At 40.7% G+C, this 72,089-nt stretch overlaps 2 protein-coding genes across 6 annotated transcripts in view; both read right to left on the bottom strand.

The window, feature by feature from the left end:
• The window catches only part of LOC112967903, a 10,635-nt gene extending 4,411 nt beyond the window's left edge, over window positions 1–6,224 (bottom strand). The window contains exons 1-2 of one of the 4 annotated variants that reach the window (XM_026069561.1): window positions 6,125–6,224; window positions 1–429 (exon numbers count right to left, since the gene is read on the bottom strand). The exon at window positions 1–429 is cut by the window's left edge and continues 4,411 nt beyond it. In XM_026069561.1, coding sequence (XP_025925346.1) covers window positions 1–362 — 362 coding nt within the window. In that variant the 5' untranslated portion in view covers window positions 363–429; window positions 6,125–6,224. Of the gene's footprint in view, window positions 430–1,965; window positions 2,037–2,715; window positions 2,784–5,941; window positions 6,024–6,124 lie in introns of those variants that run through there. The other 3 variants (XM_026069560.1, XM_026069563.1, XM_026069562.1) reach the window with 3 other exon arrangements.
• A 10,152-nt stretch (window positions 6,225–16,376) lies between these two features.
• Window positions 16,377–62,757, bottom strand: LCOR (ligand dependent nuclear receptor corepressor). Of its 2 annotated transcripts, XM_026069565.1 has the most exons (7): window positions 62,737–62,757; window positions 46,799–46,864; window positions 46,307–46,386; window positions 36,625–36,757; window positions 31,792–32,079; window positions 28,791–28,884; window positions 16,377–25,936 (listed from the first exon to the last, which is right to left on the bottom strand). In XM_026069565.1, the coding sequence occupies exons 5-7, from the start codon at window positions 32,027–32,029 to the stop codon at window positions 24,967–24,969; spliced, it is 1,302 nt and encodes a 433-aa protein (XP_025925350.1). In that variant the 5' UTR covers window positions 32,030–32,079; window positions 36,625–36,757; window positions 46,307–46,386; window positions 46,799–46,864; window positions 62,737–62,757; the 3' UTR covers window positions 16,377–24,966. The 2 variants fall into 2 exon arrangements, with proteins under 2 accessions (XP_025925350.1, XP_025925349.1); XM_026069564.1 differs by lacking the exons at window positions 36,625–36,757; window positions 46,307–46,386; window positions 46,799–46,864; window positions 62,737–62,757 and having other exon boundaries at window positions 31,792–32,089.
• Between the last annotated feature and the right edge of the window lie 9,332 nt (window positions 62,758–72,089).

The raw sequence follows: 72,089 nt of genomic DNA, 5'->3' as shown, positions 1-72,089 counted from the left end.
GAACTAAGTCTAGTAACAGGGATTTCAGAGAAGTCTCTTTTCAAAGCAGGACTGGAGCTCTCTGCTCTGTCCATAGACTTCAGCTCTGTAGGCTGCTTCAGGGTTTGTCCTGTAACATGCAGGATGCCATCAGACCCCGCCTGTCCTGGGTCTGAGGAAGAAGGGGGCTTTGATTCAGTACAAGTAGCACCCTTATCCTGATTTTCAGTGCTTTGCTGGCTGCAACCAGAGCCACAAGTAGAGGCCTCCATGCTTTCAGATTCAGGTAACTGCTGGCCTTCAGAGTCTGGTTGTACTTCAGTGTATATGTCGTTTAGCACACGAATGAATTGCTTCTGGTGATGTGTACACAGTCTGACCATAAACTTTTCCAGTGGAGACTTCGGCTGATTGTTAGAGTCTATTGCTATTGTCTCTGCTGCATCCTCACTAGAGAGACAAAGAGAGAAGCAATCAGTACATGTCCCAGGGAACAAAAGTTCATGCTGCAAAACTGAAATAACCCTTCTCCTCCCACTTAGACATATCACTTGCCTGATCTCCAGGTGAGATCAAGTGTCCTGTTGTCATGAGGTTGGCAGGTGTCCCTTCAGTCCCTAGTGTGCATGCTTATGTAGGCATATTGCAGGCAGGATATGAACTGCACTTTTGTTTGCCTCCCAGTGCTAGAGCACCCATAATTACATTTCTACCTAGGATTTCCTAGACAGAATTAGGTGAGCAGGCACCATGTGACAACTGCAAGGCAAACCTACGTTTCCTAGAGAAAATAAGATCTACTGTATGCACAGTGCCCGCTGTAGAAGGCCCAGCACTTCTGGGATGCACCAGAATGACTGCACACATCTGCAAACTTCATCTGCACATCCAGGATCTCTGGGAGCAGAGATCCCAGCTAGGCTGCCAGACATCAGAAATCTTAAACTACTGTAAGTCTTCAAATTCTGCTTATTCTAGGTAACAAAAGAGAATTGGTCAAAGGCAAATGAGCAGATTGTAGCTTGGGGAGCCTTCACTGTAATCAGTGGAGAAATTTTGGAGGGTTCCCAGTCTGCAGGACATGCACACACCAATGCACCCTTCCCTGGTGCAGTGCCTTGCCATCTGCACTGACCTTTGATTTACTGCCATTTAGTAAGTTTGCTGTGAGACAGACCGACTGTCAACTTGCAGCGGTCGCCCAGAAAAGCAGGCTTCTACAGCACCACTGTCTACTGCATCACTGTCACCAGCTGTCACCTCTTAAGCAGAGACAACTATCATTTACCTGCTCAGCAGAGGCAATTAATTATGACTTCCTGGTGGAGAMGTTAAGGACTGGCTTAAACCCAGTGTTTGCATGAAGCCGTTATTAGTGCAATGCCAAGTACTGTTATAAAAACTGTATCTGTTACCAACAACAGAGACCAGTTCTCCTCCTGGGCTGCATGTGTTTAGCACCCAGGCTGCCTGACCTGGGACCTCTATCAGCAACTTTGTGTTGCTTTGGAATAAATGTTGCACTTTGAGCCTCCCCCTCGCCTTTGACATTACCCGAGAAGTGAAAGTTATTCCCTCCTGCTCTTCCCCCCCCTTCCCGGCATGACTCACAGCTCAGGCTCACAAGGAAGAGCAGAGCTCAGGAAGCTGATGAGGCTTATTGACCCCTGCCAGTGAATCACTGCTGCTGGCTACCGTACRGCATTTTACGGAAACTTTCGGTGAGTCCATGTTGCTCCCGCAGCAGGCCAGCAGATGACTGGCAGGCTGCATGTCTTGCCCTGCTCAGGGGGCCAAAAAAACCAGCAGGAGGTTGGCAATGGTCTCAGCTGCCCTGAGCTGCTGCTGTCCCTGCTGCTGAACTGCCTCCCCTGGGCTCCCCAGCGGGGCTCCAGCACTGTGCCATAGAAATTGGGGTGAGACCCTCTGCGGGAGAGGGATCGACTTTCTCGGATACATGAACCATTGCTAGCGTCAGATGCTGACCTCACTTGATCGGCTGGGTTGAGGGGAGCAACGCTAATCGCAGCATTCAAGGCAAGGCTGGAGAAAAGCAGCTTTATCTATAATGGCTTCACTGGATTTTCCCTTAATATGCTGCCAACGCTTGCTTTCAGTGCCCCCACAACGCACGAAGGGCTGGCCGGGCAGGCGGGGAGGAAGCACCCCCGAGTCAGGCGATTCGCAAGCCGAGACTGACTGACAGAGAGGGAGGAGGAGAAAAAGTCAGTGAACGGAGACAGTCAGGCTAGGTGGCATCCCATGCGCCAGAGCAGGTCTCTGGGAAGTCCTCACCTACTCTTCCTTACTGCTTATTTGCTTCGGTTTTGGCAACTGATAGACACTGGGGAGGCACTGCCAGCAACCTGCACCCCCCAGGACCCTCGGGGTCTGATCCAAAACTTGGCAAAGGGCAAGAAAAGATTCCCACAGGCCGGTTCGGGCTCTGGGCCTGGCCACTTGGCCTTTGCACCCACTCTCCTCTTCGCCCAGAAATGTTAGGCTGCAGCCAACAACCTGCCCTAAGCATCTGCCAGGCAGCCCTTTGCTTTCTAGTTTGCCCAAATTTTAAGTATAACAAGGCTTCACGTCTCAATCACGGTCGCGCAGTTTCTTTAAAAGCCTCTCAGGCAGGGTTTTACCGAAACCGCCTGGAAGGGCTGGGCGAGCTACACTCGCTGAACGGACTTTAACACCTCCAGAACATACTCCCCGGGTTAGCAATAAACAACGTACCTCCAAAACTGCTTTACTTCAACCAGGCGAGAACGCCCTTCAGCAACCGTCTTAACTGGTTCTACCTGGTGCCGCTAGGACTTTCAATTTGCAATGCCTGGGATTAATTTAAATAAAAATGCTCAGGTACGAGGAGCTGGCCCCCCTCCAGAGCTCTGCATAGGAAGGGTTATGTCAGAGAGGATCTTTCACACAGCCCAGCTCCTCCCCTTGCCCTGCTGAATAACAATGGAGATAGAAAAAAACTTTCATCCCCCTCCAAGAGGAAGGAGCGGGAGCTGGGAGCAGGGCACTTTGCAAAGAGGCAGAGCTCGGCACAACTTCTCCTCCGCTGCCACTTTTGCAAAGAAGGCGGGTGGTTTCCTCTTACCTGGTGGGAAGCCCAGCTCCTAAGAGTGGCAGCCATTTTCCCCGAGCGAGCCTGAATTTATAACAGCGGCGGCAGAGGTGTGGCCCTGCCCCGGCCCACCCCGCCGCCACGCTCCCCCGCTTCCCCAGCCGCCTCGCAGGGATCCTGAATGGCGGAGGACGGGGAAGTGGTTACGGTGGCAGAGCAGCAACCTTCTTCCTTGTCAGGGTTGCTTTCGGTGTTAAATGCAAATGCCTGTGGAGGAAGAGCCCAAGGTGCAGGCAAAGCGGTTGTCTGGGTCTGCAGGGAGGAGGAAGAAAAGGCATGCTACGGTCGGAGCGATGCCTTGCTAGGGAGGGGACTGCGGATTTCTAAGGTCTGTATATCGAGTCCCTAATTCGGGAGAAGGGAGCCAGGCGACTGGGCATGATTCTTCCTTGCCTTGCAGTAATTCACAGCGATGTAAAATGCAGCCGGTCACCTGCCACACCTGCTTTGTACAGGTGAGGACACATCGGTGGGTGCAGGGTTGGGAAAGGCCCACGTCCTGCTCGTAGCGCAGAGGGGACACGGGCTCTCCTGCTCCTGAACGCTTCAGCGGGCACCTCGTTTCTGGCTTTCACCTCGTTTCTTTCCTTTGAACTGAGACCATGGTTCTAATTTTCATCTATCTGCCCCACCACACTCCAAGGAGGTAATCTGAGATACACACAGCTTGTTAAACTGTAAAGTTAAAAACCAGAGAGAAAAATATTTTTCCTCCTTGATAAAGGAAATAAATCCACTAAGATTCAAACCCCTGTGTCCTCAGGAGACCCATCTCCTGCTCAACAACACAATTCAGCTGCTTCTGCAGTCACATTATGTACAGGGTTCTCCACTTGCAGATCATTTAGTCCCAAAGACTGAAAGCAATTTCCCATCTTGAGCTCCTCTACTCCTTTCTCAGGCTACCACGGTTCGGGTGCCTCCGGCCGCTTCTCGTTTCTCTGGGCCTCAGATAAAGCTCTCCCAGTCATCCATGGCCAAGCTCCCACCCCAGCTCGATGGCACCGCGGCCTCTCCTTTCCCCCTGTCCTTCTGCGGAGCTGCCTGCCTCCTACGCAGCACAGCTGAGATGCAGCCTGTTCCTTGCAGCTCGCGGCTCTCTCTGGGATGCAGCTTTGTGCTCCCTACGACCCACTAATCTGTGCATCTTGGCATTTCCCTAGCATTTCCTGCCATTTGTTTCTGTTCTGTTATTACTAAATAAAATATACTCATGACCATCCCCTGGCCCTGAGGCTAATGGACACAGGATTGCCCACTTCCTTACTATTTAATGCTGCAAGCCTCCAAGACAGGATAGCCAAATGCAAATAGCGTATGCAGACTGGCACTGTTTAATAGTCCAGAATAGAGAAGTCCAGTATGGGCCTCAGCTAAGAGGGTCACAACTAGAGAAAGGGCTTTGGAGCAGAGCTTGATGTGTGCTCAGTGTAACTAGAGAGCTTATTTCAAGTGCCCCATGGCTCTTTAGGCTGGGCTGCCTACAGACTGTGCAATCTGTTGCAGAGAAATCATTTATTTATGTAGCTTATCAGAGAGGCAACAAAGAGGTGAGCTGATTACAGAACTTAAGTGCCGGCACAGGAGGAACAAACACACCAGGCACTAACAGGTTCTTCAGTCTGGCTGACAGAGACACAATGAGCACTGGAGACTGATGGCAAACTCAGAGAAACAGAAATTAGGAACATGGTTTTAACAGGAAGAAAAACTGCTCTTGGGAACCAACCACCCCTGTCTCTTTAGAGCTTGCCTTTCTGGAGGCACAGGGTGGCCAAGCAGAAGTTGCTGGGCTCAGCGGACAAGCCAAGAGGCCCAGGACATCAGTCCTCTTCAGTCCATAGAGTCTACACCCTTTTCTTCCAGTGTCCATGCTCACCCCTTCCCACAGTTTTGGGAAGTCTTAGTTTTTGGATGTGTATGAGGAATGCATCGTCTCGTGGGCTGGAGAAGCCGCAAGCCTGGGTGGGCTGGGAGAAGCGCAGCGCTAGGGCCAGGGAGCAAGGGGAGGCCGCTTGCCGGGGACTCCATGCTTACGAGCAAGCTGCAGCAGCAGGCACAAGCTTGGATGGGGCACAGAGGGATTTACTCTGACGGGAGAGACATCCCACCTGTCAGCGTGCTTTTCCGCCACGCCTGGGAGATGGCAGGTCTGCCCTTTCGGGCTGTCTACACAAGGCTGCCTATACACAGCTATACCTTCCTGGGCTGCAACACCCCGACTGCAGCTCCGTCGCATGTATCTCCTACTGCCATCAGAAGACACCCTGGTGTCCCAAGTCAATCTTGTCACCTGATCCCCTCGCTGCCTCCTGGCCCTTCTAGCTTTCCCAGGCCAACCCCCTTCTCTCCTCCTTTCCTGTTTGTCACAGAAGGTGTCAGAGGAATCAAGGGGCAGTAGCTGTCAGAGACACAAACGTAGCTGTTGCTACGCAACCGTCCCGGTGTAGCAATTAACGCTCAGGAAAACGTGCTGTGCTCTAAAGCTATTTGCATAGCTGCGTGCTGCAATACATTTGTTTGCATTGTGCCTCTACTGTTTAGCGGAGTTGGAAGTCAACCCTCCCCCCAGCAAAAGCTGGGGGGAAACCCAGGGCTTCCAGCAAAGGCCGGGCAGTTGTCGGTGATGAGGCTCAGGGAAGGCACTGATTTGCCCCAGTAACACCTAGAGACTGCTCAGGTACGGGATTTGCAATGCTGGGGGGCCGGGGCGGGGGGAAGGCCAAGTTTTCCGAATTTTGTGCTGTGCAGCCCACGGAGCTTTGCTCGCCCTGCAGAGCCGCTCCTGAAGCGGCCTCGACCCGCCGAGACCACCCTTTGCGGGGTTACCTCGCCTCTCCTCCTCCAGGTGCGGCACGCGCGCATCAAACGTGACGCTGCGGTGGGTCTGTGAATGACACGTGTATCCTTATGGGCCGCCCAGGCACCTTGTGGGATTCAGTATATTTTGGGGGGAGCAAGGGGGAGAAAAGGAAGAAAGAGAGAGGGAGAAAGAAATCAACTCTTTCATACCTGGAACGCTGGTCTCCGAAAACCTGCCAATTGCCAACTGCAATCTTCTGGTTTGCCCACCCCAAGAGTCTCACTATTGAACATGAAGCCTGTGCCCTTTTGGGTTTCTTTTTTTAGCCCTTGAACATCAGTTTGATTGATTATAAGTTTACAGGTATGTTTTGTACCTCAGAGGCACAAGAAGCAGCAGCAGAACAAAAGTTCAAGGCTAAGTGTTTCTGTTCCTTTCAGACCACTCTAAGCACCAGGATTATAGTTCTGTAAAAGAAACAAAACATAGCTATAAACTTATAAAATCCAATTTACTATTTTTACTGGGATGACCTCTCCCCTCCCTCTCCTGCTGTTACGCAGCTGACTCAGTGCTGGCGCGCACTGCTCACACCGCACAAACCCAGAGCAGATGGGAGGACCCCACCAACCAGCCAAAGGGAGCCTCCAAAACCTGGCTAAAACTGGAGACCTAAGAAAAAAGCCTAACTTGGGAGGGATGCTTTTCATCAGCTGAACTCAAAGAACTGAAAATGCCCGCTCTTACGAGCCATATGTCTGAGGTGGCATCTTGCTGCCCTCATCTGGGAGCGCCATCCCTTCTGGTTTCAGACCCTTGGTTTATTTTGCAGGGCAAATGGAAATTTCATTTTGGGGGACGGCTGAAGAGGAGCGGTCTTTTGAAGGCAGCCCCCTCACCTGCTTGCAATGGGGTGAGCAGACCCCAGGGGCTTTGCGAGTCTCGCACGTACAGCTCCGCGCGCGCTTGGAAGCGATGCAACTGCAGGCTGCCAGCGAAGGCGGACTCGCCTCCCCCAGTGCCCGCGGGGCCGCTGCACGCGGAGCCCCACCAGCGTCTTGCCCAACCACAGGGGAAAAGCGAGAGCTCAGCTGGCTCCGGTTCAGCTTGCTGAAGCGGCTGTGCAAACACTGAAGCCAACGGGGGAAGGAACGAGGATAAGGCAGTGGGAGGTGGCACTGTCCACACCAACATTACTGTCATGYGCCTGCCAAAAATTAGTGTCCCAAAGCAAGGGCAGCAAAAGGCAGTGCACTTTGCACCTTCCCTGCTCCAGTTCGCAACCAGTATCTTGTTCAAACCCGCCTTTGCCGATAGCTGAATCTAAGACCTCCGGCTCGGAAAGGTGGAGGCGAGGGGATACGGTGCCTTCTGCTGGCACCGCTCTGACCAGCGAGCCCTGGCAGAAGGTGGGCAAAACAGCCACAGGCAGCAATATYCTAAGCCACTGCAGCATGATCTTCTGGATGTACCAGTTTAAATGACTGTATTTCAATCCTCAGAAATATGCCTGAAACCTAACACTCCCCACACAGATGAATGAGTCCCTTCACACCTCTGTGGGTGCTACAGTAATTCTCTCTTGCTGCACTGAAAAAATAGAAGAGCAGTACAGAAAGAGCTGAGGCTCAACACAACGGCTAGCGAGGAGCAAGCGTTTTTCTTCTTTAAATTAAAAGCTTAATTTGGGCAAAGCACAGCCAAAATAAATATGGAAATATTGCTACTGRGTTTTCAAAGCCCCTGAATTTACGCTGCCCTTGGTGATGTGCTTGGGGATTTATAAAGCTTGCATTTCAGCTGAAAAGCAGGAAGAAGTTAGAGATGCTTTTGTTTGGTTGGGTTTTCGTCAGCTACCTTTTTTTTATTCATCAGTGTATCCAGGTTGTACAATAAAGCAGCTGTCCAGATAAACAACAAACATCCATTACTGATTCAGACTTTTAACCCTTCAGAGTAGTGTCTTTTTTTTTTTTTTTTAGTATTTAAACATTTAAAATAACCTTCTCCCCACCTGTATCCAAATAAAAATCAAGCAAACCAAAGTAGGTTTTACAGCAAAAAACAACCTCAAACACATTTATCTTTTCTGTATTCCTGTCACTGCCTCCTCTGCTCCCAACTTCCCCAAGTAACTAATCCAACCATATTGTATAGTGGTTTATCACCAGTTGTGATACTTCTAATGCAATATTTAATGACTAATTAAAAACCTTACCATTGAGCTATTTCTTTAAAACCAAGGGAAATTTATCTTGTTGGAAACATTATTCCACATACTATCTTTCAAAGGCTTTCTAGAAATGTCCTTGCTAATTTTTCTAATTATCAAGGACATTTGGGATCATCCCTTTAAGGAAAAAAATTACCATGAGWGTTTCTCTCTGAGCCAGGACTCACAGCATCTTCCCTGAGCTAGGCACTCCAAAGGACGATAGCACCAGAAGACAGATTAAAGAAAGAAAAAAATGCAGAGTGAAAAAGTTCTTGAAAGGCTTTTCCACAGCTTTGTATATGTTTTTAAAAAAATTAAAAGTACCCAGTTAAGGCAAGGAAGAATGCACCATAGGAAMCAGCCCTACAGAGCAGGAAGGGAAGCCCTGAATATCTTAATGTGTCACAAGCACAACTTATGAATACGTACTAGCTCTCAGTCTGTTGTTGGACAGGTACGTGGCCTCTTCCCTGCTTCCAGCCCCGTTGCTGCCGGCTACCTGCCACCCTGCAGTAATTCAGGCCCCAGGACGTGGAAGCTCCGAGCTTGTCGGCCAGGCCCTTGCGCGTGCACACGCAAGGCAGCTGCGCTCACCGCAACTGCAGAGGTCCAACAACAGGAGAAACCCTCACGGAAGACACACTGATCGGAAGTAAATCAAGGCTTGCAAGCAGGATATGTTGCACACATCCCACCTTACCCTTCTACGCTGCATCTATACTGGAGGGCTGCACCTACGGAGTGGAAGAAAGCAAACGRAAAACCCAAATGCAGCTGATCCCCTTCCCACAGTCACTCCTGAACCCGCCTCCAGCAGGCACAGCCCCATGCGCAGCCACTGCCGACAGCTAGGAGGGTCTTTGAAGATTTTAAAGTCTACAAATATCCAGGATAATTTTGCTCCCCCCCCCAATATGGATATGAAAGCGCCAATGCAGCAACTAGGTAGAGCACTTGCTATAGCTAAAAACACTGAGCACAACCACAGTCAGCCGAATCTCCGAGGGGCCGGTGGAATACGTTCAGAGAACAGAGGGTACCTGGGGTGTAATTAACAGACGTTGGGGGATATGACCCCATTTCAGATAACCTGGAGATTCAGATAATTGGGACTCGGATAATCAAGGCTGTACTGTTAATAGAAAAATAGAAACAGTTTTGCAACTCGAATGGCAGCGTTCCCCACATGCAAATGCTATATACTTCATGCCATGAGAATATCCAAGTGAAAAAATGAATTAGCAGTTTGATACATGTCTGTATTATCTGTCAGCCGCTGTCCTGAGCGGCAAACTACGTTTCTGCTCGCTCACTATGGACGGCTGCTCGGGAAATAGGTTAAGACAAAGAAAGTGGATTTCACCCCCAGGATGCCTGGGGGACGCGGCTGCCGCAGAGCTGATGGCTTAGGTAAGTTCTATTTTGAAAGTGGGTTAATTTAACTGCCATTCAACCACCATTAAATGATGTAGGTTAATTTTATAGTCAGATTACTATTAAGAACCCAAAACATAAGGCAGGAAATATCTTTCAGCATGCCAGCGGGGAGAGGTTTCTTCTGTGCTAAAGTACAGCCCCCCTCCCTTCAACTCCAGCCTTTCATCCTTCCCTTCAAATTCTGCACATCCCTCATTACCTCTTTCTTTTAACCTTTGTTATTATTTACTATTGTCCTTATTCCCCCTCCTTCCCTTCTGAAGGAATTCTGTTCTCCTCTCAGAAATTCTCCTCCRTATCCTGGCCCACAATTATTTTTCTCCTTCATTTCTGTCTTCACACAAGCCTTGATGCTGAAGAAAGTCCAACAAATCCAAACCACATCCAGCCACGGCTACTGTCCACTAAAAAAAGGCCCCATCTCCACCAAGGATCCAATATTTGTCCAGCTGCACGATGAAGCGAGGCAGGGAACTACGCCTTGTTTAGCATGTAGCATGCTATCACCACTAAAACAACTAGCTTTCTTTAGGGCTATTTATTACGTTTAAAGCATCCTTGATTTTGGCAGTTTACCCTTTACACTTGGATGCTGCAGTTAAAGTGTATTTTATCACTGCAATTCTCCTTCYGCCGCATAATGACAAGTATTGTTTGTTTCTTTATACTGGGGATAAAACCTCATCAATTACTGGTTTGCCATAAAGAGAAAAATAACGAGAGGAATTTATCAACAACAACTTATGCATGCAAAGCAACAGATCCTCTGGAAAAAGCACCTAAGTGACTGATCTCTTGCCACACGCAGCAATGCGGAGGAAGGAGCTGGAAGCACAGACAGGCGGATTCCCCCCCAGGCGCCTGCCCACATCGTCTCCCCGGGATTTTTGCACCGCGCTGGTCCCACCGACGGGGAAATGATTCCCTAACCTCCTCGCTGCAAACTGAAGCGACGATGACCCCCATTAGCACGTGCTGCCCATCAAGTACTCCTAGATGTCTTCTCTCGCAGACATTTTTAACCCATTAGCAGTAAGTGCACTACACAGACCCTGAAAGCTTGCAGAAATGAACTCGCACTTAACCACATGTTGGTAATGATGAGTGAGACCACGGGACTGACAGGATGCTGGCATTTTTACTACGCTTTCACTTTAGGAGACTAGAAAAACACAGAACGTGACCATCGTTGGAAAACACACTGCGAAACCACCCCTGAAAACCCCTTTTTGCAGCAACTCATGCAATCCAGATCAGTTCCAGAGTCCCAGCCACAGATCCCATGAAGATTTTGGACCCACCAAAGGCCGAGTGCCAGATTCCCTGTTGCCCTGGGGAGGCCTCGCTATTCCCGTCAACCTCATAGGGAAAGTTTTTGTCGACAGGGAGCTCTAATGGTAAAAGAGCAGACAAAAAAGCCAAATGCCATACTGCAACCACCTGCTCTTCGCCAGCGCTAAGCCACTGCTTTGTCATTTCCCACTAGGTTACATGGATTTTAAGCTTCAAATTGATTTAGAAATTCAGTAATAAGTTTGATAAAGGAGCTGCAAAGCATGTTTCCTGTTAATCCAGGGCTATGTTATTTTTGCTTTTATCCATTAGCAATCCAGTGTACGCTCAAAAGTAAAAGCCACCAATGTAAAGATTCAAAACTCCAGCTAGCAACAAGGTTACACAGCTGTCACCATGATCCAATGAGACCTTTGTTATTAGCAAACCTGTTTTTTTAATCCAAAGTGTGTTCAACTTTCAGATCTCAGGCTGATGTCCGATGTCTAGAAATCACAAGAAAACTTGTATTTACTTACAGAGTATACTTGATATGAAACTTCTTATGCAAAACCAGAATCCTACAGTGTCTTTTTTTCAACAGTTCCTTTCAAAGTCAAACAATTTGTTTTCAACCACTGTCAGCACCTCAAATGTGGTTATTTGCTTTAAAGGTCTGAAAGCAATCTTGTGAGGATACCATGCTTGACCACAGCATAACATCTGAAGAATGATATAAATAGACCACTACCCACCTCAAAGCAGAGCACAGGGGAAACACCACCCTGAGTTTTACTTGCCTTATGCTATTAGCTATAAGATACCTTTTAACCCAAGAAAAGATATTTTTATATATATCTAATAAGAGTCAACAGCACTAAGCTGTTGCTGCACTTGAACTGCACTGCACTTGCACTGCACTAAGCAGGTCAAAAAAAGACTAAAATAAATCCTCTGCTGTAGTTGTAACTGTCCCATCCAAGTCGTCCACATTACCACCTAGTGAAAGGTTTGTTAATGGATACAAGAGACAGAGTCACTTTTGACAACAGTAGAAGACATTACAAGATCAGTGCGATTAAAACACCTAACCAACAAACTTTCCTTGAAAGAATAGCGATGCACATCACTGAGCTACAGCTGGAAGAGGCAATCTCTCGACAGCAGAAGATTTCAGCTCTCCTGTGCAGTCAAAGAAAAGGCCATCGGGCTTCTAGTATCACGGGTGCGTTACTGGGTTCTCCAAACAAGTGCCTCAGACTTGGATTACAACAAGGTTCTCAGCACACAGATCAGTCATATGTGTGAAAGCCATATCACGTGTGCATTAGTCACAGAAAGACGGGGGGGAAAGAAAAAGAGAGAAGAAGAGAAGCTGGGCAGCTTCTCCTAGTGTCGATTTTTCTCCTGCACAGCCTGAGAGTTACTTCTAATAACTGGTGTCAAAGCCATCATCCAAAACCCAGTGGCAAGAAAAGCCCAGTCAAAGGTTTTAAGGAAGGAAATCATAAAAACCCTTTCAAAGTAAGAACGTCACTCCAAAACAAGTTAAGCAAGCCCTACACTTCATTAGCTGGGCAGAAGGGATTTGGGCCATCTGATAACGGGATCTTGGAGCGCGTCAGCAAAATCCCCTTGGCAGCTATACCAGCTGCCCGTTCACCATTAGAGCGGCCTTTGCCCGGGGAGTTCCTAACAGTTTGCCGATTACCCCGTGCAGGCAAACCGCTCCTCCTTCAGGCATGGGGTTGTCTGAGCGGCACCTGGACGCAGGAGTCCTGCGAGGACAAGCACACACTTCAATCTAGTCATCCCAGGTAGCACTAGCAACTGAGATAAGGCAGGAGCCGCAGCACAGGCTGCGTACCTAACAGGACCTGCAGCAGCCTCACGCAGGCTGCAGCCGAAGTCACTACCACGACCTTCACCACCTCACGCAGTTTGCTCAACAGGTCACAGCCCCAGGCTCTGGTCAGCCCTTGGGGAGACACAGCTACAATTTAATACCTTTGCGTTTTTGGGCAGCAGCACTTACATTTCTTTGCTCTGAAATATCCTTAAACGTTCCCAATTTCATCCGAGCTGGCCATTCAGTCAGGGCAACAAAAGATAGAGATGTCAGTCAAAAGAGTCTGGATGTATTTAACTGCATTATATGAGAAGCTGGTGCTAAATGTATAATTTTAAGGATCAGCTGCACTGCCAAGCCTACCACTTTTCATGAACTTGTTTAAATATTTACATAAAAAGCCACCTTTCAAAACAATTTGTGGAGAGAAGAGATCTAGCTATCTCAGACAAAAATCTGCCTTTTTGTAAAGCGTGTACTCAGACTTTGTGCCAAGCTGCATGACACCTGCAGCTGTGGAAGCAAGAGAAAATTCCGAGGAATTTTTTTAGTGAAACCTTAAAGTGTCATTTTTTAAATGTGTCCTCTAAAATCTGATACTTTAAAAGTGGTCTGAAAAATGATATACGATGGTTTTGTGCTACCTCTTTGCAATGTGTAAAGCAAGCTTCTAAAAGGTTATTCTCTCTGTTTTTTGGGGGGAAGCGGAGGAGAGGGAACTTATGACTGAATTTGCAAGTGCAAAGTCATTCAGCTCTCGTCTGTGTTTTCTACTAGACGACCGAGAACTCGTTGGATTCTAAGTCACAGAAGCCACATCAAAGGGACCAGATGAGGAAAACACAATATTGTTTGAGATCCCTCCAGCACTGCAACACTTATTCAAGCGTCTTGAGAATAACTACACAAAAAAGGTCATCTTTTATTTTAATCCCTTTGCTACCTCCATTATATCAAACTCCATATTCCTGGATTTGCCTCTACATTGCAAACTCTGCCTTTTGAAATTGCTTGTGGACTGTTGCCATACCTCCAGTTATCCTTTATCCCAGCACTGATACCATTAAAAAGTTTTTAAATGTGATGCTCCTCTATGCATGAAGTCACATTTCTAAACAGGTCCAAGAAACTACTAACTCCTCATTAAAACCACAGTTCAGCAAAGTACTCATTTCTGGGCATGTGCCAGAGCACATGCAGCAGTTCACAGTTTGTAGAGTAAGAAATTAGTGATTTGCCTAAGTATCCTTCTGAATCGGGATTTAAATCCTCCCCCTCCCCTCAAACCCATTTTTGGCAAGTCTTACAAATTAGACAGCTTAGAACAATCAGGCAAGAAGGCCACTGGCAATCAGCCTAACGAAAGCAAAGCCAGCCTTGCATTGCTACTCTGACTCTGAGCAGCCGCAAATGGGGGCTCTGTGTTGTTTGCACAAAGAAGGAGAAGAAGTTGTGATACTCAGGAGTTTCCTCAATTAAATCAGCTTCCCTCACAAAACTGTGGTCGATTTCCAACACAGGAGAGTTTCAGGTCCTTTGAGCTCAGGTTAGAGAGTTTCCTAGTTTCTGGTCCTTACCAGCTGGTACCAATCCCGATGCTTGTTGAGGTGGTGACCCCACACTTTCTGATCTTCCCTTCACAGGAGCACAAGTTTTCACAAAACAGCAGAGCCTCTCACTTCACATATGCTACAACATTTGGGTTGTAGGAAGCGACGCGTGTGTAATGGGGCAGAGTCCACTACTATTCTGTGAAGGATCTCAGCTATTTCAGAACGGGATCGGATATGCTCCTGCAGGATCGGCAGAAGAGGCAAGCGGCCCCTTCCACTAACAAATGGAGCAGCTCAAAACCAAACCCGAGTCAAAACAAGCCGAAGCAAATTAGCAGAAGACTAATTAAGCTGCCAAACAAGGCTAATTATGTTTCTTTTCTACTTCTACAACACAACATGGCTGTTTCTTCCTGGGTGCAACATCTAGCACACTCTGGTCATTATTATGCATGCTTATATTGGAGAAAACAGCTTTAAAAGAAGAATTCTGAACTTCATTCCTTTAAGTCTGAACAATCTCAGCTTAAAGTGCAAGACCATCAGCAAGTCCTCCAGCAAAACTAAAAAAACTTGCTATTTCTCATAATCACAGGACAAAAGGTGTCGATTAAAAATGTTCTGGGAAAAGCTTGCAATGTATAATACATCCTAAAGAATGGCAGATGGGAATATGGTTCATCACTTCAAAGGCTATTTTCATCGATTTGACAGATGTATTCAGACATTCAGAAAAAGATATGATAAATGCTAGTTTACAGCACAACACTTTCAAGCTATTTACACATAAAGACATAACTATTCCTGAATTAGTAACATGTAGCCTCTAATCAAACCTTTTTTTTTTTTTAATTGGAGAGATGTGCAAAGTAAAGCAAAACCAATGACAATATCAAGCTACCTTAGCATTTTGCTTTTAGTTTTTAATACTAGGATTAGTATACAAGGAATACAATAGTTGATTTACAACCTAACAGCTATTTAAGGATCTCAATCAGGCACAGAAAATTGCATTAGCAAATGCAAGCCCTAAAGTACCTACATTTCACTAGCACAAGCTGAGAAAAACAACTTCTCAGGAAAAGAGAAAGCCAGGCTAGACAGTCTGCAGCACTGCATGAATTTTCTTAAAGCTGGGAGATTCCTGTGTATTGCTCTCGTCATGCTAGGATTGAATACAAAGGTTAACAGAAATGCCTAAACTCATGTGGGTTCCACTATCCAACACTTACTGTAACCTACTTTTTAGTATTCAGCATTTCAGTATCAATAATGCATAACATTAAAAGTAGTTCAACCCAACACAAAGTGCGGCTGAAAGGAGGTAACGCGGCTCTAAAACAGGGAGCAGCTGAAGCGTGGTGTCACTCTGCTGAGTTTGCCTTGCGACCCTGCACAGGAGGGGAGCGGCGCAGAGTCACTGGAGCTTTCCATATGTTAATCGGGAGCTGGTGACATGCCTCTGTGGAGAGGTGGTGGCTGCAGAGAGAATAAAAAGCAACACCAAGGCCTGCTTGTGCAAACTAACAGCTAAGGAAACTCTGTTAGCTTGGTTCAGCCTCTGCTGGTGAACAACCCAGCCACTCGAAGGCACGCTGGCTCCACTACACAACTGCGTGCATTCAAGAGCCCGCGCGAGCGAGCCAAATCAAACCACACAAGGCAACAGCAAGGATTCCTAGCTCGGCTTTTATTACTACRGCATCTACCTTGACTCATTACTAAGTGCTCAGTGAGCAAGCCCACATCTTCTTTTCCCCCCCTGCCCCAAGAGACTGTTCATTCTTCACCAGATAAATTATTTACCATGAAAGAAAATTAAGGTGGCCAGTAGGGAAGAGCAAATTAGAGTATGGGAGCTCATGAGAAACGGGCTGCTACAAGACAGCATTTCAGCTTTCACATATACTCCCTACCCAGCTGCTAAAGAAGCTCCATCGCCAGTTCTATTTCCGACAAGAAATGAACGGAGAACAGAGACTCCAAACCTCGATCCCTCAACCAGAATTTGTTTTACCTTCTATTTCCACTTCCTCCTCTGGTTCTCTTTATTTGTGATAATTTGTGTTTTACAAAACGCGATTCTTAGTGCAGGCATTTAGAAAGCACACTAGAAACAACAGAATTGGAACCCCTTAAAGTTTTTCACAACAAAATTTATTAGAAGAATAGTGGTTTTGAAAAGTCTAGCATCCAGTGAAAACTACCATACACAACGTTACAGCTGGGAATGTGTTTCCAAAATGACATGGTCAAATAATACAATGGAGCCATTAAATCTTACACATGCACAACAAGAGAATTAGCGCTTTGACATACAATGCAAAAAATAAATGGACCACATGAAATAAAAATTTAAAAGTACTTATCACATACATTAAGACACAGCTTATTTAGTCCAGTCAAAAAATCAGAACTGCATTAAAAAAATTAATGTAGTGCAATCAAACCAAAAACCTTAATTTGTGATCATAAGTGCTCTACTACATAAAACATTGATCATAGCAAGGAACAAAAAAATTCAAATCACACAGTACAAAAAAAATCTGTAAATAAATATAAACTACAGTACAAGAGAAATATTAAATTATACAATTCCGTCAAACTGTAAACAGTATATTGAAATGAGGTCCATAAGAGTAAAGGGGGGGGTTCCTGTTTTTTTTCCCATGACACTTGAACTTCTAGAGGTCAGAGAGAAATGCCATTTTCCATACTCTTCAAAGACTATGGGTTACATAAATAGAAAGAGAAGACTTTTTAGATGTAAAGTGTCAAATAATAAAGCAGAGGTGTTGCTGACTTGCGACTGCAAATAGATTACTGCAAGTGCAGAACAGCAGATTTTATTTTAAAGTTTCACCTCCTTGCAAACACAGCATGGAGGCCCATCACTACAGATGTTAAGTGCCAACACACGCTGAATTAGTGCTCAGCATTAGAAAAGAGACACCTGCTGAGGGTCTGGTCTTGCCAATTAGGCAGAAACGATTCCACACGCCATTACCGACTTGTACCTCTGCTGATTATCTGACAGGTTTACACGCTTGTCATACAAACACCAACTTTGGCAGAACAATTACTAATAAACTCGAAGCACTCGCGGCCCGTTGGTTTCCATCACAGTGGCCAGTGCACAGAATTCTCTAAAGACATTGCATAACTAGAATGTAGAGGTCAGACAGCCAAGGACCAGTGCTTGAGCTTAGAAGTAGTTATGGTGAAAGAGAAGCAAGAGCCACGTTAAGAAACTACCTCTGCGCTTTGCAGAAGCGGTTGGGAATGTATTTCATTTTTAGCTGCGCTGGCTAGTAGTGGCATTTTAAAATATATAAGTTTAAGATAACATATATACTATATATGTATATAATATAATACATATTATATAATATACATAGGAATTTCTTACAATACATAGCAGGAACCCCCACGCGATCTGCTCAGTAGTAATAACTGAATATACAGAATGCCACTATAAGTGTCTGAGGCACTGTGTGCTGGAGAGTAAATATGCAGCTTTAAAATCCGTTTGGCTGAGTTATACCTGGATACCTGAACTGAGTTTTAAGTTGACATTCATCAAGGATGTGCTATCAGCACGTCAAAAGAAAAGCAAAACAAAATACAAGTCACTGCTAGGTTTAAGAAGAGAGTACAAGTACCTGAATTGAGTGAGGATAGTGTGTAAACTGTCCCTGAGGGTTTTTTTTAAACAGTGTGTGTACAAGTTGGATTCCTAAGAACATTAGTTTAACTTACATTGCGGACTGATAAAATACCAATGTCTGACAATTTAACAAGTGGAGGTTAGAAAGAGTTATGAGCAAACACTCAAAACATATTTTATACATTTTAAAGCAGCAGTAAGCTGCTGTAAGCATACATCCCATCAGTACAAGCAACACATGGGACTCAGATAAAGGTTTCTATTTGCAAAAAGCCCATCATATATCAATAAGTAAAGAATATTCACCTGCTAAATTAGAATGCACCTAGTTACAGACTAGCAATTCAAGGTTAATTTTTTTTAATCAAATACTTTGCTATACTTTGCTATTACATACTAAAATTCCTTAAGCTCACTAATGCTGGTATTCTAATCTATTTTTTTTTATATGTTCCCCCTTCATTTAAGAAATATACCATTCCACAACTTAAACATTAAGATCCATTTTCAGTCCTCAGATGTAAAAAGCACGTCAATGAGTTTATATTAAAAATTTACATGGTAAAAAGGCTTGAATTTCAGCCAGAGATTCTAAATACTACTCATTCCCTGAAGGCATAAGGGAGAAAGAATCCCTACCCATTTTCCTCATGATATATTTTTCAAACTGAACATTAAGCAATGGTCCAAAATGATTTTTCAGTTTGGGAAATGTCCCTTTCCCTACCCATCATCCCAGATTCCAAACGTCAAGCCCTGAAATGGCCTATTGAAATGATTAGTTAAAATACCAGGCATGTATACATCCCCTGCCTGAGCTTCAGAATATACTGTTGTACTGTTCTTTAAAAGACGGACTAGTATCCCAAGAGAACTTGTGATCTGACCTGAAAAGCAGTTAATGATCCTAGATTGTACATTTACAATATCTCATAACCTGAAGACCAGATTTAATTAAGACTCTGGTGTTGTAACAGAAAAAGTGCTGCAGTTATTTATCCCTTTTCTGGTACTCTAGAATAGGTCAGACAAGTGCTTTTATAGTGACAGTAAAGTTTACATGCTTCCATGCGAGCATAAAAAATATCTGCAAAAATATCTGAGAAATGTAGCACCAAGTTGTGGATAAACTGAATTAGTAGCTGTAGTAGTGTTCTCATTACTTCCGAGTAGGAGAAAACTTTAAATTAGACTGTATTAGCTAATGATTACAGAAATTATTTTCTGACATTAACTTTTCCTGCTCCAGACAGAACAAAGTCTGTGTCCTAATCCCTGCTCCATCAGGTAGACTATCTGCAGAATTGTCATTCTGAGTCCCTCAAAATTCTACTTACCAAATCTGTAGAGACAAGCATGGGGTTTTTTTTGTTTGCTTGTTTTTAAGAAGGTGAATGACTATCCGGGACAGGTCAGAAAAAAATCCCTCTTCCTAGTACTTAACCCAGGAAAACAGATTTTGCAACTGGAATAACAGATTTTCATGAGGATTAAATAAAGCCATCTTAACATAAGGTTTTCAGGATTACACCTGAATGTAGGCATAATTTGACAGGACATGAAGTCCAAAACTGCTGCTGTAATACTGGTTATACAGACTTGGCCCCAGTCAAACCCAAGAACAGGGGAGAGAGAGACAGAGAGATGGACACGGGAATGCTGTAACTACTTACAGATTTTTCTGGTACATGTGGAGTGCATCTATGGATCATTCTGAGTCTACAATATCTCTCTGCTTAGTGATCATCATGGTACATCATATTTATATATTGGCTAATAAGAAAAAATAACTATAGTGATTATTGTATTTGCTACATTCAACAGAACTGCAAATAACTAGTGGTACAGATTTTTTAGGTTTCTGCAGGTTCTAATTAGTGAGTTTTTAATATAATCCAAGAGCAAGTGGAAACCTTAATAGGACCAAAACTAGTCTCAAAACAGAATTCTATAGGCATAGCTTTTAATACCAATATTAGTCAACAGTATCTACTGGTGCCAAGAAAAAGCAAGATTTACCTAGACGGAGAATACATTTAATTTCTGACACATTTTGTGGAGAAAACCAGTATGTTTCTGATCCTCATGAAAACGTAGGAAACAACCCTTCCCATTCTATCTCTAACTTCTGGCAGGGAAGATAAAAACATTGCGAAAAAGCTTTCAGTACAAGTTAATAAGTTTGCCTTCCTAAGAGTCTGGACTTGCAACAAGCGTACACATCCTTACACTGAAGAGTTAAATTCTGTCTTCACTGAAGAAAGAGCTCTTTACTTTACAGATGTAACCACGCTGTTTTTGAGAAACAAGGGAACTGCTCAGCATTCCCTTCACTCCTTGGACACTGTGTTCTTCTGCTAAGGCTCAAGGACAGCTCAAGAGAATTAATCCAAACTAAACTGAAAAGAAACATATGATAATTCTAGTTTTGCCTGCGTAACAATTGTTGCAGCTGATATAAAAAGCAATTCAAACAGAAATAAAAAGTTGTTCCAACCTATACAAAGCTTACTCAACCTGAAGGCCTCTGAATCATTTTGCCAGTTCCCGTGAATTTCTAGGGGAAGGCAATGTACTCTTCAGGCTTCTCACAAAGGAAATATTTAGACTCAAATGTCGGCCTGCCACAAGACAAAGCACAGACTATTCCTTGTCTGCTCCTAACCGGTCTAAACACAGACACAGTTGCCTCTGGTGTTTAGGAATCTCCTTGAGCACTGGAAAGCACAAGAAAAAGGTGGTATCGGAATTGCTTGAGAACTCAGAGGCTGAATGTGTTCCCTTACCAGAGGCACCATCCTATACGTGTGCCTTTGTTAAAAAGTCATTTGCTTTCTGGTTTTAATGCAAATGCAGGGTTAGACTTCAGGTCTAGCAGCAGGGTTGGTAATACGAGCATCAAAACACGCATTCTGCAACAAGAAGCAAGCAAAGGCATATCTCTATTGCTTGTTCAGCAATTTCTGCATTACAGGAAGAAATAAGAAATTCGAAAGGAAACTGTGACTTGAGCCTTTAAAAAAAAATTAGAGAATGACTGAATCTTTTGACAAATAAAATGAATTCAAATACATGTCCCTAAAACACCTATCGGAAACGTTCAACTCTTTATAGCTCAAGCATTACGGCCACGATAATGCCTACAACACTGTGGAATGAGGATCCAACTGGCTGAAAGTGAGGTAATAGTTTATAATAGGTCAGAGTTCTAAAAAAAGCACTTTTACACCGTACAAGTCCGAAGAAAAAGAAAAAAAGGACACATTTCATACATGTTGGGCTTTCTCACCAGAACGGTACGATAATTAACTCCACACCAGGACCCCTACCACACTAAGCCTTACTCATCGTCAATTATATGCTGCAGCAAAGATTTACCAAGCGACATCTAAACTTCAGTACAATATGAAACTTGATTCTTAAAACTTTATACACACAAAATATAAAATTACTTTTCTAGGATGGGGGTAGGGGAGCGGGATTCTCCTTCATGATACTTGGACTGAAAAACTAGTTTTCAGAGACTGCCACAAATATTATTCACAGTTTCTTGCTGTCAGGCTTTTCCAGCTACATCAACGTAGTACAGAACAATACTGTTAAGTCCAATAACTACATCAGATGGATGTTCTCAGGAACGAGAGAAAACTAGTGACGAAAAATACCCGAAAGGCCTTCTCCTAAAGATGTCTCGATTTTTACAGGGTTGCAGTTTGTCTATGTTACACGTTAATGCGATCTCAAAATAGCAGCAGGAGAAAAATTCCAAGCCTTATCTCCTGTCCAAGTGATCCAAGTAACATAAGCATCCACTTACCAGAAATAACATGAGAAACAAGGCTTTTGTTACAAAGACAGCAGTGAACCACACCTTCCCACACCAAAATATGGTCAACCAGGGATTTTGGCCATGCAAACTGCTGGTCAGCAGAAAATTAAGCATGCTAATGGACAAACATTAATTCCAATCATATATTTAAAATGATCTCAAATACTACTAGTTAGCTACACTGAAAGCGCCTGTAAAAAATGTCGTGAAAAATGAAACCAAATGTTAGTGATCACTGCAGCACTTAGAGTGATACTAGTCTTACGTGATGAATCACCTCAGAAAAAATACATTAGATGGGACTTCGAAACAAAAAGTTAACATTAAAAGGTGCACCTGAATATTACAGACTAAATTTACAAAACCTACAATAAGGTAAAATATATATCTTTTGAATATTCAGCAGCTTTTTTTTAAATTTGTTTTTATTTTTTGAGAGGCTCATGAAATTTTAAAAAGGGACCACTAACTAATCTCAACCATGCTTCACAAAACAATAATGGCTATTTTATATTGCAGTTACCAACGTAATGCAATTAGTGCTTAAAAAATAATCTACACTTTTTTCTTTTTTTTCCTTTTTAAACAGAGACCTTTGGAGGAAATACGGTTGTTCAAAAGCTTCTCGAAAAAGAAAGATTACCTGAATATTAAGTTATCACAGATCAAGTGTTGTGTTTAAAAGCTTTGCAGACATGAATATTACAATCTTCAGGTCTCAGGACATTTAAACTGAGAAAGTTACGCGTTTGGTTTGTTGGTTTTTTTTAAAATCCACTTTCTAACCAAAGCAAATAAAGAGTACTCAACTTCTCACTATCTATTTACAATTCTTAGCCTACAGTCTGAAATGACAAGACAAATTCTCTTTTAAAACTGCAGCATTAAAGGGTAGGCACACCATTCTTCTGCTGCACGATTGTCACCCACTTAAACATACACAGACAAAATATTTAGGTTAGTAAAATGAGCACTCCACTTACACTACAGTGAAGAGTTTTATAAAACTCAACTCATGTTGCTTAAAGAAAGACAACTGCAAAAGGTTAAACCTCTCTGAACAGTAAAACTAAGTGTTGCATTTTTTTTTTTTTCTGAACTTGCAGCAAACTTTCTACCATAACCTCCAACAGCAGATGAAACCACGTGTTTTACTGCACCTTTATTGCAATCACCAGCTAAACTGGAATGTATTGCAGAGTTTATATACTGTTACTGAGCTTCGACTGCTTTCAATGCTGAGATGACAACTAGATAGCTAAGAGGAATCAGGATTTTGAGTGCTAAAATATATTAAGGAAACAAAAACAAAAGTATACTCGGGGCCAAAAGCCCAATTCTTTTCAAGAATGAGCAGTGCATATTTAAAATGACAGCAATGGTGTGCCTAACCTTTGAAAATATTAAGTTGCTGGGGAGGGGGAGAGGCCAACAGAATCACCCGTTGCAGAGGCCCCTCAGCACCCCTAGGGCTATCTAGGCCTTCCTCCCATGAACTTCCAGAAACCACTTTCAGTCACTGACATCCCTTAATGCTCTCACACAAAAATTCCAAAGCTTCTTTTGGTTGTGCAAGTGGGAAAAAAAGTGATAGTTTATATACTTTTTGCACAGATTAAGACCAAATTACTTCTACCTGAAGAACCAGCAATTCTGATTTGGTCAAACTGTAGTAAGTCCAGTAAGCTCTACCTAGTTACTGACCACTCCCGCAGAAAGTATCAAAGATAAAAGTTCTGTACAAAACTTATCCTGGATCTCCATATAATGATAAAGATATCACCATAGTGAAAAAGACCGGGTTTGTGGTTTACGGAGTGCTTTTATGGTGTTTAAATGCTTATTCTAGCATGTGCTAAACCACTATCAAAATAGGTTAAATAAAAACAACAACAAAAAAATGCAGGACTGAGATTATTTCCTGCTACTGGCAACTGGAGTATTTAAAAAGGAAACACCCATTCATCGGGTGTTCGACCCTGACAGTATTACAGCTAGATATGATGCAGAGCCTGAATTAAATCAGGCTACCAGTGTTTTACTTCTTCCCTGAACATTAACAAGCTCCTTCACTAATGTGGATATTTGGGCAGACTACTGAGGTTGTAACGTTTGAGATCACTGTTTTGTTTTTTGTGGGTTTTTTTTTTTGCAAGATCACAGTAGTTTGTTACACATACCCTCCCCCCCCTTCCCCAGATTAGAGTCATTTAAACTAGTTGTTGGAACCACGTAGTTTAGTAAACTCAGAATCAAGTCTGTAAAAAGTGTAAAGGTCACAAAGAACTATAGTTCTGTTAAAATGAGGCATACCCTAATACATCATTTAGTGTACCCTGACTGCTCCTGACCATGAGAAGCTTGTCTTCCGTGAGATAAGGCTACATCCTCAAGCAGGTGAGTCTAAAATATCACCCTTCAAAAGTATCAAACAAAATTACAGCGAAGGTAGTGTTACAAAGTAATTAACCAACCTATTCTGAAGGTAGTGTATGTCCGTTTTCCCTCCCCTCCCTTCCCCTCCGGGTGAGCACTAAGCAGACTGCAAATAGTAAGTACATTTCATTTAGAAAAGAAAATAGCGGAGAGCCTAAGTAGACCCAATTGATTATCCATCTAATATACAAATCTCTGAGTTCAAGAGAGGTACCATTCCTAAATGACTTGATTTAGCTTAAATCTTTCAATCAACTGGATCAAAGAAAAGGAGGAAGAAAGAAAAAAAAAAAGACTTTTGAAGCATTTTGAAGAATGACAGTCTGATTCTCAATCAAAAAAGCCTGGTTTTAAGAGAGAATCAGTTTAACCTAGTGGACTTTTTTCTATAAAGGCAAATATGAAAAAAAAATTTTTTTAAAAATCCAACAACAGAAGTTCAGGCAGGCTCTGCAGGCAAGGTGCCCACTTCCGCAGATCCGCAATCTTTGTGAGGTAACTCAACTCTCTAGTACAGAGAAACATGCAAAAGGCAAAAGAAAAAAAAAAGAAAAAAAGGGGGGTGGGGGGTTAGTGGACAGGTAAAGGAGGGGGAACTGCACCATACCAGGCTGGAAAAATTTACAAGCGTGACATTCAGAGCACACCTTTCACCTGCGTCCACACAAGTCTCTGTTAAACTGCAGAGGAAAGAGTGTTGCAGTAAATAGAGGAATCAGGTGCGCTCAATGGTGGTTGAACTATGCAGTAGTGCTCACCCAGTTTGCAAAGTAATTGGCACTCTACAACATCCCTACTCATCTTTCAATTCATTTGCACTTTGTGCTGCTTCTCCCTGGGGATCTAATTCAATCTTTACTGAAACATCCTGCCCCTCCGACCTCATTAATTTCATTTTTTTCTTTGGAGGGTTTTTCAAAGTGCCCAGCCTCTCTTTAACTTTGTACTCCAGTGTACTGTGGGGGATCCCATAAATACTCTGAGCTTTGGAAACACTCATTTTCCCGCTCATAACCACGGAGATTGCTTCCTCCAGTATCTCGCTGTTGTACTGTCTGTATCTCCCTCTTTTCTTCCTAGGTTGCTTGGAGCCAGGATCTCCCTCTTGATCTGAGGTGGGATATGGCTGTCCAGAGGTAGACTGCTCAGCATCTGAGCCCCAGGAATCTGGTCCAGCATCCAGCAAACTTCTCCTGTTTTGTTTTGGAAGGATAGCCCTTAACTTTTTGCTAAGCGCGCTCTCCGTTTGTGAACCCATTACCAAAGAGCTATAGCTGTACTGGTCACCAGTGCGGGACTCCCATGAAAGGTCCATGCCTCGAACTTGTGGTATCTTTAAATCCACAGGAGACGAATGGCTCACGTCCTTTTTCCCATCCTGTTTAGTTTGAAGTGCCATTTTTTGAAAGGCAGAGTTTTCTGTAAGAAAAGGAAGGTCACTGATGTTGCTGAGTGCACCATTTCCCCTGAATTTCATGCGGCTGAAATTGAATTCGTAGTGTGGTTTTGCCCAAGAAGCCTCCCTGGATAATATTAAGTGCTGTCCATGATTCTGTAGTCCAGATGGCCCATGGCTGGCAGCCGTAGAAAACTGGTTTCTGCTCAGCAGTTCTTCACTAATCTGGAGTGATCGAGCCAGCGGAACTTTAAGAGATGTGGAGTGGCCATAACCTTCCCTGGTTCCATCCTGAAAGCTTCTCGGAGGTCCCCCATCACCACTCTGTAGTCCCTCCGGATGGTGCTGGCTGGGTCTCCCAGGTCGCCTAATTGGATGGAAGGAAACTGATGTGAGCAGGACTTGCACAGGTAGGGAGGGATGGGTGAGGGGGCCACTCCTTTATTAGAAGGCCTTGCTTGGGTAACATCACTTTTTGTGTTATTTATTTTTCTCTAATTTTTTTTTTTATTTTTATTATTATTTTTTATTTATTTAAGTCTCAGCATCAGTCAGTTTTAAAACTTGTTCGCAAAAAAGAGAAGCTTTTTGGGCAAAGAAAAAAAAATGAAACCTGTTGGCTGGTCTCTGGTTGGGTTCACAAATTCTCGGAGTAGAAAAGACTTCGCGCAAGCGTCTGAAAATAGCACCTTAATTACAAAGTAATAGTCAATCTCCATAGATCTGTACACAACTGTGTTACTGGTGTGACGTTACCACTAAACAAGAACAGTAATAAAAGAGTAAGCCAAAATGCAACATATTCAACATGCAAATATGACTGCCACCTGCAGTATCTACACATAGGTGGAAACCTTGGATGATATTTATTTATATCATATTGAAGAATTGCTGCTCAAAATAAAAATGCTTAGCAGGCCTCAAAGATACTGTTTGACTTTCATTAAGCATCAAACATGAAAGCTGGGATACTGCAGACCACAAAGAAAGACACTGCATTACACTAGACTTACCAAATTGCTCTCTCAACCAGTTACATACATACATGCCCCTGATTCCCATTCGATACATGGCATGGCTAGAAGAAACAACCCCTCTCCCCACAAGTTCGAACTGTAAACTTTAGTCCAGATACAGGGTTAATAGCAGAAAAAATGGTGTGCATTTTTATCATTTTCCTTTCACCTTACGTCTTTTTTCTATGACACAAACTACTACTACTACTGCAGATAAACATATGTATTTTAATATTTTGCTTGCTTAGGCCCTTCTAATAACTGAGTCACACTGGCCAGCAAACTATTTAGTTTCCAAAACCACCCCCAAACTTTTCCATATTCAAGACAGAAATTAATGAAGAGACTAGGAAGCAATAATATTTTTATGCCTTGGGTCACTATACTGGTCTGAAGCCATCTAGATAGATCAACCAGCCTTATTTAAGGATAGGATAAGCACTATTGAAAAGCTACATTATTGTTTTGACTGTCCCATTTAGACTGAAAAAATCTTTAGAGTAAAAACGTATCCACTGAAAGGACCTGACATGTAACACACACAGCGCTTAATACGTATGCTGGTAACTCCCCTCCAGGATTTGATAGGTCTTAGTTGAAGTGGGTGACGAGTCAACATGGATTCGGAACAAAATCCAAAAGAAATGAGTAAGAGGCAGCTGTTTCAGGTAACTCTCTCAAACAACGTGCATTCCCTGCCTCTTCTACAGCATGTACTAGCATTAGAGTGTGCATCAGTGTTTCTGCACCTAAATAAAGGTCACATTGGCAGCTAACTAGGAGACAGAGGGTCCCCCCCCGATCTCCTTGATGCTGAACAGACTGCAGTCACCCTCATTGACCACACACCTGCACAAGTAACTACAGGTGCCAGTATGCGACATCTTTTCCTGATCCACAGAACTAATCAAGACAGTGCCAGATGCTGGCCCTGTCCTCCCCRTGTATTGGACTTTGGCCCTCACTTGATACACAAACAAAGTACAAAGACTACACAGCCTTGGCGGCTTCTACTGTCCTCGTAAGAAAATAAAGCTCAAAATAACCTTTCTGAATTGAAAGAGAAGAGCTGGTAGGGAAACTTTATGCTAAAGAATTTTTTTAGAAGTACTAATACTGAATGTTAAGCAAGGACTGAAGTATTACTAGAAATATTAAGAGAGAAATGTAATCTTGAAGAGGAAGACTGAGATACTAGCATTTTTCCAAAGACAGTTTAAAAAGTTAAATAAGTTGTTAGCAGTACAGGAGGGAGTGGATGGGTGTGCGTGCCTGGGATGGCATTCATTTAAAAAAAGTTTGAGGCTATTGTTAGGCTAGATCCCGCAATTAAATGATAATTTAATCCATGTACTCTTTCTGTACTTCACTAAAAAGATTACTTGTTCACAGTAGCTTCAAACTAAAATTCTTTCATCAACACCCAAAATCCCTCTTACTCCCAGTCAGCCTCTCCAATACAACTGCCTCAATTCTAGCTAAGAGTCAAGGGTTGCTAAGCATATGGAAGCTATGACCATTAGAAATAGGAAACCTAGAAGTAATTTTTTTGGTAGAACATTCTTTCACACCTTGAACTAATTAAGGCAAGAGTAGTACACCACATATTTTAGTCTTTTAAACTCCTTCAGTGCTACAATACAATCATAAATCCAAGAAGCTGTATTTAAAGTTTTCTGAACTACCAGACTTCCCCCACCCCGCTTCTTCCTTTAAGTTGTGATTTCTGCTAGGAAATATTAACAAAGATCATGCAGTGATTTAACTCTAATTCAGCTTGGTTCATCACCCAAATCATTGCTACCCCTAAAATGAAAAGCTTTTTGGTTAGTTAACCTTCCCCTAAGGAAGGAAATCTAAATTATACTGCCAAGATCTTCATGCATTTAACTGCCTGAACTCCCATCTCCACAGACATCACTTATCACTGAATCCAAGAAGCAGATAATGGAAAGATCCTTGGCTAATACTAAATTGGCCAAAATAACAGATATTAGACTTAACTGCAAGTTAAGCCTGTCTCAGCTTGCAACAACTCTTATTTGGCAGGTGGGATAAAGGTATTTGCCAAAGGTCCAAATTGAAATACACATTACTCCAAAGGGTTAAAACCAAAAATCAGTTAAAAGTTAACAGGAGGTAGACAACACAAATTTTTAGTAAAAAAAACAGTTTAAAAGGTCATAATAAGTTGCTCTCTCTTACCCATTCCCTGGAGTACTGGAGCACCCTGGAGAATGACTCAGAGAGGTGCTGCCGGCACAAGGACTCTTCTTAGTGGATAAATCAAGCACTCCGTCTATAGAGACAAAAGAATGACTTGAGCATGTGAAGAAACAGGACCAGCCATGTTCTCCCCTGATAAAACAAACCTTTGGGGATAAAATAATATACTCAGCACATGGATTTTCTTTTTTAGAAAAAGAACCAAGCTTTGGATTTATTCACAATTTGGTTACAAGTGGCTTCAACATAGTCCTCAAAAGTCTCAGAAAAWTTTGGCAAAGAGCACATCTCTTACAGGAGCCAGAGCATACAAATGACAGTTCAGGATACAACACAGGCTATAGTGTAACTAATCCTCAGAGGTCCCAAAATGAGACACTCTCCAAATTCCTGAGATTTTGGGGGGTTTAAGCCAGTATTTGAAAAATTCTTGATCCAAATCAATGAAGGAAAGGTCACGTTAGAATTTCATATTGGAAATTTGCTTTCAAGTGAAAGCACACACAGGCACACAACACAGAGTTAGGCACCACACCCAGCAGCTAGCTTCATCCTTTTCTCCATGTCTCTGACTGGCCCCTTCTGGCAAAGCTGTTACCTTTCCCCTCTCCATCCTGTCACTTTGACTCCCTCTCTCCTTCCATATACCAAAGTCTTTTTCCTACCAGTCTGCTTCTTCCGTTCTCCCCTGGACACACACTAACGGCACTTCCTCACATCGACCCAGGCTCCTCTGCAACCCCTTATGCAAACTATGTGTTTCTAGACAACAGAAAAGGGAGAGCTTTTTGCTAGGAAAGCCTTGCTTCCATCTCACTGAAACAACTTGAAATTCTGGTCATTTTAAAAAGGCATCATTGCCAGAGAAGCGGCACAGCCATCTGAAATTCCTGGAAACTTTGAAACAAGGAATTTATGAGGCAAAGACAAATGAAACCTGTTGACAAGGTAAACTACAGACATTTCAGAACTACTTGCTCGTTCCATTTAACTCAAGTAAACACCACCAAATGCACGAACAATATAAGATGGCTTTCAGATGGCTTAAAGTTCTCATTTGGCATATGGAGAAAAAACAAGATGATAAACAGTGAGCTAGAACTAACCTCTTACAGAAAGCTGTTCCACCCCCTGCATTTGGGAACACACCATAACCCAAACTTAAGCAAGCAGAGACTTCATGCTTTCTTTTGAATAGGGTGCTATCCAGACACAAGATACAGTAACTCATTCAAGCAGCTCCTTCTTTTCCAGAGGATATACTAAATAGCACAGACTGCTTCCAAAGAAACTTCATCTGGGCTTCCTCCCTCAGAAGGGTCACCATGACCTAGGAGTCTTTGAGGACAAGCTGGACCCAGCCTCATGCCCCACGGAGATTGTTTCCCTTCAATCCTCTAGAACAGAAATACACCCGAAAGCCCCACTGGAACTCTTTCAGGACGACCTCTTAAATCACTCATTAAGTCTGGTAAAATCCCTGTCTAGTTACGTTAATATAAATTGAAATAAAATACTTCTGCTAATGGATTACTGCATAAGTTAATATGCGCATGCTCTAATTCCCTAACAAGKGTTACGAACATTATAAATTATCTTGAAGCTTTTTCATAAGCTTGGTAGCTAAAGAACAATTCATCCTCTTTCTAAACATCTACAAATACGTATATGCTTTCTTTCTCAGCATTCAATTCTCTCATTAAAAAAGCAGAAGCCAAACTGAGTCTCTCTCTTTTAGAGAAGAACTTCATAAATGTTAAACTGTTTTGATCATTATAAATACATACGTAAAAGACACTAGTTAATTACATGTATTATAAAATTAGCTACAAAGAAAAGTCTATCAGCTAAATAAATGCATAGGTCGTCTTTAAAAAAAAAAAAAAGTAGTCATACCATACAACTTTCCTTGCAATATTTTAACTGAAGTGATGAGACAATTTGCAATAAGTGATATGAATGGTAACTTTCCAGATGTCCAAGCTGTATATTGTTGGGGACACAAAATTAACCTTCTTACGAAAGACTCCATAAACTAAGTGTAACAACAAAGAATAAAAAGACACCCACAATACTATATTAGCTAGCACAAGGCTTTTCCTTTTTTGTTTTTTTTTTTAAAGCACCTTTTCTACTTGAGGATGAACAGCCTACCCTGTATTTGATAGAATGATTTCAGGCACTTAGTAACACATTTCTAAAGAAGGGTAAAAGGGCTAATTTTAACTCCATCAGTAAGATACTCTCATGATAACCTCTATTCCACACTTTCAGAAAAAGAAACATTCACATACCATAATCTCTTGCAGAATTTGCTTGTTAAAAAATCACTTCTGATAGAAAGCAAGGTTTCCTATTTAAAACAAGCCCTGCAACACTGTTACAAGTTATTCATCTGTGCTCTGCAGAACAAGTCTATTTTTAAGGTAGGAAAAAAGACATTTTTTGTAAATGCATAAACAGGGAAGCTATTGTACAATTCATGGGTAWCATTTTTACGGCCTTCACCAGGCTGTCACAGAATTAGTATTTTAAAAAGATACTGCTTTCACACTAGGACCAGAAAGCAAATAAATCAATCAGTCCTTCAGTCAGATTATATATTGATCTTCAGAACAATAGACAACATTATAGTTTTCATGACCACGTGACCTTGCCTTATTAGCAAGTGTACAGTCTATCTGGCAGACTATTTCTTGCAGCTCCCAGCAGCAACAGCACACTTGTCTCCAGAGTTTGGAGCACATCCAGCCCTTTTGCCCTTCTTCAGAAAAACTCATGTCTCTGAGCCTGAATTCTTTCAACAAGTCTCTTCTCTACCAGCCATATCAAACTAGTCATTATTTTCCTGTAACAACATCTACCACTTTTCCACTTTACATTTTAGTTAAAGGTGCAGACTCTGAATTGTCTGTCTTCGCGACAAGAATGCCACTAATGGATCGCAATAGGGTGCAAGACACTTTGGTAACAGTCCTACCTTGTTCACTAGGTTCTGACTGAGACTTTCTGACAGTAAGGTCCAGAGGTGAGTCTTGGTCAGCCATGAGAAGTTTGCTGAGCACAGGGTTCTGAGCAGTTGCAGCCGTGGGAGAGGAGGCGACCAGAGATGCTTTCAGCAGGCTTTGGTTCTTTGTGCTATTGGGCTGGCTGGAGTCCTGAGTAGAGCTATTTTTTGAGGTATATTCAGCAGCAAACTGTCGGATCATTCGCTGCATGATCTCACGGGCCACTAGGGGAATATTGGGGTCAGAGACCCTAGGACTGTCTGCAAACATTAGAGATTTTTTAAGGATGCACTTTAAGTAAAACAGCTTTTATATTAAATCATTGTTTCTTTTATATTAAAATCATTGTTTATTAAAAAAAAATCCAGAAGAAAAAAAAGCCAGAGATATAGTTTCCGTAAATGTACTTTAGCCTTAGGATACCTGAACAAGAAGCATTACTAGTTCTAATATAACCTCCCCAAAATAAGAGTTTCCTATGCGAAATATGCAGTCTCATACTTTGCTTCAAATATATCCAACCAGACCTTTATGAGGGGTGGAAATGTAAAGGAAAACTAGACCCATAAAGTACCAAGCAAAGCAATTCATTACAAAAAGTAGAACAGGTTATTCATGGAAGAACCAAGCAACTTACCTGTGATTACAGGGGTGGGGGGAGGGGGGAGGGGGTTGGARCAGTGCCCTACAAAATTGCCTGGAAATAAAGCTCAATAGTTCTGATCCACACACTTCAAAACATTTTACCTTAAAGAGTTCAAGTGTCTTCCATCCCATTCTATCTATTCCTTTTGTCATTTCTATCATTACAATCAATGCAGCATCAAATACTACCCAAAGAACTTTCAGATATACAAAAAAACAAGATGCCAAATTGAAAGCAATTCTATTTCTAAAACCATTACTAAACCTATTAGTAAGAAATGTGGAATGGAACCAGTTTATTTATAATAGAGTATAAATACAAAGGTATTTCAGGATATGGGCAACAAAAATATATTAATACAAATCACTGTTCTACACAAGTAGCGATTCATGATGTCAGAGCACAGCTGACACCACTCCTGAACCACCAAAGCCAAATCCTACTGCTCCACCTCAAACGCTGCTCGTGTTCTCTGGCCAAATCAGGTAACAAATCAAAAAGGCTCCAGAAATGGCTGTAAAGGTTTGATTTTCTATTTCTGGAGAAAGATTCAGAGAAAGTTGTACAGTAGAAGACCAAAACAAATTTTTAAAAACAGCTCTCCAGAAGGAACAATAGGAAAGTGTTTACTTCCTCTTCCAAAAAAAAAGAAAGAAAGAAAGAAAGAAATTGCCCAGGTAAATGGTAAAGGTAATCTATCAAGATTGAACTATTAGAAGTATTAGCAAAATCATCTGTGGCACATTTTAGCGCTAGATTTGCCTTTTATTGCCATTTTTGACAAAAATGGATCAACAGGAGAGACCTGCTTTAGAGGTATCTCTAAAGGATGACTGACATGAAGGTTTGACCGTGGAGTTGCCTGCCAACCAGACAGCAGCAGTAAGCACATTTCTTGACGAGCAGCCATATTGAGCTCCAGATAAATATAAAGCCCAACTTCCTTCCTGTGAAGTACTGCTTTCTAAATCTAAAACCTTATAAAGTCACCATGTGCAATCTTACACTAGTATAGTAGCTGTAAATTCTGAGATGTTTATGTAAATACTTAATCATTTTCCTGTAAAATCTACAGGATGTTTTATTGTTGCTAAGCACATGGCACACCAAAATTTTAAGAAATCCCCAAGAGATGTGCTATACTTAAATTAAGTATGGCTCATATTCCCAAGTTCTTCCCAAATAGTCCACAAAGTCACAAGCCATAACAGGGAAGAAGCAAGAAGGCTTTCTTCAGCCAGGATGAGATTTCTTCTCTCTTCTAAGCTGTCAAAGGACACATGAGAAGCACGAGAAAAGCCCAGAGAACTAAGCTGAGGCACACACCAATGGCCTTCTCCCACTGCTGCCAACTATTTGGCACGTGCCGCTGGTGCGTACATGTGGTGCCAAGAGGAATGCAGAGCTCCCTGGTAACTACGTTTGCTGAAGAAGCATCATGCCTTTTCTGTGCCTCTACTGAGTATCTGCCATGCACGTTCATATGTGTAATTCAATAATGCTTACAGCTGGACATATTTCCAAATGCAGGAAGAAAATATCATATATACCCACAGCCATAAACCTTTGTAACCTGTAACTTTAAAGACATAGCACAGAGTGACTACTGAGAGCTTCTTCCAGTGCTGCTCAAGACAAACTCGCTACACAAAACTGAATTTTCAAGTAGAAGAGTAGTTACCTACCACATTAAAGGCTTCTTGCTTAATAAAAAGCATGAATTTTAAATGCTAAGGATTAAAGGTGTTCAAAAGCAAGTGCAAAATACTTGCTGGTGACTCTGCAGCACCACTTGAAGTCAACTAGATGTTTATTTTGACTTTGCTTGTCTATTTATTTGAAAAAATAATAATAATTTAACTAAAACATAGATGATATCACAGAAGAAAAATACAGCAAATATTTATCAGCTTTATATAAAATAGTACATGTGAGCTTTAAAACCTTAATATCCTTTAGGTATTTTATCCATACACAAACCCTAGAAAGGCAATAGCAACCAAAAAAGGTATGATTTCATTAAACCATCATAAGAGGGTCCTATCCTGCCACAAGGTGAAAGCACCAGAGAACCGGATACTACCACTCTGCTTTCGCTAGAAAGTATGAATATTTGATAGAAGCATTACTGAGTCTGAGTGCCATGGGCACAAAGCAGAAAGAAAGTAGACAGGAATAATTTACTGTAAACCTGTTTACAAAGTTTGCTGATATTGTTAATTACCTATGTACATTAAGTACCTGAGTGCATGTGCTTGACCTGCAACAGGCATCTGTTCACAGAACATCTGCATTTTCTCTGATCTGCCCGAGTGACAACATACCAGTCTCAAATGTTASTGGCAGTGAGGATGGAAAGAAAAAGAACTGATTGTTGGCATGAAGCCAGGAGAGCCAAGTCTCTCTGGGCAACGTAGGAGCTTCAGACTACTGGCCATGCTTTGTGTCCTCTTTGGTATGACAGTGCCTGGAGATCGTATGGCAATCGCATAAGTTGGAGTAACCCTTTGAATAATCTAAATACAGCCAAGCTCGACAACGATGCACTAAGGAATCAGAATTGACTTCCTTCCAGACTCCTTACCCTCCCTTATATTACTCTTGTGACAAGCACAGCCTTGCTGGAGGAAGGAAAGAAAGTGTATATTAAAAAAATAAAGAAAAACAACACCCAATGATTCTTAGTCGTTTGAAGTGATTTCATTATCCTCATTCTATGTATTTGAGTGCGTTTGACCACGGACAGAGTGTTAAATCCATTATTAGCCCATTATAATATCTGCCAATTTTTTTTTCCCCCCTGAAAATTAGGAAAGTATTCATTTCTCTAGAGACACACATAAGAATCACATGTGAAAATTTAAATTCAACGTTAAACAGATAAGACATTAAAAAAAAAATTGTAAGTGATGAAAAGGCAGTGATTTTTCCATCAGAAAATATGAAAAAGCGTTCAGTATATTTTTTCTAGATTTTATTTTCTTAAATCACTCCTGGATTTAAAGAGAGAAGGGGATAAATTTAAAAAACAAAAGGCAACCTCAACTTTAAAGGAAAAAAGCCCCTGGAAAGGGAGACTTGTAATAAAAGAATTATCTGAACTATCTGTAGTAACGCAATGACTATCCTTCATACGGTCCTACATGCTTTATGCAATACATCACAATGTATAGTTTGTATTTATTCATTTAATTCATAAAAGAAAGGCTAAAATACTGTTATCTACTTAAAACACCTTTAAATATTTTGGTCACTGGGAGGATGGGCTAAGGACTGGCTACAGCAATTTCTAATTTGTTAAACTGAAGCCTTGCATTGTGCCCTCACAGACAGGTTGGAATTACTGATTTGGCAGATTTTCCTCACGCATGGGTTAGGCTGATAAGTACAACACTGTCATTCAGGATGCATTTGGAAGCAACCTCTGGACTGCTGTTTCTCAGATTGGTAGAATACAGTGAAATGAGTTTTGTGCCTTCTTAAGAGTACAGTTTAACTTGCATAACTCTCCAGCAGAGATTTACAAGATTTTCTATCATTTAGCTATTATTACAGTTCTCTGTATATTCTACAGTACAAATTCTCCAATTCTTCTGCTGATCACTTTTTGTATCCCCCATGTATGGCACTATTCCAGCAATATTTTATATTGTGGACTGTGGGAAAAGTCACTACAGACCACAGTCAGAAAGAGAAGACTACTGACCTTTAAGGAAAAGYTGCATTAGAATGGACGCCATTAAAAAAACAAAAACACCCAATCAACCAAAACAAAACACTCCCCACACCACACCACCACCACTGCTCTCCCTGACCTCCAAACAGCCCGCTCACCTAACCATTGGTTTCAGAGGAACAGTTCTGCTGGGGAAGAATTGAGCAATCTCCCCAAAATTACAAAAGCACCACTGTTCTCATGGAGAGTTTTGTTTTAGGGTTAAATGTGATGCACTCTCCTCCTCTCTCCCAAGCCCACACTGTTGTACTGATACATTATTTGAGAGTGAATTGATATTCTTGATAAATATGCAAGATATCTGAAAAATACCGAACACACAATGACAACTTGAACATCCCATCTTTGAGATACTTGCATCGCATGCAAAAAAGACCAGTAAGAAATGCCATTTTCCCACTCCCCCCCACCATTAAAACCAACCTTTTCTGTAAAAGACTGCATTGAGGAACTCTTCCGCTTGCCTCTCAAACCGAATGATTTTTGCTTGCTCTTGTCTAAGTAGAGCTTCTTGTCCAGCTTCCGAGGCTGGCTCATCCAGACTGACTAAGTGTTCCTGCAAAATATTTAATATTTGTAAGTTCTTTCTGCCTGCAAAATTAGAAAGTCCTAGGCATTAAATGTTTTAATATATTCAAAACTTTGTTAGACACTCAGCACAGAGTTAGATCTATTTAAACCATATCTTGAATTTTTGGCCTCTCCAGTACATTGTACTTTGCCCTGTTTTGTTGTCATAAATGCAATAGACGATTAAAAGATTTGATAGCAGTACGGGAAACAAGAGCCTACCATAAAGGAAACAATTCAGATATTTTACCTTCCATTTTGGCCACAAACCTGATTCCTAACACTTGCTCTTCAGCTAGTACTCTTAGTTCTATAAGAAATAACTCCTGAGGACAAAATACAGAGAAAATTCCACTTACTCTATACAATATTCATGCAAACTGAGCAACAAATAACTAGGCATTAGCAAGAAACAGGGCCTCTGTCAAAAGCCTTAGTAGTAGCTACTTTTAAGCAAAAAACTTGGGTTCACTGCCTGCAACACCTGTTATGAATTAAAGTTTATTATATCTCTTACAGCTCAACTGAAGCAACTCACTTATCTCAAAAATATTTCAAAACCAGTGTTTTAGCTAGGAAAATTAAATTGTGTGAGATGCCAGAATAAGCCACACATTTTAAATGCAACTCAAGAACTAGAACACTATGGTTACAAAAATACAGAATCTAAATGTTTGAAAACACTTTTCTCCTTTTCTTTTCTTTTTTTTCCCTCCACTTTAATGTCTTGTTCCTGCTCAAGAGAATAATAATAATCCCCTTCCTGGCCCCTTCCCTCCCACTTTCATTTTAAGCAATATTAAAATTACTTATATTTACCTACTGCAGGAATGCATACAAAACCACTCTTTGAGTTTAGGGAGTGTTTTGTTTTGTTAACCTTTACATAGTATCAGTTACCATAATACCTAGGCTATCTTTGGCTTTTTTTTTGGCCTCCAGTGTACAAGCTAGCTTCAGGTAAGTATTGTCATGAGGCAAAAAGGGAAGGAAATGGAACTTGCAATTCATTTATAATTCACAATAAATGCAGAAAAAAAATCATTCTTAAGTTCGTACCATCTCAACCTCAAGAGGTTTAATGAAATGAGGTTACATAAGCAGCATATAGCAAGTTAACAAACACGGCAGTCACATGGACTACGTGCAAAGGGTAATACGAAATGCCGTGGACTCTGGCCTGTGCAATATGGCCTCTGACCGTAAGATTTCTAGTTTAACAGCTTCCAAAAAAAGGTTTTCTCCATCAAAAGCAAGGGGGGATACTATCTCAGACAGGATATAAAGACAAAGTAGTAGTTTATCCTAAAATCAAAAGATGAGAAGCGTGCAATCGTGGAGGTAACAGGTGAATAAAACAAGATGTTTTCTATGAAGGTAAGATTTTGAGGACGTAAAGTTGTAAAAGCCACTAAATCACTTCAGCTTTTTTCATACCAGATAGATTCCAAGCCTGCTCCCAAACGCACTGGCTCTCGCAGGAGACACCAGCACTTCTGAGATATTCTTTTAAAGAAGCTGAATTCCAACTCTCTGGTTAACTACAATCCCGGAGTTTACTCCCGTACCAGGTACTCCTGTGCCAGCGGTGCTCCTGGGGCACGTTGGCATTCCACAAACACATCACAAAATTATAACTGAGTTTAAGACTTAAATATGCAAGTGTCAATATAGGATTTCACAGTGAAAACGTGAGGAATAAGCCTACCATTTTTGTAAGAGCTATTCTTCAGGTGAGACTTTACAGAACATACTTGCATTCTCTTTTTGAAACTGTGTTTTTGTACCTGACAAAGTTTAATGCAAGATCCATCCTGGTTATTAACTGCCACCCTGAATCAAGATTATCATAGCTCAGTGATCTTTGCATAAAATCCTGATAATATTTGAAACTGATAAGCTGGGTTTGCAATTAAGGAGACATTTGTGCAATTAAGGAGACATTTGTGCAACTAATAACATAACTAATCTAGGCACAACAAAAACATTAAGACATTGGAATATCTAAGCACATAAAGACAAAATGCTTTTTAGGTTTTACTTTAAGAGGAACCTCTGCAATTTTATGTGCAGAGATTTGGCTAGATAAGATTTATTAAATTTAATTAGCATCCTCTGGCTAATATCCCACAAGCCCTGGCAAAAAGCTTACTTTCAATTCAAAGCCAAACAGAATCCAGAATTAAAGGAAATATCATCCCTTCAATCTGATCCGACATTTTGCCCTTTGACAGATTGTAACTACGAAAGAAGCCTAGAAGAACAGTAACCCCTGTCCCCAAGGTAATATATTTAATGTTTCCCTAGTACTTTTTGCAACTAAGACATTATGTAGCAAGAATCATAGCTTAGCGACTCTGTGCAAACTGAGTTCAGTGGCAGCGTGCCTCACCACAAACAAGCATACTCTACATTATTCATACAAAGGTAATGTATGAAAAGTACAATTTAATCTACCTAGGCTAACACCAATTTACTAAAGTGTGTATTTTCTACATAGAGGAAAAAATGATGAAAATGGAATCAGGAAAACAAAACTAAGTGGCTTACACTGGTGAATATCTGATGAATATCTGAATAAAGGATCATTTGATCTGCATTTGGGAGAAGCAGGGAGGAGCGAGGGAAGGACAGTGCTCAGTTCTTACCCCTCAAACTAAGGAATAAACATATTTTTACCTGTGTGAATCTTTATCAGTGTCCATTTTCAAAGTGTGAAGAAATACACAGTTAGATAAGAAAAGTCAGATTTAATCTTGTGCATAGGAAAAAAAAAATCTTCAGCTGTTTTCTGGCATCTTCAGTACAACACTGACTAGATGAGACAAATATACTGGAAAAATTTCTGCTTTAACTCTATTTTTGCATTTCTTTATTTTCTTATTGTGTCAAAATTATTCCAGCAATCTCTGCAGCTAGTTCGCCCCTAGAGGGAAAGTTAACAAGTTTTCACATATTTGATTGTGATTATTATTCAAAGTCTACCTCGAAAAGTCTTTCTTGCTTTTTACCATTTCTTCCCAGTAACTGTTTTTGGATCCGCTATCTTCAGTCTTATCCTCTCACTCTACAGTACTGAGTCACATCAAAGTTTTCAATCTCAATATGCAGGTAATCGGAACTGTAAATCATTATTAATACTTAGGTAGCATTGCCGTTGGTTAGAAACAGCCTGAAAGAGTCAGTTATTTTTACATGCTATTCATAACACACCATTTGTTCTGTTCACTTTGTACTTCTCTTCACATGAGAAGAGACTCCCAAAGCATCACTCAGATTCCTTCACTGAGCACTCGGTATCCCTGGACTGAGCAATACTGCTGCAGGAAAAGCTTCCTCGAGCGGTCTGTGCAGAATCCAAAAGGACCAAAGAACTTTTTGTATATTAGAATATACAGCACAATACTGTAATTAAGGCAAAAAGTCTTAAAAAAAACAGGGCCCAAGCCTTCAAAACACAAGGTCAATGCATGACCTTGAGAAACCACCTAATCCTGGACAGCCTGGCCTCATCAGCAGTAGGGCCGGATCCTCATTTCGAGACCCTCCTCACAGGCAACGTTGATACAGCAGTTCTAAACCCCGAACTGCAGGCGTGCAGAGAAAGGTATGATGCAGGATGTTCTCGTACAGATATGGCAACAGCAGCTTCATGTTTTGGCCCCACGCAGATGGGGCAGGAGCGCCTATCAGCTGGAGCAGTACGAGCGGATCCTGTCTGCCTGGAGAAGCGGAGGGAGGCAGCCCCTCTGGCCCACAGGCTGCCTCCACACCCCACCCGAACAGCGAGTGGGCAAGCAGCGTTTTGGCACCCCTAGGCTTGTCTTCTCCAACACTTAGATTTCTTAAGATGGTACACTCTTTTCAGCTTTTAGCCAATGGAAAGGAGAATAATCTATTAGGAGATAAAAATCTAAAGGAGAATAATCTAGAATAATAATAGTATTTTCTGCAGACAAGCTGTGCAGACACCAGAGACGTGTTGCTTGTCTTCTTCCCTTCTCTTCCTCCTACCTTCAAGACTAGTTTAACCCAACTCCTTTAGCCTATCTTAAATCCAGAACACAACCTAGTCATTCCTGTTATTTCAATGCTATCCAGTTTGTTCAGACTTTTTTTTTTTTTTTTTTTTTCAAGCAGAAGACGGCTGAGGTTACACCAGCATTCAGGGAGAAGAATAATTTCCTCTCCATGTATTAAACAAATGCCTCTCTTGAAATATCCCCAAAAGAGTTTATTACTTTTGTGACGCTACCACCTTTCAGGCATCTTCAGCTCATGATGTGAGAGAACATTTTTCTGTCTCTTCTATACAGTTTCTCTAACGTATCAAGATCATTTTCAGCTCTGAGCATTCCCTTTGAACAATCTGCAACCTTTCCCAGCTGAACATACACACTTTTATGTTTAAGAGATATTATTTCCTTATTAACCAAGATGACTGATGTCAGTTTTCTCAAATTCCAAACAGTTAACTGATGCACAATTACTGAATATAATTATCTACACTAGGAAAAATCAAAATCAATGGAAAAACAATATGCTTCCATTCACATTTATGCACAGGCAAAACTGTTACCCAGCATTACCACTGAAGATAGCTGGAGATTATCACAAACTGCCTCTTCAGGTTTTAACCTCCATATCAATTTATTTTAAAATCACCCAATATAAAATTGACAGTTTAAATGCCCGAGTTTTTTTTAAAGTGATGAAATCCATTAAAAATGTTTTAAAGCATCTTCCAGCGCACTTAAGATCACTGTACACAGTTTAAACACATTTTAAATCCATCAAAATCATAAGAGTTCTGCAACTTCAACTCATTTTCAGATATTTCCTTCTCCATCTTCAATTATTCTAGGAGTTAACACTTTAAATGATAGCAGTAGCTTCTCATCAGAATTATTCAGACACTTACCACAGTTCATTTTTCATTGTTTATGTTCCTTCACAGTGAAAGGATACCAGGTTCAGAGGGTGCTATTATGACTTATCATAATGAAGTAATGGCATGATATTACTTTTAAGTTGCTTGTTTGTTTAAAGGAATTACAAGCTTTTAAAACATCCTAAACATTTTAAAATTCGAAGTTACTCTGATATGACTCCTTCAAAGGTTCACATGCTGTACCCTACCATACTACTTCATAATCTAAAAAAAGAAAAACAATTGTTAGAGATCCTGACACTGGATCCAGGGCATTTTATAGTACTTCAAAGATCAGACTCAACCTTCTGCCATCAGCAACATGAGACTCCAGAAAATGCTYCTAGAAGTCATTTTCTCTCTTGCTATTTTTGTAGTTTAAATATATCTATAAAAATAGTTAATATGCTTAAGAGTATTATCCTTCTTGTTCTGTTCTGACTAATGAGATTAGTCCCCCCCCCCTTTTTTTATATACATATAAATTGCTTTATGTAGCTTTAGACATTAGTCTCTTCTTTTACAGAGGAATATACTCAACTCTGAGTCCTTCTTTAAAGATTCCTTTCCAGCTGCCCCCTCATTATTGGCGCTTTCTTCTGACCTTACCTACCTGCATCTTTTTCCAAAAAATAACATCCTTAGCTAGGCACTGCACTCCAAGTATGAGCAAATTGCAGTAAACACTACCTGATTCTATGCTCTGTAACAATAGCTTTGCTAGTTTACTTAACCAGCCACCCTGAAAAATTAAGATCTATAATTAAGCAAAATAAAATCAAGTACACTTAAATTTCAATTTGTCCAAATTCATAGGTCTTCTCTGTACTGCAAGATTTTAGAAGGAAAAACATCATATAAAAAAAGTTTGCAAACTATACTGTCTTAAATCTTTCTATGAAGAAAGAAGACCATAAGGAATTGAGAGGTGTCACATTTTCAGATTATCCAAGTGAGAGTTCATCATGTTTGATAACACAGAACATGATCCATTTCCTCTCACTATGAGGTGGCTAGAACCAAGAACTCTTYTGTGTCTTTCATGTCCATCAGTGTACATGCATTTCTGCATAAGGACACCTGTTAAKAAGCTAGTAGTAGTTCTTTATATAACTAATTATTCTCTCTTTGATCACTGAAACAACTGTGATATAAATGAAAAATATAATAAGATGGAAGAAAAACAAATCTCAATTTCTTAAAGTTTTACATTATTGCATATAACCCTTTGGATGTGGGCAAAAATATGTCTGGGGGATTTCATCTGCCTACTTTATATATATTTTATCATCCCTCTCAAATGACATTTAATTCTGCTCCTCTATCAAAAACTGTCTTGTATTTTGACTGTCCAAAAAAAAAAAAAAAAAAGCATTTGCTTAGTATGCTCCATCCTCCAACTCAGAACTACTGCTACAAATAAATTAATCTTTTCAGAATACTTCAGCAGATGGTTCCCTGTCCTTTGAAGAATGCATGTAATTGAATCTGATTGCCTGTAAAAGCAAGAATTAACATCACTGAATGGGGTGGGAGAGCAAGTGCAGGTTTTTTCCTTAAACAGCTCTGCCAATAAACTAACTGACCTCCAACTTCCATCCTAGAGTCCAGAACTACAATACAGGTCATTCATATGGACAAACGTAATCCAGGAAAAAGCTAAAGGTTGTTTACTGTTTTCTATCTTGTCAAACCAAGTATATACAGGTCGCTCAAAGGCAAAAATCTAGTACACTGCTTAATTATTCCACTGATCCAAGAGGGGAATTGGTAGAGATGTAGGCACTGGAAAAAAGGCCACGACTACACAGTTATATGTTTTGTGGCCATCTTGCTCCCACCAGCTGCAGTATCTGTTACACAGCTTTTAATTCTGTAACTCACCACTGTACAAGCACAAACCCAAGTCATCCCATACTGCCCACTTTTTCTCTTAAGAAGGTAAAAGGATGCACATGAACAAAAACAAGAACAGAAAAAACAAACCACATCAAGGAAAACACAACACTGAAGAGAGGATGAGGCACAAAGCACAACTGCAACCACACTGTGTACTGGAAAGGACAAATTAGAGTAGCTACAGAAGCTTGAGCATGAAACACCTTAAGAAAAATCAAAGATATCACTACAGCTGTTGCAAGGAAGAGATTTCAAACAAAAGCAGTACCAATCTTAATTAAATTCTGTTCATCAGCTGAAGATCTAAATGCCAAATGAAATTAAAAACTTTTGAAACAATTAAGTCTCAGAGGTTTTATTTCAAATTATGACGTTGTTAAATCCAGACTATTTGAAGACACCCCCAAAAGAGGAGAGGAAAAAAAAAAAGAAGAAAAAGAAAAAGTGATGATTGATGCTGTATTGCAAGCTAACAGCATCAGCAATGGTCAGCAGTGCAGCTGTTTGGTCTACCCATAAAGGAAAGGAAGCACTCCCACCCCCCTCACCCTCTCCTAGCGGACACAAGGAGTAGGACTCACTAGTCCTAGAAGGAGACATTCCTCCCTCCCTCAAAAAATCCACAACAGAACCAATAAAAGCAGGAGGGGCAGGGGGAGGAGGAAAATAAAAATCTTAGGTACTCCAACGAGGCCTCAGATAACCCTGTGGCAAGCATGAGGAGAATCAACAGGATTAAGAGTCACAAGTCTGATTTGAACAGACTGGTTCACTCCCCCTCTCTACTCCCCTCCCAAAAAAGCCAGTGAGATCTGGCCATCCAGCAAACAGACATGCACAAAAAGCTCTCCTTGCCAGCTCTGTTTAATCCATCAGCTGCAAGAAAAATGGCTTAAACAAGCATTTTTGGCTGCTGAAATGGAAAGCGACAGAAATGGCTATGCAAGTCCATAGCGASCAACTAACTCAGCCTTTGCTAACTCACATCTGTCTCTGGCCCACTCGGAGTCTGTAACCTCCTTCCCCCTCATCTAGCGCTTTCGTCTGACAAAGCTGCGAGTCCCCGCTGCATCCCGTCTCATTCTGCGTACGCGATCCTACTGGCTCTTCAGATCACCGATGCCAAAGCACCACAGAGCGCAGCAGATGTGACCACATCTGCATCTTTCTTTTGCCCATTTAAAAAAAAGATAAATAAAATCTGAGGATCTTTAATGTAAACGATAACTGTCAATAACATAAGGTATACACCACTGGTTTTCAGTGATAATAAAATAYAGCCCATAATTATAAGTGAAACTAGAAAGAAACAGCTAGCACAGTACATTCAAAAAAAACCCAGTGATATCTAAGCTTTTGACTAAAGGTTGTGTAGAAGCTTGAAAAGATCAAGAGGACCATACCTAATCTGCACACTGCATAGAGGACATTCAAGTCCTAGGTTTTCATTGTCACCTAACAATCGCAGATTTTCAGAAGCTTTATTTTAGTTACTGTGGGCCTACGAGGACAACTGAAATGTAAGTGGTTTTTTTAGAGATCCTTATCTCCCAGCTACAACCAGTCCCTGACCACGCAGCAAAAATCATTTCTGGGACAAATTCAATGGCTTAGCTAGAACTGCCCTTAACGTGGAATTTTGTCTTTTTTGAAATGACGTAAGCCAAACGAGACAGAACAGCACAAGCATACATAGAGCTTACCTGCTGTCAGCCTCAATGAAAGAACAGTGCCTTAAATCAGTTCTAAACGTGTTTCTCCCCCTCCCCGCAAAGCCTTAATAAAACGGGTATTACAGAAACCAAGAATAAACTGGCAACATGGCAAGTATCAGTGTCAACAGCAAGGAACTTCCTTTACAAAAAAAGCCATGTTGCCATACACGTTAACCACTGCAGCTGAAAGGGTGTTTGTGTTTCACCTGTAAGTGCACAGAGATCCAGTTTGCACGTCATGTTACGTCGTGCAGGAAGAAGCAGTTGCTAAGAGTTCCAGCAAATGAARTTTCACCAAGACAGATGAGCCCCCTTCCTGCGCTATAGAGCGATCATTAGTGCAACACGGGGGATGAGCAACAAGCATGGGGAGCATGTTAGCCGCTGTTTCGTGTACAGCTACAATCTGGTTACGAAAGAAAGCAGACTGCAAGTGTACTACGTCGGCACAGCTGACTTGTCCACATTTCGGCTGTGACCTGGTTGTAAACAAGTACAGTAAAAACCCTGCCATATATATGAGCCTTTTAATAAAAAGATATGGCCCACAGAGACGAGAGATTCCAAGATATGGAACAAGACTCTAGGTTGTTAAAACAGACCACATTTCCATAGTAAAGAGAAGGCCAGTCTCCGATTGTAGTAAAGGTACATAAGCCGCGGTGTGCCCTCCCCTGAGGAGAGTTACATGATCTCTACAAGGTCTGTCTTGCAAAGAGCTCAAATAAATAAATAAATAAATAAATAACATAAAATCAGAAAGAGCCACTGCACGGAAAAATCCACATCACATACCACCCAGGAAAGTTGCAGAGAAGAGGGAAGTCTCTGTCCATTAACTTGTATTATTTTATTCAGAAAGCCTTTCCCCAAAGGAGAGGAAAGGGATAGGAGGTTGCAGATTTTCTGCATTCAGTTAACTAGGAGCAGCAAACTTCCCCCCCCTTGTCCCGCCCCTACAACTGCTAGCTTCACACATCTGCATTGTTACCTTCACTTTTTCTCTTCTCAGGCAGCAGAAAAGACAATTTTCATCAAAAGACCAATCAGAAACACCTTCAGGCTCACAGTCTGTAAATCAGAGGAATAGCAGATTACTTCATATTCATAAACCGCGACATAACTGGAGCCAAAAGAGAAATGCCGAATTAAATACCTGTTTCACAACATTCTTGCCTGCATTCTGAAGATGCAAGCTTCATTTCGGCCATATTTCTAAATCCCCACATTACCAAACTGTATACATTTTATCTATGCACAACAAATCTGTTTTTTCTGAGCACTGCCAAATACACTCCAGCTACATAAAGATGAACGCACACTCATTAGTAATTTTAGCCAATATGAAACTAACTGTGAGCACTGCCTGGGGGAGGGGGGGGAGCACAAATCACCACGGTAACACACATTTTCTAGAGGCAGAGCTGGGGCTGCTTCTGTCATTAGAAATGCAGAACAAGATACAAACATAGAGATTGAATACCTTTAAACAAACTGAGATCTTTTAATAATCCAGGTCCAAACAGGCCTTCTAGAATACTTTCAAACCCTAAAAGCAAATAAAAGAATTGTTAGCTTTCTAGATCAAGCACGTCACTACAAGAATATTCACAATAGCAGTTCTATATTTATCTGTTCCAGGAACACAGCTCAACGTGTTTTCTCTTAGTACTACAAGATGTATGGGTCAATTGTGATGGCTGAACTACCGACAAGCCATAGCAGAGTCTAGAATCCACTGACTGCTGTACTTTTGTAARTAGCTAGGTAAAAACAAAGACTGTTACAACATCAAAATGGTTTATTTTGGAAAGAAAATTGGAAGTTATAGGTCCTCAATATGCTTCTCAATGCCAGGTAATTTCTGTATGAAAGATTCTCTTGCTTCAGCCTCCAAACTGAAATAATGTATGCTTTCCCAATTAAATCATAATAATAATTAAAAAAAAAATTCTTCCATCTCTGATTGGCACTCAGTTTTCTGAATTTCAGGAAGTTTTAGAATCATTTTTTCCTGAAAAGTTACACATTTTTCAAAGAGAAAATACTAAGGAAAGATTCAGCAGTGCCATTCCCTTAAGGAACCAAATACCAATCACGATACTGCTCTTGCCATAGAACTGCATCTACTATACACAGTTTGATTTACTTCAATGCCATGATTTATGCCTCACTTAAAATAAAATCTGACCAATTTTAGTTTTATTCCAAAAGAGGAAAAATCTTTCTCAAAATTACTGCCATTATTTGGAAATGTTAAATCAATATTACACTAAACCCCTGCTGGGAGTAAAATCTACAGAGCCATTAACTACCCAGTACTGTGAGAAGACAAGTTAACAGAGTGAATATGAAGAGTGCAAAGACTATTTTAAAGGGGACAGACAAATTCCACCTGAACATAAAAATGTATTCCCTAATATGGTGATAAAACTCAAGATTTTCTCACTCGCTCTGTGTATGTATTTCTCCCCCCACCCCGCCCCATACTTTTGCTTTGTACATTTTATAACAGTTTGTATATAGCCGGTAAGCCAACTTCTCCTACTTGCTTGGATCTCTGAGAGGCAGAGGAAGAAATAACAGATTTTTTTTTTTTTTTTTAAAGACATGAAAACATAGCTTTAAACTTGCAGAAACTTGTATGGGTGAATCAGGGACATATAAATTACCTGAAATAGCCTTTTTAAGAAACCAGTCTAAAACTAAAGTAATCACATGCTGTGAGGGAAATCAATTATTACATAGCAAAACAGCAGTAATTCTAAAATAACTCTGCCTCTCTACAAATCTAATATCACAGTTCTCATTTAGGCAGCAGTCGCATCTTCAAAAGGAAAGGGTGTCAGCAAGAGTTCCAGTGCACTAACATTATGAGATAACAGATGCTGGACCCTATTGAATTTTTAGCCTGTAACACTATTTAGACAGCCAAAAGCATTGCCAGGGCATAACACAATCCTTGATATAACATCTAGCAAAGATCGATGCTAAAAATCTAATCGTAAAAAGCACCGAGCAGGGAACAAACTAAAAACATGCAAGAGTTACGGTGGAACAACAATCAAGAGCAAAAAGAAATAGGGGGGAGATAGAGAACAATTTGCGAAAGGAGAAACTGGAAAAATATCCCACTGAACAGCACCTTGTCAGGCAGAGAAGTAGCACTGCCTCCAAAAAAAAGCCAATTCAGGCTTCAGGAAGTGGCAGGAACAGTGGCAAAGAGCCGATCAACCTGACCTAGAAGAAAAATAGGAGAATCAGGGTATTGACCCATAGGTTTATAATGCTGACACTTTTAGGGGTAGCGACCCCTCAAAATTCATAACTGAAATGAAACTTGAAGTAAAACAGCTAACCAACCTCTTTCTTTTTTTGTTATAAGCCAAGAGAGCTCAGATATTTTACTCAAACTCACCACGCTTAAAATAGTAACTGCCAATGACTCACGCCCCACCGTTTGCCTTGCATGCAATTGCACAATGAAATCCCTGCCAAGTTTTACAGCTTGGATATTGTACAATCAGAGTTTGCTAGCCCACTGTTCTCAGTGATGCTAATGCCACTCAGTTTTTATTAATATTAAATATTGGATTTAGCAGTTGCATAGCAACAGCAGAACATCTTATGTGCAATGCTTGACATTAAAAAAGGCAAATAAGGGAAGTATGAATGTATTCAAAAATTATACTAAAGACTGGCAAAACTGCCATGAAGCCCTGTACCCCCCAAAATGCAAAGTGTAATGCAGTAATGTCAGTCTAAGCACTGCCATGTAATATTCAGTCATTCAGGACTCCAGAAGAGCAACTGTGTACAGTTAATCATGCATAATATATTGAAAACAAAGTCTTGTAAAAGGAACTGCCTCCTTTTTATATTTTTCTTCTCTCCATTGTCACTGCTCTTAGAAGCCTGAAAAGAACATTTCTTTTCCTACCGATTGTCCTTTTCCATTTGGCAGATGATATTTTCCAGTATTTGAAATGGAACAGAAATTAACATGGCTGCCTCTGCTAAATTCCTTATTTTTATATCTTCATCATCTATATTTCAGCATTTGACACTTGACAGCAGCTAGAGAGCAGGGCCAGTGGACAAGTTGTAGGAATAACACAATTAGAAAAGAGGAAAAGGGAAGAAAATTCCAATATTTTAGTGGTTTCTCTTTTAGAGATGTTACTCACGATTACAGTGGCCATACTTTTAAAAACCCTTACAGTGCTACTAGTGTTCTATAAAACAAAAAACTTCTTTTTAATTCTCACACTAACACCCAAAAGATGTCTTGAGCATTGAGAATGTTTTATTTTATAGAATTCAAAACAATCTTTTGTATCTCAGAAGGCTCTCTAGCAAGTGAGGAATTAGTTAAAACAAGCAAAAACAACAACAAACCCTAACCAAAGAGAACAAAGAAAACCCTTAGAACTGAAGCAAAGCTGAAACACATTTTTATATTCAGATTGTTGCACATAACTGTTTATATTATTACATAATTATTAGCTCCAAAAATAAGGTAGTACTTAGAAAATATCATTGTCTAAAATGAAAAAAGTCAGAGTATAGACGTGCCATTTTTATGCTAACAGTAACAAGCACAGAAACCCAAACAAAATGAGTCAACTGTTCAGTTTTCAATGCGGTCAAATTTCAGAGTTTTTCCTCTGCACCTAATAGTTTTGTTCTGCTCTCATTTCTGGCATTTTCATCCTCCCTTCTGCAACCAAATATTTTAAATCATAACCAACAAAATTTAATTAAAGTTTAAACTGAACAGTGTCCAAGAGAACAACAGTTCAACATCTCAAGCTTTGCAAAAGATCCCATTAGATCCTTGCATCTTTTTTTGCCTTAAAACCAAGCGCACTTGTAATGATTAAGCAGTCACCAGCATCCTCGAGATAACTGTTGCAAAGAAGCTGTCCCACGAGTAGTGCAACAAAGCCCGACTTCCTACTGATTTTTGTCCTGTTTCTCCACTCCTACAGTAAAGCCAGCCCAGTCTCTCAGGTCACTTACGACTTCACCCGGTGCACACAGTATATCCAGTTTCACACCATGCTGTACCTTTGTCTCCTGTAAAGACCAGCATGGAAAGATGAACTGGCATCATGGCTCATTCCAAGTTTCGACTTGTGTATAGGGGGGTTGGGGTGCGCGTGTGTGTGGCACATGCAAGAGTGTGTGTACTGACTGCTCAGCCAGCAAAAGTGTCAAAATGGGTAAATTAAGCTCAGCCTGAAGTTTTTCCTCAGTGGGAGCATGAAGTTTGGGTTGCTATTCAACACTTTCCTCAAGTTTTATCAGCCGTAATGGGTAAGTTTTAAGATATTAAATTCCTAACTGCTTTGTCAAGTTTGGCTGAAACTGACCAGCAAATTCGGAAGTCAGGAGCAGGGCGAGGACAGAGAAGCAAGAGGGATCAAACACAACCCGCTTCCTTGGGGAGGGGTGGAGGTGGGGAAAATCAAGCTAGGATTACTATCAACTATTTAAATTACTACTGCTTCAAAGAGGGAGCCAGCTCCAAAACAGTTCGCATCTAGCCAGGATTGTTACCACTCCAAGTGGAGACAAAGATCTAACAAAGTTCCCAAGTCCCCAGCCTCATCCTCACACCATCAAAAGACACAAAGTGTCAGCTGAGCTCTAAGAGACTTCCACAGGCACTGCAGTAGGTTCACTTCAGATGAGTACAGCAGTAATGCCCTGAAAAGAGAGCTCCAGGTAAATCCTCACTTCTCTTAAGGTTCTCTTTTGGGAAGAAACCTTGTCCAAGAAAAATCTGAGGACAAAGTCCTGATCAGAGATGAGCGATGTTCTGTGAAAGGCTATCAAAGTAGAGCTTCCTTCATTCAGGCACAGACTTAGGAACTGAAACCTACTGAAGAAAGCAGACATAGGATTCCTCCAGCAGAGTACTGGCAGTGCAAACCAGTCAATCCTTTATTAAAAGCACATATAAGGGACACTGTGGCACATTATTACTCATGTTAAAGCTACATCAAAGACAGAGGTGAAGTTCTGTACGTCTACTCCTTTTCCTTTGCCACCACATGCAAAGAGAAAGTTGATGTCCTATAGCCTTTGCCTCGAGACTCCTATGCTGCAAGAGGGTGTTCCCACAAGCCCAAACACTACGTCACCAGAATGGACTTCAAAACCTGCAGAGTATTTGGTTGTACTATTTCCACTTGTGGAGTCTACTTACTAATTTATTTTTCTGACAAGTTAGTACAACAAAAGCAGAGACTTACAGCTGTTTTGTCTCAAGATGAGACCTAGAAAGAAAGAGTCTCACAGTTTTGCTCTACTGTCAGTGCTACTTGCATTTAGACAACCAAGAAAGGACTATGCTGGCTGATCTCCAGCAATATGGATACAGCAAAGACATTCTCCTCTTTAAAGTCAGTAATGCAAGTTCTTCCGAAGGAAAGGTGGATGCACTTTTGAACCGCCACTGCCATGGTTTTGAATTTCAAACATTCCCCCCCACAGCCCCAACAGTGCAGCTCAAACATACCCTTTAATACTCACCACATAATTCAGTTCCAACCATATATTTAGTCAAAGTAGTAAAGCATKTGTCACTTACCAGAAGCCAAATGATTCTGAGTAAGGTAAAGAAACACTATAGCCTGTCTTTACTATTATATCAATAGTTAAAGGACTCCAAAAAATCAACATAGCAAGGATCCTGAAGGGGGAAATAAAAATAAACATACAAATGTGTCAACTGTTCAGCCCTACAACTGTCATTTTGAGATCTAGTTTATGAACTGATATTCACAGATCAAGACAGAATAAGTAAGTGCTAGCCAGGGTACCAGTTAAGTATACTAGATATTATAGACAATGTCCCACCAGAAAATAAAACGACCAACTCCTCCACCATTTATTTATAGTAGGTATCAAGCTGAAATATATACATTTTGCACTTTAAAAGACCAGCTTGAAAAAGCTGAAAATAGAGCCAAATAAGATAATAATTGTCTACATCTTTGTAGAAATTAACTATTTAAGAACTTTTTAATATATACCCTCAAAGCAACATTAAGGATATAAGAATTCTGAACTGTTAATAGAAACAAGGTGACTAAGGTCCAACAGGAGACAAAATAACAAGTTGGAAGTGGGACATGGGGTGTGTGGGGGGGGATCCACAACAAAGAACAGAAATCAAAATTCAGAAGTGTTATAGAAGTTTGAGCAAAGAGACACATGAAGATCTAGGGTGAGCAAAGTTGAAACCAAGAAGGTAGCACATATGCATGTTAGCTAAAAAAGCCCTGGAATATGGTAGTATATTAACAAACATTTAATTGAATGACATACCATCATTCAACAAAACTAAACAAGTAGGTGTTATTTAACATTTATAAGTTGACAGTCTCAAAATGCTAGTTTTTTGGGAGTTAAAAAAAATATTTGAAGCAGTGTTCAATTACAGAAAGTCTTGGAATAATGAGAAAGTTCAAAGGGACTGGTAAAAAAACCCTACACCTTTGAAATGTCAAAACATTAAACAGAAGATAATTACTGGGGTCTCAACTTGATATCGATTTTCAGAAATAATGGAACAGGCCATAGGAACTTGACTACTGAGGAATTAAGAGCAAAACCAGTGTCAAGCAACATGGACTTACAAAAAACACCTTATTTAACTTGACTTTTATGAGACTACAAGTTTGATGAACAACAGTAGTAAGTTTGATAAAATATTTTTAGATTTACGTAGCATCTTTGGTCTGGTACCACACATTTTTTTGGTTTTTTTTGCTAGTTCCAGTCAAAAACACAAAAAAACCCCAAACCAAAACAAAGAAAAAACCCCCTAAATCATAGCTGTTGAAACATTAGTATCAATGGGGAGCCAATATCAAGAACATTGCTAGTGGGGTCCCTCAAGTGTTGGTTCATGGCCCTATGCCATTTAACATTTTAGTCAGTGACTTGGAAGAAAGCAGTCACTAAGTTTGCAGAAGATACAAAGACAGGAAGAGCAAAAAAAACAAACAACAAAGGCTGGATCACTGATGCTGCTTACCAAAGCAGATGCAATCCAACACCACTGCTGGGAGGGGAAAGGGGGGGGGGACGACGACAAGAAAACCACAAAAAAACACATCTAGAAACAGGAAAAACAGCTTCTCAAATAGATAACGAGATTCAGTGGCTAAAATTGGAAGCTAGTCAAATTCAGTCAGACATAAGATATCCTTTGTTTTACAAATATGCAACAGAAAACATAAGAAACACACTGCTGAATGAGACCAACACTTCACCTAGCCCAGTATTCTGGAGAGGCTGTTTAGGGCAAGTATGTGGGCTGGCCACTTTAAGATCTAGTCCACTTGTACTCTCTCCATCATTTACATTCATAATATCAGGAGTCTCATTAACTAGTAGGAAGCAACTACCACCATCTCGCACCAGGCTTTTATTGGATTTCTCATGCCTAGATTCTTTGGTCAAGATTGGATATATTTATCCACCGCTATGGGATTTGAAGCAGAAATTAATTCAGAAAAATCCTGCAGTCTACACGCAACACGGGAATTCTGTCCCTTTTAGGACAAGATCTATTAAACTTGAATGCTTCCGACACAGGCAACTTAATAGAAAGGCAAGACCAAGCAACAAGGGAGAATTAAGAAGAAAAAAAAAATCTACAGGACAGTTATTAATATACATCAAGTCTCAGCACATGCATATAATTATAAGTTGCACATATTCTTTATGCATGCAACATAAAAGATCATCATATCCACCTATGACAGATCTTTCCATAAGTACCCAAAGTAGAAATGAAAACAACTGTCTCAGCTTTATGTTGTGGAGAACAAAGAAGGAAAAGGCAGCACATCTTCAGTAATTTTTCAAAGTTCAAGCCTATATATTTTTCTTTATGTTAGTGAAACTGCACTGCTCCGGGACTAACTGTAGACATCCCTGCTCCAAAGACAACAGAAGCTTAAGTAAGCACAAGGGCTTTCCCCTATATACCTTGAAGAGCAATCCTAGGTTCTGTAAGAGCAGTATAAACACATGCATACAGAAGACCTACCTACAGGAAGATGTTAAGATAGCAACTGCTTAAAACAATGCTTCAACAACAAGAACAGGCATAACCAAGTCCTATATGGTAATATCTAGTTCTTCTGTACTGCTTGTTGCTAGAATACCTTGGGAATACAAGACAAAAAAAGTGAAATCATTTGCCAAGGTTCCTTGACAGGCCATTAGCGCTGAAGAGAAGAGGAATCCTTGAGCCCCAGACTAATGCTTTATTCCCTAAGGAGCAGCACCTCCAGCAGAGAAAGTTCACTTGAAGCAGTCAAGAGGCCAGTGAGGCACAGAGGCTGCCAAACAGCCATTTCACTGTTACAGGAACATACTACAGTAGTAAGATGAGAAACCAAAACAGGCACAAAAAACTATTACAGCAGTAGACAACTACTGTTGATAGTGAGTGCTTTTAGCCATCCATACTGCAAGACCTCCCCTGCTCCCCCAAATTGATTCACTGAATTCCATCACTGGGCTGTAACTTTATTAAGCAGGAAACTGTAGCAGGACGTCCTCACTTTTCTCTTCAAGCATCCTTTCAGCCAAATGCAATTCTTCTTCCTCTGAGAATTAAGTCTAAGCACATTTTCTCTGATGGAATATCATACTCACAGCAAGGCACTTAAAAGTTAATGAGCTAAGTATAGTGGAAAGACAGCTCCGTATCCTAACAATAACGGTACTGCAATGTACTCGCCTCCACAATGGAAGAGAGCTCCGCCGAACCCCCTAAAACAAGTTTCTAAATGGGCAGACACAGCAATACTCTCTGGAATGTAGGTACATGAGGCGTTAACATGGCTTTCTTTATCAAAGCCCCTCAGAACCTAATGCATTTATTCTCCCAGCATCCGCTGCAACAGGGAGTTCTCATCTCCTCTACAGGCAGAGAGTAAGACACAAAGAAAACAAGTTATCAAGCAGTTTGGCAGTGCCAGAAATGGAAACAGGTCTCCCCATCCTAAGTTAGCACAAACTGGCAGAATCATCTCTCCACTCTGCAGCAGTACCACCCCCCGCCAAAGGAAGAAAAAAAAGAAAAAAAAACCCAAAACAGCAAAGTGACAATTTAAAGTGACAATTTACAAACTCTTGTTGCCAGAGTATAGCAAGGCAAAAGTCATAATATGGACCATTTCCCCCCTCCCTGCCCCAAGAGAAATTTTTTGTGATCGGATATCAAGAAGAGAATTATACGAAGGCATACAGCCTCCTTATCTTCAAGGAAAAGTCTCAGCAGGAGAATTCAGGAAAATCCAAAGACTCTTCGCAATGGCTGTCTCAACATCATCTCAAGATGCAGCAATTGCTCTGGCAGACTGAGCTTTAATCTTCATGTGGATTTGCAGGGGCGGGAAGGACAATAGATCTTCTGGCTTGTAGATACTGCACCCCTTTAATCCAGCTAGCTGTTCAAATCAGGGGTTGTGGGGTTTTGCTTTATGTTTTAACTCAAGATCAAGAAGTTTACTGTACGACTAGTTGGTTTTCTCCACAACCAGTCACCACCAATGCAGGACCTGATCTTGGAATCTTCTCACATAAATACTTGCATCTTATTACTTTAGAAAATGAACCAGAAAACCCAGATATCACAAAATGGCAAAGAATGACAACAGAAGAATTTCAATAACAGCCCTTTTGCTATCTCTCTCTCAAAAAACCCAAACCAAAACAAAAAAAACCTAGTGGTTCCTTAATTGTAGAATTCTATCTAGATGAGAAAAACATGTTTTAACAACAAAAAAATTCAAGGCGATATTTGCCTTTTTTTTAAAGTATCTCAGTCCAAAGATGGTGCCTTTAATTGTTTTCCCTCCAAGCCTGAAGCTCTAGCAGGCTCTCAGGTGCATCCTTCACTGAGAAGAAACAATACTAGCCAGAGACGGACAGTTTCTGAAGAGATTAAAAGAGTCAATTAGCCCAAGAATGAGAGTGCTATCAAGTACAAAACATTACAGAACAAAAATTTTCATCTGGAGACCCAAACATTTCCTTCAACTTTAAGCAACTTTTTCCATATACAATAGCATTGCATTGCTTACTACAGGGGAAAAAAAAAAAAAAAAAACAACTCGAAACTTTTCTTCTTTGGAGACAGCCTGTTAATGCTACACTGCCAAGCAAAGTTAAGATGACATTCATTAACCACCATTATTTATCCCTGTATCTTATGTTACCCCAGCACAAGCATTAGAATAGCCTTGCAGTAGATAGAATTGATCTGTCTGGAAAATACCTCCCACAGAAGGGATTATATTGCCAGCAGGGTCAATGCACTGCTCCAGTTTATTTCATGGCCACAGTAGTGCTTGTACCAGATCAGGCAGAGTCAGGTGTGCTGGGAGGAACAAGTTGCCACAGGTAGGTATAGCGGAGGCTCCAATCATTTTAAAACATGGAAGAACTTCTCTTTCCCCCAACAAGTTGTACATAGGGAAGCTTAAGATACCAGTGATTTCCATTCCAGCCTCAAAAGATATGTATTAATAGCGTACAAAAGTGCGTTACAAGTGTGGTTTAAACTATTACTATGGGCTATATTTCAAATTCTGTAGCAACCCTATCGAAATGGGTTCAGGCCCTTCTCCTTAACTCTAGAAGCTCAATCCTTCCCCACATCATTCTCTGCAACTCACAGCCACCCAGAGAACCAGGCCACCTTAAAAAATTCAGCTAAACAAACAGCCCCAAAAGGGTAGGCAAACTGCTGAATCCACTTAAACACAGATCACCAGCAGAAAGAGTGTCTGCTAAGCCATAGCTGTGATCTAGCAAACACTTCAGAGCCCATCCTGGTTTCACCTCCTTTTCTACCGGAAAGCTCAGTTATACATCATCATTCAACACTGACTTAAGTCAATGCCTTCTTACTCTGTTATCTGATATCAAACAGAACTCTGTGGCAAGCCACTACCTGACTGTCCCAACGATGAGTGCGCCTTGTGAGTGGCGAGCTAACAGCATCCTCAAAATTCTTACGAAATGCAAAGATGCACCATTTCATTAGGTCAAGTGATTATTTCACTACAATGCTAGTGAATAAATTTTATCCTAGATTTTGATTAAAAACATGGATTTTTGTCCACTCTAATACACCACGCTATAAACTGTTAGTTTAGCTAGCAGGCTCAGGAGCAGCCAGCTGAGCTGTCCCTACAACAGCAGAAACCTCCAGGAGGGGAAAGCAGGCATGAATAACGCAGAAGTCATTACATCCAACTCCAGGAAAGCTGTTCCCACCCCCAAGTCAGAGCACTATAGAAGAACTGTCATTTGAGTTTGGTGCAGTAGTTCAAAATAAGGTGATATGGTGAAGTTTAAAGTTATTCACTACATATACAGTCTTCATTTTTATAGCACATACTTGTGCTCCCCTAGCACAAGTACCCACCTGGAAAGACTGATGTCCCCAGTCAAGTAAGCCATAGCTGTTTTACATGAGCCACCTATATACACTATAAAACCATGTTCTGTCTGAACAAGTCAGTTTTAACGAGCTTCTCTGAGATCTTGTCAGCCTCTTGTGAGGTGTTCTGGAGCTTTTCATCTGACAAAGGTGTCTAGCTCCTCTTTCTATTTCAATTTTCAAGTATAAACATGATGAAGGAACTTCAGAACCTAGATTACCTGTGATAGCTGAGTTCAAGCTCTTGAAGGGAAAATATCTTTTTTAATCTTTGTTTCCTCCCCCCTTATTGATAGGGTTGCTTTGGCAACTACTGATTAGAGAATTAGCATTTAGACAGGGCAGGAGAGTTTACATTGCCCTTTTTTTTTTTCCAAACTTTTCAACAAAAAGAATAGCTTCTTCTTCAAGGAGACTGGCTGGAAACCGTACAACAGATAAAGCAAAACAGAGTATGTGCATGTGGCAGCTGTGAGGGGACAGAGCAAGAGTCACTGATATAAAGAAAGACAGTATGAAAAACATGAAAAAAGTGTATATGGTCCGTAGCTATTTTGCTTGAGATTCTAAGTGACCCCAGATGGAGTTACTATCCCTTGACTCCTGTATTGAAGAAGCAGAGCTATAGAAGAAAGCAATTCAATTAAGGGGAGTCACATAGCACTGCAGAATCTACATCATGGAAACAAAGCTCAATCTTTACTACAGTGAATATAAGCTTGATATTTTAAGGCGGCTTCCCAGAAGCCCTGGAAAAGTACCCTTACCAGATGGACTGTTCAGTTACAGTCTCTACAGAAAGGGAGAAAGGATGATCTAGGCCAAATCCACTAGGCATTGCCGGCAACTACACAGAAATGAAAGGATAATTTAAGGGGCGGTGGAGAGGAGAAAGGAAGACCACCAGCATGCAAAGGGGAGTATCTTAGGGTTTAGAGACATTAGCAAAGAATTCATATTAGCTACAAAGCAGAATATAATGACTAATTGTAATCAGTTAAGCCACATTCAGAGATACACTTTAAGTGATGCGCTTGTGAATCCACAAGGCAGTGAAAACACAGTGCAAAAGGAGCACAGTTCAGCTAACTAACCCCACCAGCTTTAGGGTAGTTTGTATGCCAATAGCAGCAAAAGCACAATCGTACAAAGCAAGCACATGATAACTCTTGCAGATAGCACTGAAGATATAGCTRTATTACTATTGTTACCCTTGTACCAGCAAAAGTAAAATGCTAGCAGAAATATTCTTGCCTGTGCTTCATTTGCACCCTTATTACACATACACAACCTTAGAAGTTGCAAGCCCTGATATTCCTTTGGATGCAGAGAAGCATGCTGGCACAGTTGCTGAGAACTTTATAACTAAAGATTATAGCAGTAAAGCAATTTGGTACCGTATCAGTAGTTTGTGGGAACTGCAATTGCCAAATGTGATGGAGCACTACTCAATTTAGACTAGCAGCAGTCTTTTTTGGGAAGCACTCTTCCCAAAGAGCAAATGACTGATAAATCTGTCTCACTTCTAATGCCATGTAATGTTTGCCATCATTTCATTTAACAACTCTTTGAACTTTACTAACCTTTTAGCTTCAGATATACATCATCAATTCCATAAACTATGCCTATAGACACACCTCACAGGAGAGCCGCCCACTTTCTCTAGACTATTTTGTGTATGACTAAAATTGGAGTTACAGTGAGCTTGTCTTTTTCTTCCTCGACAGCAACACTGAATGGAGGAAAGACTGCTTAAAACTAGTCATTTCTATTCACACTCTTCAATTTTCATTTGCAGTACAAACAACTGTACAGGTGCACTCACAGAACTAAAGAGAATTAAAATATATATATTTTTTTGCTGCATGATTTCTAGATAGAAAAAAATTCCTGGCCTGATCCAGTTATGTCAGCAGGAACAAGTGGCAGGACCTGGTACAACTTAGCAACACTGCTGAAAGCAAAACCTCTGTTTAACCTCATAGATTGCTCCCTCAGAGTGCCTTTCCCTTTTGCAGATCTGAGATAGACATTTGAACTAGGTACTGGATCAGAGCTGAAGATCATATTCAGAACAAAACCCTCAGGATTTGGTGGATGCAAAAGTAACAGGATAGGAAATATATCATTTATGATGATCACACGGGATATCAAAATTATGCCGAATATTTAACAGTTTAAATTGCACTTAACTGAGCTGTGCGCACAGTAATTTTAGCTCCCGCTATCATCTTCAAGTCTTCCTCAAGCCAGAGAGTTCTGTGCCACTTTTTGTCATTGCTCAGTCTTCTCAACTGCGTTTACTCCAGACCTTCTAGAATTCCTGAAGTACAGCTCACTAGCGGCCTTTCACAAAGTCCAACCTTTAATCCACTGTACTTCAGGTGAGGCCATGCTACCCCCTCAGAACTTTTATTGTCGGTCTAGTTGGAGTTCTTTCCTTGGAAACAGAGTATGTGAGCTGAACTTGAGAGAGAAGACAGCAGTTCCACATTTTCTCTACACTAAGTTTCTCAATGTCATTGCATTGTGGCAGACCCTCAGAACACTCCATTACAGTCAATAGAATTATGGGTTTCTGCAAAGACAAACATCTGCAGATCAGCCTTCTAAAACAGCCAGCCTTGTTCCAATTTTACAGCTGGTATCTCAATAAAAGGGTCTTAGTAACACTTAGATCATCTTTGGTGTTAAGAAAACAAAAACACTAGGAGAATACTCAACCTTCTAAGGCTCTGCCTACTACTGATCCTTTGTTTGAAGTCTGAATTTAATTTTCCAGGTAATCTACACACAAAGCTTTTTAAACTTAGCATTCCACACCATATTGTGATACTGAATTCAGTGGAGACTGAAATATCCTGTAACAACCTCTATATGTAGAAACAGAAGCACGTTACATTTTTGAGTGCTGCTTTGCTAGAAAAGCTTCAGCTTTTAAGATCAGGGTCACTGTCCACTTATATCCAATGCAGCTCTTTTTGCAACTTCTGAACTGTCCTTTCAGAAAAGTATTCCATAAATGGATTTCCTAGTCTATGCCTTGGAATTTCTGGCAGTACAACAATATAAATAATGAAGGAACGCGATACAAATTGTGCTTCTGCAGGCTACATGCTAATCATCCTAAGGAATAAAGTCTGAAGTAATACTAACTACAACATGTCTACAACATTTTGCAAGTATCTTCCCTTAAAAATGACAAACAATTTGGATAGTTTTTCCCATGGAATTTCTCACACATAAATTTCTCTAGAAGAAAAAGAATATCATGCACATATAACGAATAAATTATGGCATAAAGAATGAACAATGATTGCAGAAGATGGTGTATGCAAGAAGCCTGAAAAACAGAATTTCAGGCAAATACCTTACTCTCCACTTGTGTCAATTTTATAACCTTCAGAGGATGTAAGGCATTTCAGATATAGGTTTTTTTAAGTGTTCCTTGATACTAGAAACACATTCACAGCCTCAGGAAGTATTAAACTTCCAGGACATATTCTGCTTAAGCAGATTTTATAAAGTTAAAATAATCAATAGGACTCAATGAGTTTCAGATCCTTTTGAAAAGCTTGTAAGCAACCACTCACAAACCCGCTTTTCTATAAAACCATAGGAGTAACACCAGAAGGGGTAACTAAAGGAATTAAGCTACTAAAACAAGATGTCACAAGATAGCAGAACAAGTGTTGCAAAACACTGCACTTTCCTAGCACAAGTTCTTCTGGGAATGTCTGTCAACATAGTTAAGCCAAAGAAGAACCGCAATCTTACCTAAAATTACTGCCCATGTACAGAGTTGGACAGCAGAAGTGAAAACCCAAGCAGAGAAACTATAGTCAATTACTTTAAAATGTTAGCTGATAGGATTGATAACAGCTTTAACAACAAAAGGAATTCAAACCACATGATGAGAAGGGTCCTTTCATCTAAAAGGGGACAAAAGTGGAAGCACACTGGAGCACCAGTGCTGGAGAGGAACTTGCAAAATGCATGGCTATGTTCAACACATCAGCTATCAGCATCAAATTCACTTCTGTAATTAAAGTAGTTGCTTATAGTAGTGTTTCAATAAATAATTCAATTAAATATAGTAGTATCTGAATACATGAGATGCTCCAAGAGGTGATCAAGTCAAAAATACATACTTCAAAAATAGTACATTAGCTTAACACTGACTTCATCAGCTTTGAACTGCTAATTACTGCCAGGCAATTGCTTACATAACAGAAAACATGCAATATCTTGTTTTGCAATAGCTACACAATCACAAAACACATTTAAAAGAAGGCTGCATTATCAAATTTTCAAAAGTAGTTTAGCATAAGGTCTTAGTCTTCCAGACAAGTACCAGAATTATCTAACCTGCAAGGCAGGGCGTTAAAAAAAAAAAAAAAAAAAGAAAAGAAAAGAAAAAACCCAACCCAAACCAAAAAACCCCAAACACCACACATGCACAACCAACCTGTTAAAATATTGTACATTGAGGTTATTTGATGCAGTTATTTCAATACAATATTTCACTGTTTCAAGTATTTAAAAACTCTCTTAGACTTATACTTATGCATTGAGAAGTCTGAAGTGGTATTTCATAAATATCTTGAACACAATCTAAAGATTTTGTATGTTCCTGGATTAACCTGCAGTTAATCTTATTAGACAGGAGCCAAGATTTTCAAGAATGAGTACTAAAACTATACTGCTAAATAAGCCTGGCTCATTTAAAAAGCAACCATGAAAGTCTTCCTGCTCCTGCACCCATTTTTAAAGTCATTAATAAGCACCAGTCAAACTGTAGAGAAACTGTTTCTACCAGCAGGCTTCTGAATATGCATAATCTCAATAAAGCTAATTGCATTAAAATGTTGCCAGTATCTTAATTGCACATAGATTATATATTTTTTTGAAATGTAAAAAAATTGTTTAAATATACTAACATCCTAGTCTTGGGATATCCAGTCAAGCTACGCAAAGAGATGTGTTTGTCCCTTGCATACTCCCAAATGTGGAAGTAGGATCAGAAACTGGATCTGGAAGAAAGGGTAAACAGCATGTTAGTTAAATTCACAGAGGATACTACATTTGGAGATGTTACAAACATTAGTGAAGACAAATATATAAATGACCTAAAGAGAAAATAAGTTAGTTTGGAAACAAAATGTGTCATGAAAAATTATTTCAAACACTCAATGTTGAGAAAATCTGGGGGTAAGGGAAGGAAGAGTAAACTGAAAGAAACCTAGAAGCAGCAACAGGGGACAGTCAGCTGAATATTTGCATTGAAAAACAGTTTGGAGTTGCAGAGGCATCAAATAGCAGGAAAATTAAAAGTTTTCTGCTGCCCTTGAGCCAGTAACAATAGCCATCTCCTCACACAATTGCCAGGGACTGAGAAATTCCCCTTCACTGCCAGCAAACGGAAAGCTCTTCTCAACGGCAAATCAAGTTCTGCAGGAGGTAGGGTTTAATTTTTTTAAAAGCAATGTTAACATATGGTTAGCATAAGCCTACGCAGCAGGTTCTTCCAGTACTTCTGCTGCTCATGGCTTTGTGCAGAAACAGGAGGAAGCTAACAAAACGAATCAATTTTTACAGGTGCAACTCAACCTTGTATTGTTCAGATTTATTCATGTGGTCACTGGGAAAAGGAACCAAAGCAGCTAGTTCAACTACTCACAAAAGAGAATAAAACCCCTTTACCCTTGTCTTGCCTTTAAGTTACTTTCAAGAGAATAATGACATCCCCTTATCTATCACATTGGACACCTGCGCTATTCTGCTGTAGGGGTAAGGCAATAGGAGGTAAGAACTGACTGTCTTCGGAAAGCCTACAAGAGATTTTTTTCCTCAGCCACGTAAGTTGAAATGCAGAAGTTTAAATAACTAGTATGCATCTTCAAGGATTGTCAAGCCTTTGATTTTCAGAAAGACTTTTACGCACAAAGTACCAGTTATTCCACTTCATTCCCAAATTAAGGGAACAGGCTAATTTTGCAGGATTTCTTACTTTAAGTAATGAAGCTTCAGTGAGGCAACAACATGCTTTATACTTAGGGCAGTTCACAGATCAACCAGAAAAAAACCCCAAAACAAACAAAAAAACACCACAGAAGCCATATTTCCACCTATCAAGTTGCTGTATCTTAGAACAAGCTCCAGTTTGGAGGCTTGTGCTTCAGTTTATGCACACCATCACGCGGAAGCAGGAGACTGAAGATCTTCCCTCCTCTTGACAACCACTAAGTGAAGTAATCTCTGAATAAAGCTACCCTTTGAATATCTACAAATGAGACATCCTGTGAACATCTACAGCTTCTGCTTGTGGTGTGATGGGAAGAACAGAGAAACAGTTCCTATCAGTCTCCCAAAGATGAGCTTGATATTTGGCAAAGACTGGTTGGTCCTGCATATTTCAAAGGAGATTCCAAGGTCAGAACTCCCAGGCATCCCTCAAGCCAAAGACTCATAAAATGCAGCTTCTAAAGGTATCGTACCACCCTTTTAAAGTAGTTCAAATTATAGGGCCAGCATAGAACCGAGAACCAGATCATGGGAGACTTGATGCATTTCAGCAAGATGCAAAGCTCTGGACACTATAAAAATTAGCCTTTCCTTTTTGCGCAAAGAGACACTGACAAAATATTCAAGTGATCTGTTGCCCTTTTTAAAGGACCAGTGCTAGCATGAGGCAAACAAACTGCAACCAAACTTGTGGATTCACAGCATAGTCTGATGAGCATTTCTTTTACTGGAAACAGCAGCTTTTGCAGCCCTTCCCTTCTCTGCTCCACCACTCATTCCTGACCCTGTATTGCTTCCTCAGTTGCGCTGGTGCAAATGTTCATGGGACTGCATGATGGACAGGACAAGTGATCCCAGTTAGAGAGTGATTTCTGCAAGTTTACTTAGCCCCAGACCCAAATTCCAGAGGCAAAACTGAAGCGGCCACACAAGGGTTGCCTTACACCAATATCATCACTGAAAGCATGCCCAGAAAATTATAAATAGAGAAGATGTGCCAAGGAGCTAGAAGAGTAGCTATTACTTAAGAGACTGTTCAAGAACAAAGCATGCACTTAGTTTGTTAGATGTGTCTGCCTTGGATTCCACGTAGGTGAAATGGGTAGATGTGTATTACAGTAAGGATGCTGGAGAATCAAGGCCTCTCATATGGAGAGGAACTAGAGTCAACAACACTATCTGCTGCATGAGTTTTTCCACAGTATGCTGCTGAGAACAGAAGAGACCGATAGGAACACTCCAGCTTCCCCTTCCTGCAGGATAGGCCACCACATGAATCACAAAGCTCCCATGGAAGGCAAAGAAATCCACTGCTAAATGGCCAAATAGGTGTGCTCTGGGAATGGTTCTTACTCTAATCATCTCTCCCAAACACTTTGCTGGCCTGACATAGTCCTGTCATATTCCTTGCTCAAATATCAAAGGTATTGGAGGACAAATTCCAGGGGAATTCAGCACAAATGCTGAATTGCCCTTGGCTGAAGCCATTTTTTGCTGTGTTGACTCTTCTTTGGAACCACGCCCTATGACAACCTTCAATCTTGTGTGAATGCAAAATCCCTAAATCAGTAGTCATGGTGAACAGGCAGATGACTGGCTGACCATGTAGAAAGACCCAATCCAGACTCACTTGATTCACGTGCCATCCAAACAACCCAAGTATCCTCTTAGGCAGGGAATATGTCTCAATGAGAAGACACCAAACTGGAACAAGAACAATCCACCATAGTCTTGTGTAATGAGGGGCCCAAAGAACACCTGCAGAGCAAGCCATGGAATTGGGATTATTCTCAGGGGGGTTTCTATGGCTAGTAGCCTACTGCCTCTCCCATTCTTTGGGAATATTACCTCTAAAGAAGCTGATTCAGCACCAGTCCATCTCTTGCAATTTACATCTTAAACCTAAAAGTGTATGGTAATCTTCGCATGATTTTTGCCATTTCCATAAAGCCCAAATATGCAGATCACCCAGAGAGGTAAACAGAAACCCCTCTTTTAAGTAACACTTACATTCAAAAGTGTGCAGATTCTAATTCAAAAGAAGAAGAATTAAGACTACCATTATGCTCCAGGAGTCAGAAATAGGAAATTTCTGAGAGACCCCTAGAAGAGGATATAAAGACAGTCAGATTCAGATGTTTTGATCTCTGGAAGTCACGTTTTGCAGACAGCAACTGGTGATGATTCTAATGTCTCCATCCAAGTTCCAGTTTCTCTGTAATTTTCTCTTGATTTTACAAAAAATTAACACATTGGATGAAAAATTCTATCTACTTATTGGAGACATACTGCAACTTGAGGCACACATTCACTAGCAAGGCAGCACAAACAGATAAATAAAGTTTATCTGGCTCAGGTGCTTTAAAAAGGCAGGGGGGAAGCAACATCAGCAAAATACATGCATGTATATAAAACATATGGATGTAAAAAGTAAGTGTAAATTAACTATGAAAAGCAGAGTAAAGAGACTTAAAATTCCACAACTCGTTTGACCAAAGTTACCACAAGACAGATTATTGTAAACTGTAGATGACTAAACTGGCAAGCAACTTCATGTGGGACCATAAAGTCTTCAAGGCTTTGAAGCTGTGATTTACCTGGCATTTTAATTCACTGTAAATCCGCACTTCCACYGAAAGGGTTGGTCCCACTCATCCTCCCTCCCAGATGCTCATTCATCTTGCATCTGCATGGCAAGACGACAAGATGGTTCAGGGATCTGTTCCCTGATCCAACTCATCATGCACCTACACAAGTGAGGGCACTAGCACAAAGGTGGTGGTATGATCATCCCTCTCCGCAGTAGTTCAAGTTTACACTAGATTAAAAACAACTGTGTAAAACCATGAACTGTGTTTCTTATAGGAAAAGTCATTTCCACTGTTATGCTTCCCTTAGATGTATTTCGTTTTCCTGTGGTGGAACTGTGACATTGCTTATTTAGGGTAAGTCAGGTACAGTCTTGATTTGTCGGATGATGGTATCCGAGTTATTGCTCAAACCTTTATCTACTGGATGGACGCACAGCTTGTTCAAAGTCATGCTGAAATGTGTTATTACAGTTGCTCTAGCATGACAAGATGATCCAGACAGGTCCCCCTCCCCTATTTAGGAGAAAAGCCTACTGAATGTTTCTTGCTGCATCTTCTACACACATTAGATGTCAAGTTTAGGAAGATAATACTATAACCAATAAGTTTCAATATTTTCCATTAAAAAAGTGATTTTGTACAGAGAATAATTCCATGCCTTTTCAGAAATCTGACACTCTACAGAATTTCTTACATTACTTTGATGCAATACAGTTAAAAAAATAGACAGCATAATGTTTAACTTTGCCTTGAAAAAAGAATAAATCATTGCTCAAAAGCCAGTGAGTTCCATTAAATATTCTTGAACACCATTTTCTGATGTAGCTTTCCTTAAAAGAAAGGTACTCTTGAAGTACCTATCTAGGCAAGCCTCTAATCTGCCCTAACCCTTAACTCATGAACTGGAAACAGTAAGCTATTAGAATAGCTTTTTCCAGATAATTTCTATTTGGCTTCCTAAGCTCTACAAATAAAAGCCAAAATCTGCCTGCCTTCTCCCTTCAGTCCCTCCTCAAACACCATCCCAAGTTTTATGCTAGAATATGAAGAAGTGAAGGCTTCAAAAGAATATACTACCTGATCTCTCATAAGAGGAAAGGTCAAATCTATTTGTCTAAGGGAGGAAGTATTTTGTCTCTTTCCCAAAATTGCTTTAAGAGGCATCTGGAAGACTATCAGTTTAATCCAGTTCTGGTACCTTCAAATGAAGTCACACTTTCCCCTCAGAGGTCTTTAGTATGTTTGGTTATGCTTACCACCCTCCAAAAAAAAAANAAAAAAAAAAAAAGCTAGAAACATCTATTTAAAGATAGATTTGTTTGCTGAATTTCTTTTGTTGCTCTGATTGACCTTCCCTTTTGTCTGTCTCTGGATTTGTCAGAAATATTTCTCAGCTAAACTAACTACATCATTTAGTATGGTACTTATGGCCCATTTAATTTGGGGGTAGGACAACAAAAACATTTTAACTCTTTGTTTTAGATGTACTGTTATTCTCTGTCAGTGGTTTCAAACAAGGCAAGTAATTATACAGCTCTTAAAGCCATCACCTTCTTTTCTAAAAGCATACTTTGTCAAGTTTGACCTAACTTTGTGAAGTTAGTTTGCTAAATTTGGATTTGAGAGACCTAATTTTAGAGAGATGCCATTTTCCTTCACTTGTTCCTAATGGAAAGACTCGTGGGATGTTTTAAGGCTACGGATGTCCCTTTAGCTCACATCCAGCTCTATCTTTTTCACCTCCCCTTAGACTGATCTAATCGGGAGGAACCACCTGAGTAAAAGAATGCATTACCAAGGAGATTGAAAGCCTGTAGACAAGTATTTTGCATGCCATTAAAAACAACTGTGAGTTTATGACCTGTGTGGCCATGTGAAGTGAAAGATCACATTCCCAAGAAGAGCATCTGAATTATTCTGCCTTTGCCTCCAGCCCTAGGCTGGGTGGGGGACCCAACTGCAAAGAGTGGGAATGAGCTAGTTAGTGCACTAACGGCCCAAGCCTATTTACATGCTGGCTGCCATGCTCACAGAAGGAGGAATTCCCCCACAGGAGAGCCTCGCTCATCACAGACCCAACCGCCCGCTGCTCCAGCGGGCACCAGGGCCCTTTTGCAGCCACTGTGACTAGATGGTCCATAACTCAGAGGCACAGGACACCACGTGAGGGAACTCCTCCACATAGCCATTTCCATAGCTCTCCTGCTGGCCCTCCAGCAGCTGAGGTTCCACACAGACAGCTTCGCATAAACTGGGACTTCTCACTAATTGAAAGCCAAGGCTTCTCAAATGTTAGTTTCGGGATCCAGTTTCCAAACAGATCCACATGCAGCTGCATGGGAAGACTATGGGACAGAATTTTATTTTATTTTATTTTTTTAAAGAAAGCTTTGTCACTAACAACAGAATCTCAAAACTATGCTATAAATTCAATACTCTTAACCTTGCAAGTGTGCCAGTACAAACCAGCTCTGAGATTAGCTCTGTGTGCTGCTTTCAGGCAGAATCATGAAAATCCTTCTGGGCAACACTGCAGCATGCTGAGAGCAAAGATCTATCCACCTTAAGGATGAGAATCACTCATCTCTTCCCCCAAGCTGAGTATGAAAGAATTATTCCTGTTGCGTTACAGAAGAGGAAAGCCCTTCAAGTTTCCCGTGCTAGGCGAAGGTGATACAGCCTCAAGCAGGTTCTAGAGTTAGCATGCTAACAGGCATTCCAGCAGCCTGGGCAGGAGAGGCTGGTTTTGGGGAAAGTAGCATTTTCACATAAACTTTTCTTTTTGGTAGATTTAGTAGTTTTAGTCCTGAAAAATACAGAATGAAGTGTTTCCAAATATAACTGCTTACTTTCTGAAGCAGTGAGGTGTCATCACAAGTGCGTTAGCTGCCAAAGTTCAGCACACCAATCAGTGTGGACCAACAGAGCTGTGATTCGTTTCTCCCTCCATGCTTTCCCCTCCACACTCCTTCAGAATTTCCATCTTTGTTGTAGCCTTCCATTGCACTTAACTTCCTGGAGGTTTTTTTTGTTTGTTTTTGATATTGTGGACTAATCAGCTGACAATAGCAAATAGAAAATCTTCAGATTAACAAGACCTACCAGGTCTTAGTTAGTATGAGAACTAACATGCTCAAACATTACACATTCCTGAGGACCTGGACCTAGTGGAAACAGATAGTGAGAAATGAGTGATACATATGAAGCAGGAAGAATGATGACACAAAAGGTCTCAATATTCCTGCATCGGGGAGGGAGGGCAGGTCTTGCAGAACAACAACAACATAGTAATACATCTTTTTCCTCACTTTTTAAATACTGTTTCTGTGAAGTTAATGATAAAGTATCAGATTCTATTAAATGAATGTTCCAGTTAAATGAAGTCCACATTAACACTCTTTAAACTGGAAATGCTACAGTGCTGGTCTTACATGGTTCAGTTCTGGGGTTACATGCTTGTGGGTTAAACAACAGGTATAGGATAGAAGATACCTTATGTAGCTTAAGGGCAGAATGAGTCCTCAGGCTACCAAAGGCAGAGGAAATTTAAAGCCCTATGTGCTGTTCTTATTTGGAGCACAAAATTCAGTTCAAAGTACAAGCAGCAGGAAGATATGAATTCAAGATTAGTCACAGGCAAACAGATGATTTAGGAACATGAACCAATCTGTTTGTTGCAGGCAAGGAGTGCAGCCTCCATGGCAAAGTGGACTACAAGTCTGCAACATCTTTAACTTATGAAGTCAATTTTTAATCTAATTTGAAACTGAGTAACTTGTTGAACAGAGTAACCTCTGAACTCTATATTCAATTTTGTGCCATTATTGCAGCCAGTCTGTGACATCAGCTAAGGTTCTAGGAAAACAGAGTGAGCTGCAAGAGTGGTTGGGATGAAGGCTATTTGGGCTTTGATACCTGGAACAGCAATGTGCCCAGGGATTATAGTGTTCACTCCATACTTCAAACACCTTTTAGTCACAGAAAAGCCAAACATCCTCTTGAGACCAGAAAGACAGTTTACCTGTTGCTTCAGGATATCTGCCAACGCATGGCACTGGCAGTGCATCAGTTTACACTTGAGCTCATGTATTCTAGGTTCCCTTCACAACCACATAAGGGAGAAATGCTAACGAAATCTTGAGATCCAGCACAAGTTTTATGGCAGGAGTTTGGACTTCACAGCAAGTTTCTTGGAAGGAAAAATACGGGGGCCTGAATATAGGGAGCGCAGCACTTAAAACAGACCTACTTACGCCACTAACCTTTTTCCAGAAATTAGCTTTCAAGTTTTCTGGGGTTAGTCTCTTCAGCAATATCCATTTTTGGATAAAATATACTTTTAAGTAGTTAGGTATCAGAAGAGAAAGAAAAGGTAAAGTTCAAGCCTAACCTAATAGATGACTAAATATCAGCTCTTACTCCAAAACACCTACAGACACTTTGGCAAGAAAAACAGCCCTTGTCTACAGATAATTTAGAGCAGTAATTTTCCAACTGTGGGCTCCTAAAAAGTGTGAAGGCCCCACACAATTTAAACCTATTGGCAATAGATTTGTTTTTCTGTAATTGCTTCTTGCCAGCTCCAGGTTGAGAACTGCTGATTTAAGAGAGCCCTAACAAAACACAGATCTTCTTTCAACAGTTACAGCTTTTTCAAGAGATAAACACTGAGTTCCTGCTGAATTCAAAGTGCATACCCAAAACAGACCTCAGCACGCCCTGTCTCAACTGAGCACTGAACTCATCTACTGCCAATTTGCTGCATGTTTCTTAAGGAAAAACTGCAGAGGCAAGACCAAAGGCTTAGAGTTCCTGAAGAGTTTATGGAAATATTCCTCTAAGATATGAGAACCGGATTCTCATAGCATCTTATCATATAGTTTCAGGTGATTACATGTTTATTACTGTGTATGAATGCACAGTAAAAGGAGGACAGAGCAGCATTAAAAAAAAAAAAAAACCCCACGCGCGTGCACACAAAAGAAAAAATCCCACCCAAACCCAAGAAAAGCGCGCAAGCAGTAGTTAAACATTTGGTCAGAAATATCAGAATTAGGACTACACATACTGTAATTTTATCCCCCAAGTATAAATTAGAACAACCTAAACATTCATGTGAGACACTTCAGGGGAAAAAAAAAAAAAGAATTACATTTCTCCAAGAGACTTTGACACTTAATGGTTACAAAGGCTGCGTTACAAAGGCTATACCTGTGTCACACAACACATTTTAAAGTATGGAACTTGTCTAAAGCTACACGTAGCCAACATCTCACACTTAGCTGTTCCCCACACTTTCAGTCTTCCTTCACTCAATCTTATAACGTTTTGAATGATACTAAGCTACAGTACATAGATGAATGATAACCACTGAAGATAGGCGGGACACTCCACTTACAGTTGCATAAGAGTACAACTGCTCCAAAGGAAGTTTAAAACCAGTAAGAGGCCCTTACTTAGCTGTGAGGTTAATTAGATTGAGAAATTGTCATCAAAAGACAACTGCTGAAATTTTTTGCTAAGGGAAGTTTTCCTCATTGCCCATTTTGTAAGTGAAGACTATTAGATGGCTTTTTTTTTTTTTTTTTAACATTCAGCAAGACCTTTGTTAGAAATCCCAAAAGAGAGATTACAGTATCATATAAACTTATGTTCCACTCAACACTTCAAAATATAAA

The sequence above is a fragment of the Apteryx rowi genome, unplaced genomic scaffold, assembly GCF_003343035.1.
Source record: "Apteryx rowi isolate R43461 unplaced genomic scaffold, aptRow1 scaffold_3, whole genome shotgun sequence".
In the NCBI taxonomy this organism is placed as follows: domain Eukaryota; kingdom Metazoa; phylum Chordata; class Aves; order Apterygiformes; family Apterygidae; genus Apteryx; species Apteryx rowi.
Note: the sequence above shows the minus strand (reverse complement) of the source record. Positions and strands in the feature narration are given on the sequence as shown.

Bases quoted from the DNA above. Each gene is read 5' to 3' on its own strand.
- LCOR (XM_026069564.1), bottom strand. From the start codon at position 32,089: ATGTTTGCAGACAGTCCTAGGGTCTCTGACCCCAATATTCCCCTAGTG. The intron at 28,885-31,791 runs GTAGGACTGTTA...TTGTCTCTATAG, and splicing joins GTCAGAACCTAGTGAACAAG to ACGGAGTGCTTGATTTATCC. The intron at 25,937-28,790 runs GTAAGAGAGAGC...CCATCCAATTAG, and splicing joins TCCAGTACTCCAGGGAATGG to GCGACCTGGGAGACCCAGCC.